This window comes from Hemiscyllium ocellatum, chromosome 13, assembly GCF_020745735.1.
Source record: "Hemiscyllium ocellatum isolate sHemOce1 chromosome 13, sHemOce1.pat.X.cur, whole genome shotgun sequence".
NCBI lineage: Eukaryota > Metazoa > Chordata > Chondrichthyes > Orectolobiformes > Hemiscylliidae > Hemiscyllium > Hemiscyllium ocellatum.
In genome coordinates, this window is record NC_083413.1 from 83,071,516 (window position 1) to 83,143,604 (window position 72,089).

The 72,089-nt window shown below is 44.5% G+C and overlaps 1 protein-coding gene across 1 annotated transcript; it reads right to left on the bottom strand.

Moving 5' to 3' along the window:
• Positions 1 to 34,489: 34,489 nt before the first annotated feature.
• On the bottom strand, positions 34,490 to 42,747 carry LOC132821386 (lactosylceramide 4-alpha-galactosyltransferase-like). The gene is made up of 2 exons (XM_060833968.1): positions 42,307 to 42,747; positions 34,490 to 35,080 (listed from the first exon to the last, which is right to left on the bottom strand). The coding sequence occupies exons 1-2, from the start codon at positions 42,745 to 42,747 to the stop codon at positions 34,490 to 34,492; spliced, it is 1,032 nt and encodes a 343-aa protein (XP_060689951.1).
• Positions 42,748 to 72,089: the final 29,342 nt, after the last annotated feature.

Consider the following 72,089-nt stretch of genomic DNA (forward strand, 5'->3'; position numbering starts at 1 on the left):
TCTCCACCCCTGACACACTTACATTCCCCACCCTTGACACACTCACATTCCCCTTCCACCCCTGACCCACCCATGTTCACTTTCCCCCAAGACCCACCCACATTCCCCTTCCCCCTGACCCACCCATATCCCCTTCCACCTCTGAACCACAACATTCCTCTTCCCCTTGACCCACCCACATTCCCCTTCCCTCCGACCCACCCATATCCCCTTCCCCCGACCCACCCACATTCCCTTACCCCCGACCCACCCTTATCCCCTTCCACCTGACCCACCCACATTCCCTTCCCACTGACACACCAACATTCCCCTTCCACCGACCCACCCATATCACCTTCTTCCCAGACCCACCCATATTCCTCTTCGCCCTGACCCACCCACATCTCCTTCCCCCAGCCCCAGCCCATCCACATTCCATTCTTCCCCCGACCTATTCACGTTCCCCTTTCCCCCCAATCCCGCCACATCATCCCTTTCCCCCTGATCCACCCACATCATCGCCTTCTCCCTGACCCACCCACATTCCCCTTCCGCACCAACCCACCCATATTCCCTTCCACTTGAGCCACCCACATTCCTATTTTCCACGACCCACCCATATCCCCTTCTCCCCGACCCATCCACATTCCCCTTCCACTCCTGACCCACTCACTTTCCCCTTCCCATTGACCCGCCCACATTCCCATTCTCCCCTGACCCAACCGCATTCCCCTTCCCATCCACATTCCTCTTCCACCCGTGACCCACCCACACTCCCCTTCCCTCCTGACCCACCCAAATCATCACCTTCCCCTCTGACACACTCACATCCCCTTCCCCCCAAACCACCCACATTCCCCTTCTACACCAGCCCACACTCATCATCCCCTTCCCCCCTGACCCACCCACATCCCCTTCCCTCAACCCACCCACATCATCACTTTCTCCCTGACTCACCCACCTCCCCTTCCCCACCAACCTACGCACATTCCCCTTCCCCCTGACCTACCCACATCATCGCCTTCCCCCTGACCCACCCACATCCCCTTCCCCACCAACCCATCCACATTCCCCTTCCCTCTGACCCACACACATCGCCTTCTCCCTGACCCACCCACATCCCCTTCTCTCCAGACCCATTCACATTCCCCTTCCCCCTGACCCACCCACATTCCCCTTCAACTCTGACCTCCCCACATCTGACCCACCCACATCCCCTTTTCTCCAGACCCACTCACATTCCCAACTCATCATCCCACCCTGGGCCATTTCGCTGGTATGACAGAACTCATCAGTTACCTAACCTTCCAGTAGAATTTAGTAATATGCAGCCAAGTTGCCAAAGGTATTTATTACACTGAATGACTCACTGAGGGAATTTAATCCTTCTTCCTTTTGTTTGTCAGGTGAGTAGCATTTCAGACACTAAAGAGCAGTGTACTCGAGGATTCTCTCTGTGCAGTCCTCAGTTTAAACCTAAGGTACACTCAGGACTCAGGAACTAGGGCTTCAACATTCGCATTGTAAATCATCACAAGGTGAAATATCGACCATTTGAGACATATAAGGGGGTTTCAGGGCAAATGGCCTAATGTGTGATCAACGGGATAGATTTTCAGTACTCTCTTAAAGTGGAGAGAGAGAGGCATAAGATTTCAGAAGGGAATTCTAGAGATGAAGTGATTTAAAGAGCTCTTGTTCTGATGAACAAGGACTCAAATCATTAATTGTGCAGAGACACTAAGAATCTAAAATGGTCTGTTTCCAAGTTGAATTTGAGAGGCTTCTTGATCCAGAATCCTCCAGTTTCGGATACTGGATTTACCTTGAGTTGAAAGACTGTTTTAAATATATCAATTTTACAATGGCTCACATTCAGAACTTTGTATTGGAGGCGCTGCAGATGAAATTTAAAGTCAATTGACAAAAGCAATCTGAAATTAGCAGCTAGACTTAGTGTGAATCATCCAACTATTCGCGATTGTCAAAAAAAACCAACTGCTTCCTTCAGGGGAGAGAAATCGGCCATCTTTACCAGGTCTGGCTCAGCCTCAGCTCCACTTTCCTGCCCACTCTCAATAACCTTTCAACTCATTACTCATCAAAAATCTGTCTATCTCTTCCTTAAATTCACTCAATGTCCCAGCAATATCCCGTCATCCACCACACTCTGGGGTAGTGAATTCCTCAGGTCCACGAATGAGGATACAGTCAGTCCTGATAAAATCCGATACTTCCATTCTCATGGGATCTTGTGTTATAAGAAAATTGCACGATAGCCATGCCATTTGAACCAATGGGCCAGAATCACGTTATAGCCAATACAGGTAAGGAAAGTTCGTGTTCTACAAATAACCGTCTAAATTCTTCAACTGCCTTAGCAGAACTGACTGTAGGCTATTCTGCCCCTCACATTTCTCCTACTAATGAGATCATGAACGATTAGCAATGTAGTCCTGAATAACTCTTGATTAACAATAATCGATCAAACTCAGATTTGAAATAAACAATGGGTTCAGCTTTAATCACTGTTTATGGAAGAGGTCATCCACCTCCTTTTATTTTTTGGAAGTGTGCCCAAATTTCATGCCTGAAGGATCTAGGTCGAATTGTTAGAATATGACCTTGAGTGTCCAATCAGCAGAAATAGTTTTCTCCCCATCCACCAAAGCCATTCTCTTGAAAATTTCAATCAGATTACACCTGAACCTCCGGGGAATGTAAAGTTTATTTGTGTAACCTCTCCTGGGGAATGAACTATTGGAACCCAAGGCCTCACATGGATTGAAATAAACCAAACAGAAAACGAAATGGCCTCCTCATGGAATCTGAATCCTATTCCCCGTCCTCATTTTTGAGTCTGGCCACTTTTGTTAGTGAGGGGAAGGAGATGGTTTAGGAGACCAGGATTCTTGGCAACTCAGATGATCTTGAGAGGCTTTGGAACCACAGCACCTCAGCGCAGTCTCTGACAGAATGGGAGGCCATTCTGAAAGGCTGGAAATCTCCAGGAGGGGATAGGCTCATTGACAGCTAGGGATATGCTCAAATGTCTTTGCCCTTCAGGACTTCAGGCCATTCTGCCAGCCTTGTGCAAAGTCTATCCCGGGAAAGGAAGGCTGACACTGGCCATTGAGGGAGTGCAGTGACAGTGTTGCGCATCAAGGGGTAGGATCCCAAATAATAAACAGCCAACCCTCAAGCATCTAAGGCTGAGGAGAAGGATTAGGGAACTTGGTTATAGAAGACTCGGATCCCAAGGCTGGACATCAGACAGCAAGATCCAGGGCAGTTCAAGGGAGATTCATGCTTCATGCTCTTGCTGAAAGGGGATAAGTGATCCAAGAAAACTGCAGCTGGGACTGGGAACAACTGATTATAGGATAGCTGCCTGATGCTACAGGTGGCCCAAGTTTTCACATGGAAATCAAGCAATCCAACAGCCTTCACAATGTAAACTCTTTCCATGTGTGGTTCCATGACATGCCCATCTGTTTGTATTCAAGACAGATCGGTCAAGGAGAAAGTCAGGTTAAGGACTATCTTCAGATACTCCTTGGTACATATTATGGCCAAAAGTTACAATGGAGGTGTACCAGACTCTTGATTTTCTGTTATATTATTGTTATTAAAAGTATTCTATCTGATCTAGCACTGAATTCTAGTTTGGCTAATCAACATGGTTCTCTGCAAGAGTTTCTAGTAGTCACCTAGCTAGACCTCAAGTTTATATCCAGGTTTTCCAAGCCAGGGAAACCGACTGGAATGTTAAGGGTTAATCCTGATGTTGTGATATGCTAATGAATCTCGATATACCTCATCACTTGATATGCCGACCCTTGACCTTGCTCTCTCTCTAGTGGCCTTGTGGAAAGATGAAGGAACAAAAAGAGTTCATGTTTTCCTCACCTTAATAGACTCTTTAGCAGCACACCATGACCAAGAATATTATGCAGTCATGGAAACATGACAAAGTCTCTATTACAATGATTGTAACAAGGTCAGCAGGTAGACCTGATAGAATATGAGTTCCCTGACTGGGGCTGTTAATCCAGTGCAATCATGGAGCCCTGTCTGACAGCTATAAATAGGAGTATCAGACATTCTGTTCACTCTGACGGCTGGCTCTGAGGGAGCTGAACCAGTGTAAAGGGCTCTCCACATGTAAATAAGGGTGACTTTATGATATGATACCATCCTCTGAGGAGTCATTTTACCAGAAAGCTTTGAGAGGTCACAGATTCCAAGCACACAGCCTTATGACAGGCTTGTCTCCAAAGATTTACCAGATATTGCACTGTATCTAGCCTCGCTGTGAACCTGAGTAGTGAGCATATTAGTGTGCCATTGGGTACAATGATGGCTGACCACATAATACCTAGGCAAAGGAGCAAATGAGGAAAGGCTCCATACAAGGAAGTTATAACACCCACTTCAAACTGGGACCTATCCCCTGAATAACTTCTCCACCCTGGACTCAAGGCCTCCACCATCCAGAATCTAATGTGGTCCCAATGGATCCAAACAGTCCAACATGGCATGAGCCAACTCAATCAACTCCTTTCCTTCAATCTCCAATACAATCCACCACCCCTTATCTGAGTACTCTTGCTTGATCCATTCCAACTGCTCCCAACTCCACCCCACTCTTCCCCGATCCCCTGATTTACCCTCACAATCACCCTGCCCCATCCTCCCATTCCCACTCACCTAGCAGCCTACCCCCTACCATACCTAACACCTCAACCCATCATCCTGGTCCCTCACCCAACAGCTACACTACCTCCTTCCTCACACACTTGGCACCTTATACCCTCATTCATCTGATACCTTACACATTCTGTCACCTGGTACCATGCCCCTCTCACTTCTCTTGCGTCTATCTTGAGGATTATTCGAGAGACTGTGAGGGTGATTGATAGAAGCTACAGGGACATAGTTACGCCAGAGAACAGAGGTAGCTGGGTAACAGTTAGAGGTGGGAAGGGGAAGAAGCAGGCAGTGCAGGGATCCCCTGTGGTCGTTCCCCTAAACAATAAGTATACAGCTTTGGAAAATGTTGGGGGGGACAGCCTTGTAGGTTTAAGCTGCAGTGACGGGGTCTGTGGCGTGAGGTCTGGCACTGAGACTAAGAAGGGAAAGGGGGAGAGCTGGAGAGCGCTAGTTATAGGAGACTCTCTAGTTAGAGGGACAGACAGGCGGTTCTGTGGACATGGGCGAGACTCTCGGATGGTTTGTTGCCTCCTGGGAGCCAGGGTCCGAGACGTCTCGGATCATGTCTTCAGAATCCTTAAGGAGGAGGGTGTGCAGCCAGAAGTCGTGGTACACATTGGCACCAACGACATAGGTAGGAAGAGGGGTAGGGAGGTCATTCAAGAGCTCAGGGAGTTAGGCTGGAAGCTAAAAGCTAGGACAGACAGAGTCGTCATCTCTGGGTTGTTGCCGGTGCCACGTGGCAGTGAGGCAAGGAATAGGGAGAGAGTGCAGTTGAACACGTGGCTGCAAGGATGGTGTAGGAGGGAGGGCTTCAGGTATTTGGACAATTGGACTGCATTCTGGGGAAGGTGGGACCTGTACAAACAGGACGGGTTGCCCCTGAACCAGAAGGGCACCAATATCCTGGGGGGTAGGTTTGCTAGCACACTTTGGGGAGGTTTAAACTAATTTGGCAGGGGGATGGGATCTGGACTTGTAGTCCAGCAAGTAAGCTAGCTGTGTGTCAGGATGTCCAAGAATGTAGGGAGGCTGTGGAGAAGGTAGCACTGACAGGGAATACTTGCGGACACAGAGATGGGCTCAAGTGCGTGTACTTCAACGCAAGGAGTATCAGAAATAAGGTGGGTGAACTTAAGGCATGGATCGGTACCTGGGACTACGATGTTGTGGCCATCACGGAAACGTGGATAGATGAGGGACAGGAATGGTTGTTGGAGGTTTCTGGTTACAGATGTTTCAGTAAGATTAGGGAGGGTGGTAAAAAAGGAGGGGGGGTGGCATTGCTAATTAGAAATGGAATAACGGCCGCAGAAAGGAAGTTTGAGGGGGATCTGCCTTTGGAGGTAGTATGGGCTGAAGTCAGAAATAGGAAAGGTGCAGTCACCTTGTTGGGTGTTTACTATAGGCCCCCCAATAGCAGCAGAGATGTGGAGAAACAGATTGGGAAACAGATTTTGGAAAGGTGCAGAAGCCATAGGGTCGTAGTCATGGGCGACTTCAACTTCCCAAATATTAATTGGAAGCTATTTAGATCAAGTAGATTGGATGGGGCAGTGTTTGTGCAGTGTGTCCAGGAAGCTTTTCTAACTCAATATGTAGATTGTCCAACCAGAGGGGAGGCCATATTGGATTTGGTACTCGGTAATGAACCAGGACAAGTGAAGGGCTTGTTAGTGGGTGAACATTTTGGTGATGGTGACCACAATTCTGTGACTTTCACCTTGGTTATGGAGAGAGATAGGTGCGCACAACAGGGTAGATTTTACAATTGGGGGAAGGGAAATTACGATGCTGTAAGGCAGGATTTGAGGAGCATAAGTTGGGAGCATAGGCTGTCAGGGAAGGATGTGGTGGAAATGTGGAACTTTTTCAAGGAGCAGATATGATGTGTCCTTGATATGTATGTACCTATCAGGCAGGAAAGAAATGGTCGTGTGAAGGAGCCTTGGTTGACGAGGGAGATTGAATGTCTAGTAAAGAGGAAGAAGGAGGCTTACAGTAGGTTGAGGAAACAGGGTTCAGACAGAGCAGTGGAGAGATACAGGATAGCCAGAAGGGACCTGAAGAAAGGGATTAGGAGAGCTAAGAGAGGGCATGAAAAATCCTTGGCGGACAGGATCAAGGATAACGCCAAGGCATTTTATGCGTATGTGAGAAACATGAGAATGACGAGAACGAGGGTAAGTCCGATCAAGGACAGTAGTGGGCGATTGTGTATTGAGTCGGAAGACATAGGAGAGGTCTTGAACAAGTACTTTTCTTCAGTATTTACGAATGAGAGGGACCGTATTGTTGAAGAGGAGAGTGTGAAACGGACTGGTAAGCTAGAAGAGATACTTGTTAGGAAGGAAGATGTGTTGGACATTTTGAACAACTTGAGGATAGACAAGTCCCCCAGGCCTGACGGGATATATCCTAGGATTATGTGGGAAGCAAGAGAGGAAATTGCAGTACCGTTGGCAATGATCTTTTCGTCTTCACTGTCAACGGGGGTGGTACCAGGGGACTGGAGAGTAGCGAATGTTGTGCACCTGTTCAAAAAAGGGAATAGGGATAACCCCGGGAATTACAGGCCAGTGAGTCTTACTTCTGTGGTAGGCAAAGTAATGGAAAGGGTACTGAGGGATAGGATTTATGAGTATCTGGAACGACACTGCTTGATTAGGGACAGCCAGCACGGATTTGTGAAGGGTAGATCTTACCTTACAAGTCTTATTGAATTCTTTGAGGAGGTGACCAAGCATGTGGATGAGGGTAGAGCAGTGGATGTAGTGTACATTGATTTTAGTAAGGCATTTGATAAGGTTCCCTATGGTAGGCTTATGCGGAAAGTCAGGAGGCATGGGATAGAGGGAAACTTGGCCAATTGGATTGAAAACTGGCTAACCGGTCGAAGTCAGAGAGTGGTGGTAGATGGCAAATATTCAGCCTGGAGCCCAGTTACAAGTGGAGTTCCGCAGGGATCAGTTCTGGGTCTTCTGCTGTTTGTAATTTTTATTAATGACTTGTATGAGGGAGTCGAAGGGTGGGTCAGTAAATTTGCAGATGATACGAAGATTGGTGGAGTTGTGGACAGTGAGGAGGGCTGTTGTCGGCTGCAAAGGGACTTATATATGATGCAGAGCTGGGCTGAGGAGTGGCAGATGGAGTTCAACCCTGCCAAGTGTGAGGTTGTCCATTTTGGAAGAACAAATAAGAATGCGGAATACAGGGTTAACGGTAGAGTTCTTAGTCAAGTGGAGGAACAGAGGGATATTGGGGTCTATGTACATAGATCTTTGAAAGTTGCCACTCAGGTGGATAGAGCTTGTAAGAAGGCCTATGGTGTATTAGCGTTCATTAGCAGAGGGATTGAATTCAAGAGTCGTGAAGTGATGTTGCAGCTGTACAGGACTTTGGTTAGGCCACATTTGGAGTACTGTGTGCAGTTCTGGTCGCCTCACTTTAGGAAAGATGTGGAAGCTTTGGAGAGGGTGCAGAGAAGATTTACCAGGATGTTGCCTGGAATGGAGAATAGGTCGTACGAGGATAGGTTGAGAGTTCTCGGCCTTTTCTTGTTGGAACTGCGAGGGGTGACTTGATAGAGGTTTATAAGATGATCAGAGGAATAGATAGAGTAGACAATCAGAAACTTTTTCCCCGGGTACAACAGAGTGTTACAAGGGGACATAAATTTAAGGTGAAGGGTGGAAGGTATAGGGGAGATGTCCGGGGTGGGTTCTTTACCCAGAGAGTGGTGGGGGCATGGAATGCACTGTCCGTGGGAGTGGTAGAGTCAGGATCATTGGCGACTTTTAAGCGGCAATTGGATAGGTACATGGATGGGTGCTTAATCTAGGATAGATGTTCGGCACAACATCGTGGGCCGAAGGGCCTGTTCTGTGCTGTATTGTTCTATGTTCTATATCTCCTCATCCACCTGATACCTTAACTCCTCCCTTGCTCAACTAGCACACTGCCCTCTCACTCGGCTGGCACACTACCCCCTCACATACGTTATGCACTTATTTCCTCTCAGTAACTCTGAACCGATATTGAAATCATGGAAACAGCAGGAAACTTCAACAGGAAGGATCATGGAAAATTGATCATTGATCAAAATGCCGATTCATTTTGCTGCTTGCTGGAAATTATTCTTAGTCTGGGCAAAGCTGCTTCAGCTCAGAGGACTGCACATGAAATTCCTCTGAAGGAATGTGTGCAACCAAAATCAGAAATAGGGACTGGAATCTTTTTGGGGTCTGAGCATGGTGGCCAATGGAGAGATGTGGGTCAGAGTCAGATGAGAAGCCCAGTGAGGTCAAGATCATCTGACTCCATCTTTTCTGCTCTCTCCAAGTGGCACGGTGAGATTCTCACTCGGCAGCAGCAAGATGTCAATTGATGGTCATTAACGTTTGTTCACGGGCTTGTTTTTTCAAAATATATTTTTATAGAAAAAATTGATATTTTAATATTCCAACAAATACCAAATAATACAATTCAAAACAGTACAAAAAAAAGTAAGAAAAAAAAAGCAAAAAATCCCAACCCACCCTCATGTACAAATGTATAAATATATATAGAATGAAAAAAGGAGAAAGTGAGGACTGCAGATGCTGGAGATCAAAGCTGAAAATGTGTTGCTGGAAAAGCACAGCAGGTCAGGCAGCATCCAAGGAACAGGAGAATTGAAGTTTCTGGCATGAGCCATTCCTGAAGAAGGGCTCATGCCTGAACCATAGGATAAAGAAACCCAACTAACTATTAAACTAAATAAATACTAACCGACAAAAAACTAATAAATAGTAATAACTCAACTCAGCCAAACAAGACACTCATACATTCTCAATTCCTCCTCCCTGGATATCGAACTCATTAAATACAATTGCTATGGCTGTATAAAAGCCCTTGTTGGTGTGGCAGATAAATCTGTGTCCAAATTTTCCAAAAAAGGGCTGCCATGTCTGATAAAAATTCTCAGTTTTGTGGTGTACCATATTTGTGAGAAAATCCAAGGGGAAATGCTCCATAACAACCTTCTGCCAACCCGATAGGCCGGGGGGGTTTTCAGAGACCCAACCTAGCAAGATATTCTTTCTTGCACAAAAGGTGAGGATGTTGAAAAGTTTTTCTCTTATGCGCACCTGCAGGGAACACACTGGGCAGGCTCAGAAGAGAAATCGGGTCCTTCGCCACCTTTACACCCAAAATCCTCTCCATTGCTCTTGCCACAGCACTCCAATATGTTTGAAGCCTACCACAGGACCAGAGACAATGGTTAAGAATGCCCAGACAGACCTTGCACTTGGGACATGTTGAAAATATCCCTGATTTAAATTTTGACAAATGATCTGGAGCCAGGTCGACCCTGTGTGGACTCTTCAACTGTAAAGCATAGGTCCCATTGCAAATTGATATCTTTCCCGTCTTCCTAAATATCTTCCCATGTCTCGGAGGAGACTTCAGCACATTACTGTCTCTCCCACACCCTGCAGAGTCAATCGAACTCACCTGAGGGGGCAAACCCCAACTGAGGATATAAAGTGCTGACAGAAAGTGTACTGTTAGCTCTGAGCACCCTCCTCCCTATGTCGTATTTGTAGGGATCAGTCAAAAGTGTAGTCTTTTTTTGAATAAAATCCCTAACTTGAAAAAAACGAAAGAGGTCCCGGTTAGATAGCTCATATTTCCGTACTAACTGATCGAAGGACATCATTGTGTCTCCCTCAAATAAATCGCCCTAGCTGCCTAATGTTTGAGACCTGAATCTATCATGCCCAGTTGAAAACCCGGCATAACCACTATAAGTGTTAAAGAAGACGTGTGGCAAACATTGGCATCCCTCTGCTGAATTGCCCTCCATGCTTTAACAGTCTTGATAACGATTGGGTTATTGCAATATTCCCTAACTGTCCTCATTTTGTCCAAAAACAGCAAGCGAGTAAGGGGCACCCTGCATGGGAGGCTTCGATATCTAGCCATATTGAAAGAGGGTCCCCACAGGCCCAATCACTCATGTTGGATAACAGTGAGCTTAGTTGGTAGCTTTTAATGTGTGGAAGGTCCACTCCCCCACAAGCTGTGGGGCAGTTGCAGTTTAGCTAATTTAATGAGGGGTCGCTTACAATGCTAAATAAAAGTGTTGAACCAGCTATTCAGTCTCCTGATTGTTTGCTTATTAAAAATCAGGGGGAGCATCTGTAGAGGGTATAGCAAACAGGGGAGAATGTTGACTTAATAAGCGCTTTCCGACACAACCATGAGACTGGAAGCACCTCCCATCTTTGAAGATCTTGTTTGATTATAATTGAACAAAATTGGCTTTGAACAGCCGCTCTAGAACTGGATTCATGAATCTGCCCAGATACACAAAACCCCGCTGTGACGACCTAAATGGGAATCTATATTCACCCTCAAGAGCTAGCTCCTGCGTAAGACCGCCCATAGGCATAGCCTCGGATTTAGTAAAATTAATATTGTACCCCGAAAATGCGCTTAACGCGCAGGTGCATTGGATCAGGTGAGGCACTAAAACTGCTGGATTTGACAAAAAAAACAGGATATTATCAGTATACAACAAAATCTTATGTAATTTTGACCCCACTTCTGGATCATGTATTTTAGGATCCTCACGAATGGCCTCTGCCAATGGTTCGGGCACCAGTGTAAAACACAATGGTGAAAGGGAACAGTCCTGCCGGCTGCCCCGAAAAATATTAAAATTGCTTGATCATACCCTATTGGTGAGGACTGCAGTGAGAGGGTCACTGTAGAGAACCTTGACCCATTTTATAAAGATTTCAACCAAACCAAACTGCTCCAGTGTACAGAAAATTTACAGTCACTCAACTCGATCAAATGCCTTCTCTACATCTAGAGAAAGCACCAATCCCTGCATTGACTATTGTTAACACGCTTAAATTACATTAAACAGCCTCCTAACATTATTGGAGGATCTGCGACCCTTTATGAAGCCCGTCTGATCCTCTTTAACTATAGAAGGTAACACAGTCTCCAGCCTTAACATGGGAGCCTTAGAGAGGATTTTAAAGTCAACTTTTAAGAGTGAAATGGGCCTGTACGAAGCACAGTTTTCCGGGACCTTCCTTTTTTTAAGAATAAGTGAAATATTGGCCTCTCTGAGGGATGGCGGGAGATAATCATGACTGTATGAGTCGTTAAACAGATTAATCATCGGGACTGACAGTATGTTTATACACTCCTTATAGAATTCACTGGGAAGTCCGTCAGGACCGGGTGCCTTTCCACTTAGAAGCTGCCTTACAGCTTCCTGCATCTCTTGCTCTGATAAGGGGACATTGAGAAAGGACTCTTTTTCGGGGGTCATGCCCAAGAGCTCCAGATCCTTAAAATAAAACTTCATTTTGGCCTGCCCCTCCACACAACCCTCAGATTGATATAATGTAGAGTAAAATCTCTGGAATGCCACATTAATCTTTTTAGAATCACATGTTAGGTTCTCAGACCCTTCCCTAATCACTGCAACGGCTTGTCGGGCATCCCTTTTCCTGGTGAGATATGCCAAGTATTTTCCTGGCCTGTCACCATGCTCATACAACCTTTGCCTCGCAAAAGTAAGCTCCTTCTTTGCTGTCTGCGTGAGCATGGAAATCAATGCTGACCGCAGCGCAGTAAACCTCTGCAGCTTGGCCAAAGAGGGCCTGTCAAAGTAGACGTTCTCGGCTGACTTCAACCAAGCTTCGAGGAGACGTTGCTGCTCACTCTTCTGCTGCTTCTTCCTGGCAGAGTAGGAAATAACTAACCCCCTGGCGTAGGCTTTGATAGTTTGCCAAAGAATGGATGAACTACTAACCGAGCCTGAGTTAGCATCTAGGAATGTCCAAAATTCCCTGGAGAATTTCATCAAACTTTGAATAGTTTTCAACTAAAACATTATGACCTCCCTTATGTGTTGAGTTGCTTTAAATCTTATTTAGATTTCTTAGATATGCACCTATTGTTGACAATTTTTGTGAGATTATATAAAAAAAATAGAACGAGGCAAAGTGGATTTGAAATTCTATCATATCATTATCACTCCTCCATACCGAATTCTTTACCAGGAGTAACTAAATAATTAATTAATTGCTGTACAGGATATTGGTTAGGCCACTTTTAAAATATTGTGTGCAGTTCTGGTCTTCCTCCTATAGGAAGGATGTTGAAAGGGTTCAGAAAAGATTTGCAAGGATGTTGCCAGGATTGGAGGGTTTGAGCTATAGGGAGAGGCTGAATAGGCTAGTGTTGTTTTCCCTGCAGTGTTGGAGGCTGAGGGGTGACCTTATGGAGCTTTATAAAATCATGAGGGGCATGGATAGGATAAATAGACAAGGTATTTTCCCTGAGGTAAAGTGAGAGGGGAAAGTTTTAAAAGGACATAAGGGGCATGCATGGAATGTGCACCCAGAGGAGGTGGTGGAGGCAGGTACAATTTCAACATTTAAAAGGGGGTCTGCATGGGGTTATTAATAGGAAGCGTTTGGAGGGATATGGGCCAAGTCCCGGCAAATGGAACTAGATTAATTTAGAGTATCTGTTCAGCATGGATGAGTTGGACCGAAGGGTCTGTTTCCACATCTCTATGGCCCTAATTACGCCACAAATTTGTTATCCTTAAGGATAAAGAGATCCATTCGCCAGTGCCTCGGACTCACTGTAACATCCTTAATCCTAACTAACAGGTACACTGGAGCATGATCAGAGAGGGTAACATTACCAATCGCACTAGATGACACCAAGTCCAGGGTTGCCAAAGGGGTCAGAAAAAAAGTCAATCCTGGTGTGACATCTATGCAGATTGGAAAAAAATGTAAAATCCCTGCCTATAGGGTGGAAACGCCTCCAGTCGTCCACCAACTCTAACTCCCCACAGAGATCCACTAGTTGTTTAGTTTGTGCAGAGGGTATTGAGGGGTCTTTGGGCAAGCTGTCTACTATGGGGACCATGAGACCATTAAAATCTCCCCCTATAATGGCATGCTGGGACTCGAGACTGATCAGTTTGGAAAAAGCATCTACCAAACATTTGAGGGGATGAGCTGGAGGGCAATAAACATTTAAACACCTTTTTCTTCCCCATTTATCAAGGCTTTAAGAATTACAAACAGCCTATGTGTGTCTTTAACACACTCTAGTAAATTAAATGGGAGATTCTTCCGAACCATTATAGCCACTCCCCTACTTCTGGTGTTAAATGATAAAAAGTAAACCCGATCAAAGCCATTCTGCTGGTAGTTTCAAATCCACCCTATTATCCAAGTGTGTTTCCTGTAACAAAGCAATATCCACCTTCTGCTTTCTAAGACTCAAAAGTACGTTCTTCCTCTTCATTGGTGAGTGACTTCCCTTGATATTCCAGGTACACCATTTACTAAAGTCATTAGCCATAACTTTCTGCAGTTACAGTTAAATTCCAGAGAGGAGGAACTCAAACCACAAATCCTGAGCTTTAGTGTCACACAATCCATCAAACATAAAAACTACATAAACTAAAACATTTAACAAATTAAAAAAACTATCAAAGATTAAAAACAACAAAAAACAAAAAACAAACCAACATATAAAGCGCCAACAGCACTGAGTAGAGGAACTCACCCCCTGCCCAAAAGGGGCAACTACCCATCCCAAACTGCCCATAAGTAGGCATCTAGCCATCCCAACCATTTTCCCTCCTCCTAGATAGAGCCGCACCGCAAACACAAGCAAAAAATAAAGTAAATGTATCATAAAATGGTAATTTGAATAAAGAAACGAAAAAAAAATAAAGTAAAAAAGGGGTCAAATACCCGCTCATCCTGGTATAACTTAACCTAGAAATTGAAAGTACACATCTCAACCACCGTCAAATGTAGTTTAAACCAAGCTATTACCAATAGAAAATGGAAAGAAAGTTCCAACCGGACCTCCACTTTCTTTAAAAATTCAACAAAGATAGACACAAATAACACAACTATTTGTACATACTATTATTCAGGTTAGGTGCATTTGTCCACAGAGTCTCTTGCCTTCTCCAACGTGTCAAAGAGATGTATAAATCCATCTAAGGTGATCTGATACCTCAGAGAATACCGAGTCTCAAGCTCTCTCAGTCTTATCTTGACACCGTCATAAGATTTTCTTTTCTGAATCACTGCCACTGAGAGGTCCTGGAAGAACGTGATCTTGGAGCTCTTGTGAACTGGAGCCTCCACATCCTTCCCATGGATTCTGGAAGCTTCCACAATTCTCTCCTTATCTCGATAGCGATGAAACTGCACCAGGAGAGGACAAGGACATTGACCAAGACCTGATCTCCATGCTGTGACCTGCTGTGCCCTCTCAATATTCAAGCCTTTCATGCCAGCCTCTAAGTTAAGGAGTTTCAGCAACTGGTCATCAATAAATTTAATAGGTCGCTCACCTTCCTCACCCTCAGGCAGACCAATGATCCGAACATTTTTTCTCCTGCTTCTGTTCTCAAGATCAACCGTGTGGTCACACAAAGTATGGACCTGCGTCTCCAGGGCTACGATCCTATCCTTGGAGGAACTGGCATCAGCTTCCCCCACTGTGACCTGTGTTCTACCTCGTCCGTCCTCTTTTCCAGGTCCCCCAGCTGCTGTTCATGCTTCCGCAGCATGAGAGAGATCGGGGGCAGCTTCTCCTCTATTTGCTTACCTGGCATCCTGCAAGATTTCGCAGGCTTGTTCACCAGGGCCCGGTAGGTAATCGAGACCGAGGATCCTGCAGGCTGAGTCACTGGCCTGGCCTCGGACTCTCATTCTCCCTTTGTTGGCATCTCTGGACGGCATGTTAATAGAGATGTTGAGTACAAGAGCATGAAGGGGATATTAAACTCACAACAGATCTCAGCTGTAGTATTGTGTACAGGTGATGGCACCACATTAGAGAAAGGACAGAGTGCAGAAAGCGATTTACAAGAATGGCTCCTGAAATGAGACAGTTTGGTTCTGAGGATAGATTGAAGAAGTTGGAACTGTCTTCCCTGGAGAGAAGATGGCTGAGAGGAGATCTGATGGAGATTTTCAAAATCAGCATTGGGACTAGAACAAAGTCGACAGAAACTGTTCCCTCACATAAAACAAACAAGGACAAGAGGGTGTGGATTGAAGTGGGGAAGTCTTCACTTGGTGTAGCTTTGAATCATAGAATACCTACAATGCAGAAAGAGGCCATTCAGCCCATCAAGTCTGCACCGACCTTCTGAACAGCAATCCCACCCACACCCCATTCCTATAACCCCTGTGGGGTTTTACCATAGCTAACCTAACTAACACCATATGTTTAAAAGCAAATTACCGTGGACGCTGGACTCTGAAACCAAAAGAGATAATGCTGGAGAATCTCAGCAAGTCTAGCAGTGTCTGTAAGGAGAGAAAAGAGCTGATGTTTTGAGTCTAACTGACCCTTTGTTAAAGCTTTGACAAAGGGTCAGTTAGACTCGAAACGTCAGCTCTTTACTCTCCTTACAGATGTTACCAGACCTGCTGAGATTCTCCAGCATTTTCTCTTTTGCTAACACTACAGGTTTGCTTTACCTCAGCCTAATTATAGGGCAACAGTTTTGGCATGGCCAATCCACCTAGTCTGCACATCCCTGGACACAGACAATTTGGCACAGCCAACGCACTGAACTGAACATCTTTGGACTGCAGGAGGAAACCAGAACACACCCACATAGATACAGGGAGGATGTGCAAACTCCTAAAAGTGGAATTGAACCTGGATCCCCAGCACTGTGGGGTAGCAGTCATAGCCACTGAGCCACCATGCCACTCAAATGATGATTGTGAAGGCTATCGCTTGATCAGCAGCATCTGACCCACAAAGCTTTCAAGTAACGCTCCTGTTTCCAAGCACTACAGTTCCTGGTCACCGTGATACTGTGTGAGACTCTGCAGAAGGTGTGACCAATTTTCCTTTTCTGCCCATTGAGATTGCCAGGTACATCAGTCAATGTTTAGTGATTTCATATCACACTTGCATCCTGCTTGAAGCAGAGGTTTGTGATTCTGTTTGAACATCTGACTTGGACTACTTCACTTTACAGAGGTTCCTTGAGGACACGATCAACTTCCACCCTGTGGAGATGCCTGCTGGATCAAAACCACCTCTGTGTTGCTGGGTTAAAGCGCAGCAGGTCAGGCAGCATCCTGTTCCTTTGATGCTGCCTGACCTGCTGCGCGTTAACCAGCAACACATTTTCAGCTCTGATCTCCAGCATCTGCAGACCTCACTTTTTCCTCAAAACCACCTCTGGTCAATTTGCACCAACCTCAGCCTGTGGGAGGAACACCTCATTCGTGTGGAGTTGACTTGCCAGGATGTATCTGTAATGAGGAACAGGTCGGGATTGTGGAGCTTCTGTTCCTGGCTGCTGCACTTTGGCTTAGATACAGCATAGATACAGCACGGCCTCCAACTCATCCATGCCGACCAGGTTTCCTAAACTGAATTAGTCCCATTTGCCTGTGTCTGGCCAATATCCCTACAAACCCTTCCTATTCATGTACCTGTCCAAATGCCTTTTAAATGTAATTGTACTCACCTTGACCAGATCCTCTGGCAGCTCGTTCCACACACATGCCACCCTCAGTGTGAAAAAAGTTACCCCTTCAGACCCTTTAACGTCATTCCCATTTAATGTAAACCTACACCCTTTAGCTTTGGACTCCCCCCAACCTGGGGAAATGACCTTGGCTATTCACCATAACCATGCCCCTCATGTTTTTATGAACCTCTATAAGGTAACCCCTCAGCCTCCAACACACCAGAGAAAAGGTCCCAGCCTATTCCACCTTAGTATATAACTCAAACCCTCTTAGTCCTAGTAACATCCTTGTAAATCGTTTTTGCAATGTTTTCAAGTTAATAATATCCCTCCTATAGCAGGGCAACCAGAATTGTATGCAGTATTCTAAATACAGCCTCACCAATGTTTTGTACAACTATAACACAATGTCCCAACTCTTATACCCGATGCTCTGACCACCAGCGCACCAAACACCTTCTTCACCGCCCTGTCTACCTGTGGCTTCGCTTTCAAAGGACTATGTACCTGCAACACTAGGTCTCTCTGTTTGACAATACTCTTCAGGGCCCTGCAATTAAGTGTATAAGTTCTGCCCAGATTTGTCTTGCCAAAATGCAAAACCTCACATTTGTGAGTTAAACTCCATCTGCCATTCTTTGGCCCACTGGCCCAGTTAATCAAGATCCCATAGTACTCTTAGACAACCTTCTTCATTGTCCACTGTACCACCTATTGTGTTGCCCATCAACACAGCAAAGTGCTAAAAACACAGCATTAAACCCATCAACTCTGCCCCGATGTTCGACTTAGTGTTAATGCTTTGCTGTTTTCAAATCAGACAAGAGTGCTTGCTGCTTTCCCAGACTAGTAATCTCTCTCTGCACCAAGGGATGGATTATCTGTCACCATGGAATAAAATAAAGATAAATGTTCCATTAAAATTCTCTCTGAGCGTCAAATGATGTCCTCTGTGATTGGGGCAACATTAAACCTCAAATCCATGTCTCTTCACCCATCTGCAAGTTTTTTTGGGAGTGCCAATGACATCCTCCTCCAATAGTTTTCTAGCATCTCCATGTGGGTGAAACTGTTGTCCCCTGGTTTCATTCCTATCTTCTTAATCATAGCCAGAGAATCATTTGAAAAGATTTCTCTTCCTGCTTTTGCATTATTACCTCTGGTGTCCCTCAAGAGTCTCTCCTTACACTGTCCCTGTTCAATTTCTCACATGTGCATGGAGAGGGGCTGATGTCGTGATGATGTCACTGGACTAGTGATCCAGAATGGTCTTTGCATTGTGGATATGGAAAGGCGGTTACCTCTTGTTGACTATTCCAGAACTGTTTGAAAATTACAGTTGCCCTTTCAGCTCAGAGATGAGAAGAAATATTTTTTTTCCTCAGACAATTTTGCAACTTTGGAAGTCTTTGCTTCAGAAGGCAGTTGAAGAGGGAGCAATGAATATTTTTAAAACACAGCTAGATAGCTTCTCACTAATAAGAAAATAAAGGGTTATTGGGGGTAGATGGGAATTCAAAACACAAAAAGGATCAGCCATGACCTCAATGAATGGTGAAGGAGGCTTGAGGAATCCAGTGGTCTCCTTCTGCTCCTATTTCATATGCTCAGATGTAACCCCAGGTTGATGAGCTAGAGACATATGGGTTCAAAGTCCACTATAGCAGTGGGCGAAATTTGAATTCAAGTAAATTTTGAAATATAACTCTGGCCCAAATGGCGACTGTGCAACTTTTGTTGATTGTCATAAAAACACATTTGGTTCATTAACATCCTTACCTGGCCGGGCCTCCATTTGACAACAGACCCTCAGCAGTGAGGCTGACCCTTAGCTTCCCTGTGGACAATTAGAATTGGGTGATAAATGCTGACCTAGTCAGCAATGCCCACAACTCAAGAATGAACACATTGCCTCTTAGTGTCCTTACCTAGCAGCAAAGCTTTAGTTTAGACATGTACATTGACCAAGATCTGCTATATGTCACCAGCAACACCAATACTCCTGACTCCTCCACTGTTATTACGTTACCAGACACTTGATCTGACATCAGCACAAGAGCAACAGAAATGTCCTCCAGCTAAAGATTGGGAAGTCTGAACCATTGTTTTCAGTCCTTGCTCCCATAGCTACTGATCCATCTCCCCAGAAACAACATGAGAATGTATTGGAGGAAAGCAGAAATTGCTGGAGAAACTCAGCAGATCTGGCATCATCTGTGAACAGAGAAAGCAGAGTTAACATTTCGAGTCCAGTGACTCTCCTTCTGACAGTTCAGTCCTTCAGTTCTGAAGAAGAGCCATGATAGATTTGAAATTAGATTAGATTAGATTAGATTAGATTACTAACAGGGTGGAAACAGGCCCTTCGGCCCAACAAGTCCACACCGATCTGCCGAAGCGCAACCCACCCATACCCCTACATTTACCCCTTACCTAACACTACGGGCAATTTAGCATGGCCAATTCACCTGACCCGCACATCTTTGGACTGTGGGAGGAAACCGGAGCACCCAGAGCAAACCCACGCAGACACGGGGAGAACGTGCAAACTCCACACAGTTAACTCTATTTCTGCTTATGTACAAGCTGGGGGATCTACAGAGCTCCGCCAACATTTTCTTACTTCAGATCTCCAGTATCTGCAGTATTTTGTTTTTATCAGAGAGTAAACTAGCCTATTCACAACTTTGGTGTTGGTTTAAGCATAAGATCACTCTCAAGTCACAAACGCATGCCATGCATTCATTCCTGGCTTGGTCTTTACTCATCTATTGCTAAAAACCCTCAATCAAACCACTGTGAAGCTCACAATCCCAATGGACCACTGCAGAGCTGTCACAGTCTACCCTCCATAAACCTGAGGTTATCCTCAACGTTCCTGCATTTGTCTCAACTCACACAAATCCTCTGGCAACTGGTCAAGGAATGTCTTGATTTTAAAACCCTATATTTTCAATGACCTACTTCTCTCCAGATCCTCCTAGACCCATGACCTTCTGGGATAACTGTGCTCATCTGATTCTCTTGAAATAATTTCAAAACATGGGAGTCTGCTTCCTTTGAAGAAGGTATTTGGTATGCTTTCCTTTATTGGCCAAAGTATCGAATACAGGAGTTGGGAGATCATGTTGCTGCTGTACAGGACATTGGTTAGGCCACTGTTGGAATATTGTGTGCAATTCTGGTCTCTTTCCTATATGTTGTGAAATTTGAAATGGTTCAGAAAAGATTCACAAGGATGTTGCCAGGGTTGGAGGATTTGAGCTATAGGGAGAGGCTGAACAGGCTGGGACTGTTTTCCCTGGAGCGTCGGAGGTGGAGGGGTGACTTAGAGGTTTACAAAATTATGAGGGGTATGGCCAGGGTAAATAGGCAAAGTATTTTCCCTGGGGTCGGGGAGTCCAGAACTAGATGTCATGTGTTTAGGGTGAGAGGGGAAAGATATAAAAGAGACCTAAGGGCAAACTTTTTCACACAGAGGGTGGTATGGGTTTGGAATGAGCTGCCATAGGAAGTGGTGGAGGCTGGTACAATTGTAACATTTAAGAGGCATCTGAATGGGTAAATGAATAGGAAGGGTTTGGAGGGATATAGGCCGGGTGCTGACAGGTAGGACTAGATTGGGTTGGGATATCTGGACGGCATGGACAGGTTGGACTGAAGGGTCTGTTTCCGTGCTGTACATCTCTATGACTCTACCTCAGTGCCCTTCCTTAAAACGCTTCTTACAAATAACATCTTCAGTCAAGGTTTTGGTAACCTGATCCAAAATTGGGGACTGGCTGTTAAAACTTAATTTTATAATGCTCCAGTGAAGCACTCTGTGAGGTCTCAGCTCATCAAAGATGACCCATAAATATCCCTTCTTGGTGTTGTTTGTGCGGAATACATGCTTCAGATTCCAGTGCTGCTTTGTTCATACTCCATGTTTAAGTGCCTACTGTAATTGGCACAATTCTGCCCACATCCCTAATCAACATGGTGACAACATGGAATCCCCCTCCTACTTTAGGGGAGGTGATGGCCTCATGGTTTTATCACTGGAATGTTAATCCAGTGACCCCTAGATAATGCTTCGGGCACCGGGTTCAAATCCCACCGTAGCAGATGGAGGAATCTAAATTCAATTAAAAATCTAGAATTAAGAATCTAATAATGATCACAAATCTATTATCTGTTGTTGCAAAAATCCATCTGGTTCACAAGTGCCCGTTAGGGGAGGAAACGGTCATCCTTATCTGGTCTGGTCGACACTTGCCTCCAGACCCACAGCAATGTGGTTAACTCTTAACTAATCTGCCCAACTCCCCAGTTCAACAATGCCTGCTGCCACAATTATCCCTCTGATAAAGACAAGGTGTCCCTCTTCAGTTGAGGGGAAAGGTCATGCCTTTGACCACTTCAGAACTATACAAACACATCAATTAGGTGCAGAAGGCGGCCATTTGGTCCTTTCTACTGTTCCCCCATTTAATAAGATAATGGTTGACCTGACTGTGGTCTCAACACCAATTCCTCACCTATCTATGACAGCCTCTGACAGTCAAGAATCTATCTACCATAGCTATCAAAATATTCAATGACCCTATCTCCACCAAATCTGGGGAAGAGAGTTCTGATATTCTCAATCATGCAAGAGTTAACAGGTCTGACCTCAAGTGATCCAGTGATGTCTCCAGCCTTGTCCATACAATAATACACTGCTTGTAGGAGGAGTCCTGGTCACCTTTTTGGAATTTCACCATCTGTTCCAGTCAATCAATGAACATTTACATTCTTTCAGAGCAACCTTCTTACTCTGTCTTAGCTCCGTAACTATGGAGCACTGTTTTAGAATTACAGTTGCCCTTTCAGCTCAGCGCTCCTTACCTGGCAGGGCCTCCATTTGACAACATACCCATAGCATGAGGCTGACCCTTAAGCTTCTCTATATCACCCATTCTGCAGGAAGTATTCTTTCATCAATGTTACTATTTCCCCTGATTTCCCTTCTCTTAATCTCTGCAGTGACATTATATCCCAGTTTGTTTCTATTTCCAGTTTTGAACAGCTTACAGTAAGCTTTCTACAAGTTTCGGTTTTGAATCTGTTCTGAGATGTTATAACACAACTCTGGAACTGGTGGGATTTGAACTGGGACTCCTGGCTCAGAGCCAGGGACATTACTATTGCACCACAAATCACTCAATCCAGCTTCCAACATTTTTTTTGTAAACCCAGAAGTGCTGTCACACAAAACTGAGTGAGTTTCCCACCACCAAAATCACTGCCATTTTTTTGTTTTCTTTCCCTTTTTAAACATTAACCACAGCTTTCTGAAGTGTTTTCTTTTTATTAACAAGGTACAATCAGCTCTATATTGTCTGGAAAACCTAGCCTTTATTCCATCTCCCACAAGATCCTAATTTTCTCTTTCACCAAGTCCGCATGACACTATCATAGAGGTTGGCGCTGCTGCATTTAATCTTTTATTTACCTTTTTAGATCCTTTCAAACCCACATACAACACACTTTTTTAAAGATTCCCAACAGTGTGGAAACAGACCTTTTGGCCCAACTAGTCCACACAGACCTTTTGAAAAGTAACCCAGCTAGACCCATTCTCGCCCCTGACGAGTGCTCCTAACACTGTGGGCAATTTAGCATGGCCAATTCACCTGACCTGCAATCTTTGGACTGTGGGAGGAAACCGGAGCACCTGGAGGAAACAGGAGAATGTGCAAACTCCACACTGGCAGCTGCCCCAAGGCTGGAATCGAACGCTGGTCCCTGGTACCGTGAGGCAGCAGTGCTAACCACTGAGCCACCATGCCACAGATGCAGAGCTGAAGTATTGGTTTTGTTATGTTCACTGCATTTGATGCCATGCCTGCTGAATATTTTCAGAACTTTATTTCTTTTTTTTAAAGCGATTGAGTTACCCTTATTAAGGCTCGAGTCCTACATGTGCAAATGAATAACCTGTGAAGACAAAGACCCTCACAGTTTCACCATCTGCTGACCCATGAAAAGAGAGGAAAGGCTCTGTGCACAATTAGACAACTTAGGATGATGTTGGTTCTTAACGAGCTGCAAAAAAAAGTCAATAGAGCAACAGCAAGACTAAGCCAGCAGAGATCATGTTCATCAGGAGGGAATTGCCTGAAGAGTCATCAACATCAGCTCTCCACTCCATGATCTCTTAAACTATCAGATCAAACATGGGAAAGGAAACCTCCTGCTGATTATCATGATGCACACTCCCTTGGCTGATGACCCTGTGTTCCATCGTGTGGAACAACACTTGAAGGAAGCATTGTGGCTGGTTAAGTGTGCCGGAATGTACTTTGGGTGGGGGATTTCAGTATCCACCACCAAAGGTGGTTTGGCAGCAGCACTTTTGATCAAGCTGGTCAGGTCTTAATGGACTGAGTCTGCAGCACGTGGTGAGCGAACCAACAATGGGAAAAACATACTTGACTTCATCCCTCACCTGTCTGCCAGCTGCAGCTGCATCTGCCCATGACAATATCAGTAAGAGTGACCACCACACAGTCCTTGTGGAAACAAAGTCCCACCTTCACATTGAGAATACCCCTCATTATGCTGTGTGGAATTATTACTGTGCTAAATGGGACTGGCTTCAAATAGATCGCGCAACTCAAGACTGGACATCCATGAGCCACTGAGCTACAGCAGCGAGATTGTACTCCAGCACAATCTTTAGCATCATCACCCAGCATACCCCCCACTTAACCATTGCCATCAAGCCAGGGGATCGACCCTGATTCAATGGAGAGTGCAGGACGGTTTACCTGGAGCAGCAGCAGGTATACCTGAAAGTGAGATGTCGACCTGGTGAAGCTACCAAACAGGACTACTTGCATGCCAAACAGCATAAGGCAGAGGTAAGTGGGTGACCTATCTCTGCCTCCTCCAGAGGTCCCTAGTATAGGAGATAACATTGATTCACTTCATGTGATGTTAAGAAGTGATGGAGGCAATGGACAATAAGAGGATGTGAGCCTTGATATCAGTCCAGCTATCGTACTAAAGAGTTGTGCTCCAGAACTTGCCATTCCCTCGCCAAGTTCCTGTGCAGGTACAACGCCCATATTTACATGAACAATGTGGAAAATTGCCAAGGTATGTCCTGTACATAGTAAACAGGACAATCCAATCCAGCCAACTACCGCCCCATTAGTCTTCTCTTGTTCATCAGTCTGGTGACGGAGACATCATCAAGCATTAACAAGCACTATTCTACTCAGCCTGCTTTGGCACCCTTCTTAAATTGGAGAGGGTTCAGAAAAGAGTTACCAATATATTGCCAGGACTGGAAGGTTTCAGTTACAAGGATAGGCTGGGCCTTTCTCCATTGAGGTGTAGGAGGTTGATGGGTGACCTTATAGAGGTTTATAAAATCATGAGGGGCATGGATAAGGTGATAGGCACAAGGTCTTTTCCTTAGGGTGGGGGAGTTCAAAACTAAAAGGTGTATTTTTAAAGTGAGAGGAGAAAGGTTTAAAAGGGACCTGAGAGACAGCTTTTTCACACAGTATGGTGCGTATATGGAATGAACTGCCACAGGATGTGGAAGATGCAGGTGCAGTTGCAACATTTCAAAGATATTGGACAGGAAAGGTTTAGAGGGAAATGGGCCAAATGTGGGCAAGTGGAACTAGATTAGTTTGGGAAATCTAGTTAGTTGATATGGAAACATTGGACCAAAGAATCTATTTCGATGTTGCATGAAATAACGACTCTCAGTCCAGGGGTAGAGACACTACCACGGCAGCACGGGGGGCTCCTAGTTGTTTCTTTGTAAACTGGTAGGATTAGTTTGTTCTGCCACTTTCAAAGATAACCATATTTACATTTTTTAATGTAACCTATTTTTCTGGTCAACCTGTTCCGAGATGTTATCACACCCGTCTGGAGCAGATGGCTCCTGAACCTGAGCAAGCTTTCTGTCAAACAAAGGCACCTTGTTTTATAATAAATGCCATTTACCTTTGATTCCAAGCTAAACAGTCCCCCTTTACTGCAGACTTTGCCCAACTTTGAACTGGTGCAGCCAATTTTATTGCTCTGCTCAATATCCGAAGCAGGCTGAAATCATTTAACGTTTGACTTGACAGCAGCACCCCCTGAGACTTCTCAAGGACTACCCTTTGATTCTTAGGGACTTGGAAGCTCCTTTACTCCTCAGCTCCGTATTGTCACGCTCACTCCCATTCCCACAACACTGAAGCTGCTCACCCTAGGATCTTGCTTTCCCCCCGCACCCCCACCCCCCTTTAGCTCTCCTCCCAATGCTCTCAGGGTCCCTGGCCTCACTCCCCATTCCCAAACTTGGCAGTAGTCTTCCTCATTCCCCAGTATCAATCCTTCTGCCCAGCGTCCTCGATTCCTGATAGACCCCATCCCATCTACGTGACTACGACCAGTCCTCAATCCCTGATAGCATGCCCTCTCTACCTCCAGTCCTTACTGCTGTTGCTCACTTCACTGCTCCAATCAGAGGCTGCTCACCTCCTGCTTTTGTTGCTAATAGGCTGACACGCCCCCTATGAGCCTGTCATTGGAGGACCAACTCCACCAGTTTCTCCCCATTCATTCAATTCTTGGCAGGAACATTTCTTGGATTGGTGCTACCGTGAGGGAATTTTACCAGGTGGTTTCGGCATTCCGATCACCCATCCTGATTTTGCTTTCCATGTTTCCTTTCAGTGGTGATGCCTTCAGCTTCTCTGAAATTCCTCCCATAATCCTGTGTTTCTCCTTCTTTAAGAAACGACTTAAATCTAACTGTTTCTAAACTGGTTTTCAGATCTAGTTATATGGCTTAGCTCTTGCTCCTGAGTTGAGGCCTCGACAGAAATGCAATTTGCTGTCTCGTCCAATATTGGACATTTTCTCCCACTTAACCGATTCAAATCATTTTCATAAAATTTCATTTCATTAGTTTAAACAAAAAACCTTTGATTCTCCACCAGGGATCAAAAATATCGTTAACACTGCAATATTCAAGAGAAGAATTAAAGGATGAACTGCAGTCTCTAGAAATCTGAAACAAAAACAAAAACAAAGTAGTTCAAAAGGCAATGGACCAGAGGCAAGTAAACATTGGTCCTGAGATCTGCACACTGGTTTATCCAGATTGTGTGATTGGGTGAGGAGGGGCGGGGGAGCAGTGAGAAAGGAATCAAGGTCCAGGAACTGGGAAATACCCAGCAATCACTGCATCAGAGAACAACTTTTAAAACCCCTGCAGGAGATGTTAACTCCCGACTCGAACCTGCTAACTCAATCCAGCACAGGGAATAAAATCAACTACAAGTTAAACCCTTTGCAAATCCATTTATTGTGTTAAAATCATCAGCATTTATATTCTACATATGTATAAGCATAGTCAAGAATACAGAAACACTGCAATCATTTTTTAAAAATCCCTTCATACCCATTTATCATCTGTTCACCGATTTAAATCATTTTCATAAAATTTCATTTCATTAGTTTAAACAAAAAACCTTTGATTCTCCACCAGGGATCAAAAATATTGTTAACACTGCAATATTCAAGAGAAGAATAAAAGGAAGAACTGCAGTTTCTGGAAATCGGAAACAAAAACAAAAATTGCTGGAGAAACTCTGGCAGCATCTGTGGAGAGAGAAAGTATGGGCAACATTTCGAGTCCAGTGACTCTTCAAAGGAAAGACTAAGCCCTGGGTTCATAGAAACAAAAGAACTGGATTCCCATTTCCCATGCCCCAGGATTCCTGCAGGGTCTGCTGCAGACACTGGAAAGTAATGAGCAGGAATTCTGACAGACAGAGAAACTAAGACAGAACTTTTGAAAAAAATAAGGAAAGGTGATTGGAACACTTGTTCTGTTTCAGTACAACAAGTTTCAGATAGCTAAAACTGCTTGTATCCCACTGGCTCAGTGTGATTTAATCTCCAAGGGTTACCCTCAGTGAGATCAACTACTTGCTCAAGAGTCCTCATAAAATATGCAAATGCTGCAGAAAGTGTTCTTGCTGGAGGAGTGGACGACCTCCTAAAATGTCATCATCCTAGTTCAGGCACTCTCAAACAGTCATTCCCTTCGTCCTATGTTTATTTCAATGCCAAAACTTGGAACAAGTAGCTAAATGATAAACACACTCAGTCTGAATCATTTTGGTAAACAAGGGACAGGAACACACTGCAGAAGAATCAAAAGGAGCTTGAATGCTAAGACAGTTTCTCTCTCCACAGATGCTGAACATCTCCAGCACTTCCTGTTCTTATTCAGATTTTCAATATCTGCTGTATTTTGCTTTTATTTGAGGGGAACTAGTTTCAACATTAAGGCAACAGTCACTGCTTGTGACCACTGTTAGTGTTTTCTACCTGTTGAGACCCCAATCTCTCATTAACCAACAAGTCAAACTGGAACGACGAGAGAGGCCATTCAGCAGCAACAGTACTGCAGATACCAGAGAGCTGAAATAAAAGGAGAAAATACTGCAGATACCGGAAAGGTGAAATTAAAGAAGGAAATACTGCAGATACAGGAAAGGTGAAATAAAAAGAAAAAATACTGCAGATACCGGAGAGCTGAAATAAAAGGAAAAAATACTGCAAATACCGGAAACGTGAAACAAAAGGAAAAAATATTGAAGATACTGGAAAGGTAAAATAAAAGGAGAAAATACTGCTGATACCAGACAGCTGAAATAAAAGGAGAAAATACGATAATACTGCAGATACTGGAAAGGTAAAGTAAAAGGAGAAAGTTCAGAGTATTGAGCACAGAAGTTGGGAGGTCATGTTGCAGCTGTACAGGACATTGGTTAGGCCACTGTTGGAATATTATATGCAATTTTGGTCTCCTTCCTATCGAAAAGATGTTGTGAAACTTGAAAGGGTTCAGAAAAGATTTACAAGGATGTTGCCAGGGTTGGAGGATCTGAGCTACAGGGAGAGGCTGAACAGGCTGGGGCTGTTTTCCCTGGAGCATCGGAGGCTGAGGGGTGACCTTATAGAGGTTTACAAAATTATGAGGGGCATGGATAGGATAAATAGGCAAAGTCTTTTCTCTGGGATTAGGGAGTCCAGAACTAGAGGGTAAAGGTTTAGGGTGAGAGGGGAAAGATATAAAAGAGACCTAAGGGGCAGAGGGTGGTACGTATATGGAATGAACTGCCAGAGGAAGTGGTGGAGGCTGATACAATTGCAACATTTAAGAGGCATTTGAATGGGTATATGAATAGGAAGGGTTTGGAGGGATATGGGCCGAATGCTGGCAGGTGGGACTAGATTGGGTTGGGATATCTGGTTGGCATGGGTGGGTTGGAGCGAAGGGGCTGTTTCCATGCTGTACATCTCTATGATTCAGTGACTCTATACCGGAGAGCTGAAATAAAAGGAGAAAATACTGCAGATACTGGAAAGGTGAAATAAAAAGAGAGAAAAATACTGCAGGTACCAAAAAGCTGAAATGAAAACAGAAAATGCTGCAGAACCAAAAAGTTGAAATAAGAAAAATACTGCAGATACCAGAAAGTGCAAATACAAAAAGAGAAATTATTGCAGATACTCAGCAGGGCAGACAGCATCTGTAGAAACTGCTTGAATGTCCCAGCGCAACGATGTTCACTCATCACTATGATCAGGCAGTCAGAGTAGGTTTGAGTTGGCATGCTGGGTAATTTGGAAATTAGTCTTCCTTCTGTAGCAGCTTTGACATTCCAACTCTGGGATTGGGAAGTGTTCCAGGACACTGGTGACCAGTGTACTAATGAGGAGCAGGGCAATAACAGGGGGGCCTGAGATCCTGAATCAAAGTGTGGGAGTTCAAATGGTGTTCTGTAGAATGTGGAGCTTTAGCAGCAGAGCAGTGTAACTAAAGGACAGACAGTTTTAAACAGAAGGAATTAAAGTGCAGATTCACTGGGACTCCTGTTACAAGTCAGTTTTTGCTGCAGATATGTTGGGACTGAATGTCAGACACGCTTAGTTTCAGTGATATTTGTTTTTTTTTAATATTTTCCAATGAGAGTGGCATATACTGACATTTCAGACATGTCCCAACAACCATCCTCTGCTAATAAACCTCCTCTGGGTTTGACAACTCGTTTTCCCTGCACATTCAATCTTGCAACTGTTGGATAGATGGAACATGATAGTTCTCCTTTTGGATTTTGTTAAATGTCACACATTGTCCTTCACACTTTAAGATTAAGGAGCGATTTTAGTTAATCAGTTACTGCACTGGGCTCCAGTACAGGTCGCAGGCATTGTTTTAGAGAGGGTTGATTTCGGAGCTTGGTCGAGCATCAGTATAAATGGGAAAACTCTGAAACTGCAGTGTTAGACTTTTGGCAACCATCTAGAGTTGTGCTGGAGCCTTCAATAACTGGACATTTATTTCCCAGATACTGACATGACCAAATCACAGCAGTTTTAAAAAAACACTTTCATTCAACACTTTTATTTTAATTAGTTCCCACTAATCTGTGCCACATGATTTCCCTCTGGGACAAAGGGAACTCAGAAATGCATTTGCATGCATGATCTCACAGGAACTACCTCATTCATCAATGTGGGGGACAGATTCTATTTGACGTATTGAAATCTGGGGCAGTAAAGCCAAAGTTAGAAGTAAGAGTTGTTTTGTTTAATATAGTTTATCAGAAAGGAACAAATGTAGAGGGATGTCACACCACTGTGGTTTGACGATAATGTCATTCAGTGTCTAGAGGACAGCTAATGAAGAGATAACCACACAGCACATGACTATGCCCACACTAATCTGGGCCACATGATAGCCCTCTGGGACAAAGGGAACTGAACTTCAGATACTTATTTGCATGCATGATCTCACAGGAACTTCCTCATTCATCAACAGCACCCAGCCCCCACACGCCAAAACCAAATCCTGCCTGCTTATTTTCCAACTTGACTTTTCATGGGGACCCCAATGCCATCCATGAATCAGCCGCATGCTGGCTGCAGCCAATGGCAAACACACGCAAACCCCAACCACTCCAGTGAAATCCCACAGAATCGTTCGGAAACAATGTCGCCGGGTGATGAAGGTGATGATATCACCATGGGATTGATATCGATCCGAGGATCTCTGGATTCCTAGCAGGAGGCCACAGCACGTGCAGCAGTAAGCAGGGTTCCTGTTTTTACAGAAATGGCTGCTCCAACAGGACAAACACAAAGAGAAAACAACACCTCACTGTGCTTACAGGATCTGTACTGGGTACACTGTTGGGGGGTGGGGTGTACTGTGTTTTGTGAGAGGGTTCTCCATAGGGGCACAGTGACACCGTTCTATTTTGGGGTTCAGCGTGGGCAGTCTGTATTAAGCTATATTGAGGTATAGTGAGTGGTCTGTAATAAAGTACAGGGAGATGGGCCTTTGTTGAAGTACCGTAAGAGTGATCTGTATTGGGGTGCAGCAAGGTGTGTCAGGATTCATCAAGATGGTCCAATTTGTGGTTCATTGTGTTCAGTACATTGGGTCCAGATCAGAGTTTACTGGAAGTGGCTGGTGTTGGAGCTCATGATGTAAAGGTGCCGGTGTTGGAATGGGGTGGACAAAGTTAAAAATTACACAACGCCAGGTTATAGTCCGACCGGTTTATTTGGAAATATCAGCTTTCGGAGCACCATTCCTTCATCAGGTAGCTACTTTCTCAGGTATTGGAGCTCAGAAAGCACGGCCATTATTGGAGGTCAGACAGTGTGGTCAGAATCAGGGTTCAGACAGCAGAGTCTGTGTTGGGGTTCACAGAGCACGGTCTGTATTGGGGTTCAGAGAGAGGGGTCTGTATCGGGGTTCAGAGAGAGGGGTCTGTGTTGTGTTATTGGGAGTGTGGAGAACATTTTGCCCCTGGTGTAATAAGCACTGCATCATCCAAACATCAGCTAAATGAAAATTACCTGTTTCGTGGTTTTGATAAAAAGAAAAAAAAAATTCAATAGAAACACCTAACAAAAAAATCAGCACAAAAGATTCTAATCTGTTCACTTCAATAATCACAGCAAGAGTCAACTGACTGAAGTTACAGTTGTAAACATCCCATCAGCTCTGGACAGGGAGGAGACGCTGGGACAAACAATGGCTCCAACTCAGCACCAAGGCACTCTAAACCAGAACTTCCTGGAATCTCGTCAGAGACTTGAGAAAGGATTCTGCCCTCAGCATGACAGACGACACAGAGACCACAAGCAAAGCAAAGCAGAAAGTCGCAATTTGATTATTCACATTCAGACATATAAAGGCAATGCATACACAAGTTCACAGTTTGAAATTTGATTACCCATACATGTGGAATCACGATGCTCTAAGATCAATGCAGCAAACAATGGTTAGTGCTCACACCCATACTCTGCCTGAAATGCCCAAGGGTTCTGGGCACCCAGTTCCTCACTGAGGGATCCTGAGGGGCAAGGATTTTGCCAGGAGGGCAGGATGTCCGTTTTCAGCTCTCTGTCAGCTCCCGACGTTTGGAAGAGTGTGAGAAGCAAACCTGCTGTTATTCTATAGTGACATTTCTCCTCCAATCACATAGAAAGGGTCAGTCCCAAAGGACAGTGATGTTTACACCAGCCAGCAGATAGGAAACATTAAATAGGAATGTGAGAATAGGAGTAAAAAGAATCAAATTATCACTGCAAGCAATCTCCACAGAGTGAATCATTAGATTTCCATTAAAACCCATGCTAACCTTATTCTTTTAATGGCTATGCAACATGAAGTCTCTGGGACCGCCTCTGCCATCCACGTATGTTCCATTGAAAGAATAGAAAGAAAGAAGGTGATGAGTCTTTAGTCTGCATCAGCCCAATTACAAATACTTCACCACACCAACTCTTTGGGAAAAGATTGTATCACAACATCAAACAGAATCCCCTTCTCCATCTTCCAGTCTCCAGATTCAAAACTTATCTACTTGATCAACAAATAGTGTTAAAAACACACATACTTACAGTCTTGGGGAAAGCACATGGTCCACTTTGATCTCAACCAGCATTGAGTGGACTTTAAGGGGAGACACAGATTCAATAATCAGTTTCACACACACCTACAGTGGGCTCTCGACTGAAATGAGGTACATTTATAAAAACAGAAAGCTATGTTTCCAGCACACGAATAGGATCAAATTATTGGTTAATCTTCAAAAGTGTATTACTGCAGCATCAAGGGAGTCAAGAATGTCAGAAGAATAAGGATGTCTACAGGATCCTGATGACTGAATGAAAACCTTCAGTGAAAATTTGGGACAATAAACAGCCCTTATAATTGTAATCGCCTGAGAAAATTTCACCTTCTGGAGGGGATAACCCATCTTCACTGGGCAGCCTAGTAATACTCAACCAAGTATCAAGAAGGGGTACCCAGTGCCCAATACCCATTCATTTGTGGCATCCTCCCATTAACATGAAATCTGGCCCTATTCAATCTAACACCATCAACAAGGTCAGTACAGCACACCAGAAACTGAGGAATGCACCACAACTGAGTGTTGGTTTCTACAGGAGTATCCACTTCTAGTTTGACGTGAGATTTAAACAGAATGAAACAAAACCACAACATGAACAAAAATACAGTCTTTCATCAGTAATGAGCTGACATCAACACATGGGACACTTTCACATGATCCGACCCTTAAACGCAATTGTCTCCATGACTTCACTCCAAAATGCTCAAATGGGATGTCCCAGTTGAAGATAAGGCAGCACCATGTCAGCTCCATCCTCTCCAGCTCAGGGTGAAGCCATTGAAATGATTTGCTGATCACTCTCAAACCTGGATTCCTTCCTTAAAATGGGTCCAAATGTCCGAGAGCCAATCACTAGAAGCAGGAACCAGAGATATTGGAATGGAGCTGCACTGTCTCCATCACATCAACACAGAGCCTGTTCCACTGGAGTGAATACAGGGGCGGTGAGGTTCCTGAGAGACAGGTGCAAAATCCTATCATTGGGTCTCACTTCAGTAACTTTACCGTGGTTAAAGTATAAATCCAGTCCATTTTAATAAGCACATCTTCTGTTGCTGGGCACTTTACAATTAACATCTCAATATTTAATAAAGGGGTTGCTCTGATCACACTAATGATGACAGACAGATAGAGCTCCCTCACAGAGGATCCCATGATGTGCAGCAAGTTGACACAATGTCTCTGACCGGTACCTGTATAGTGTTCAGATACCAGTTCGAGACTGGTAACTGGGGTCAAGCTGTCTTTAATAATTGGGCAGGTTCCCCCAGTCTTTCTATTTTAATTGTAACCACAGTTAAACTACAAGCTCAATTCAAGACTGAATCTGCAAAGTCAATTAATTCATCAATAGACACATCCAAAGAATTATCCAAATATTCACAAAACAGCGACAAAGCAAAGATTTCCCTTATTTTACCTTAATATTCTTGAAGATCATGTATATTAAGTATAATCTCAGCTCAGGCAAAAGTCAGTGATTCAGTAAATAGATCATGTCAGATCAAAATTAAATATCCCAGAGATTTAGAAATATATTGTACTCTGTACATGTACAAACTAATAACCTCAACCAGATAAGGGAACAGTCCAACAGTAAGAACTACTACAGTAGAGATATGCCTTTCACTATATTGTGCCTGAGAGCAATGGTCATGTTATCACAGACTTTGATCATATTTTATTAAGAAATACTGGATAAAGGGGTTGTTAAATATTCACATCAACTTCCAGATAAGAAAGGACATTGGAAATAGTTTGCAGTGGTCATAATTCAGAATGTGAGATAATTAATGAGTGAAGACCTAAACGTCAAATTGACTTGGATCAGGAATATTAAACTCATCGTCATTCCCTATACTGCAAATGGTCTTGTCCCAATGACTGTGTGTGCTTCTGAATTGGATAAAAATAAAAATACAATCATTTAAACGCAGGAATGTCTGTAATATTGAGATGAACTGAATCAACAGTTATTCGGAATCGACCAATTTTGAATCAAGAGGCATTGAATATGTTGGAGAAATGAACCTCAGGAAAGTGGGCACTGTTGAGTTCGAAGGAAGGGAAGAGGATAGAGGGTGAAGCCAGTAACAATGCCCCCAGTCATCCCATTACCTGACAGCCTCACAGAGAGTAGGAAGATACCAGTGAAGATACAATGAGATGAGGCCAAATGGATGGCCATACTGTCAGTCAGTGATTAGCAGTCGTTTTGTTATAATCACATATAAAACAATTCTGCAAATTAACTTCAATCTGGGAGAAAATTGTATGTTCTTGGACAATATTCACTAAAGAAATACTCCATGAGTGATCGACTTCCTTTGATGTGATTATTCTGATGATGACTTAAAAAATTCCAGACGTGTACCCCTCGTGTATTTGAGAATTTATGTTCAATTTCTTTACTGTTCCCTTCCCATGTATCTGGTTCAAAGTACCTTTTCCAATTGGTGTATGGAATAGGGTAAAACCAGTTGCTGGACAGGTACAGGATCCCTTTGCATTGTCTATTCAGAAAGTTATCCAGATTATCAGTCTCACACCATTTCTTCAACATTCGGGTCATCAGATCTGGACCCTGCCGACCCCAAGCTGCTCCATTATAATTCGCAACATAATCCTTTAAGCACCTCCTGATGAAGGAATGAGCGCGGTTAAATCCCAAAGCTGCACCATTTGCATAATTACTTGATTGTGCACAAATGAAGTTCTGGAACTCCAACGGCTTGATTGAAATGATATCAGTGTCCAGATAGATGCCTCCGTACTTCCACAGCAAGGCTATCCGGCAACCATCAGAGAGCACATGGAACCAATAACGTTCCAGATTGGGATCCACCTGTAACAGAGTAAAGGTTTATCAGTTAGGTGCTTTGATATTCTAAATGATCTTTCTCTCCAAATGCTGTCCTCTCCCTCCACACAATATTTACTGGTTGAGCAACAAATACGAAAATAGGAACAGAGTAGGCCATTCAGCCTCTCAAGTCTGTTCGATGAGGTCATGGCTGATCTATAACCCCATGTCCCTGATTTGGACCACATCCTTTAATACTTTGCTTCACAAATTGTATCTATCTCAGATTTAAAATTAACAACTGATCCAACATCCTCGGCTATTCGTTGGAGAGAGACCTAACCACCTATCCCCGTGTGCATGTCAAAGTGCTTTCCGACATCTCTCCTGGACAGTCTGGCCCTAATTCTCAGACTATGTCCCCTTGCTCTAGAATCCCCCACCATTGCAAATAATTTATCTTTATCTATCCTTTCTTTACCTATTAACATCTTGCAGACTTCAAACCAGATCACCCCTTAACGTTCTAAATTCTTGAGAAGACCAAAGTAATTTGTATAATCTCTCCCCATAAACAAACCCTTATAGTCCACATATCATTCGTCTACATCTATGTTGTAGTCTCTCCAAGGCCAAAGTATCCTTCCAAAGGTGAATGCCCTCATTTGCTCACTGCACTCCAAGTGAGGTCGGGCCAGTGTTTCGTATAATTGCAGCATAACTTCAGAACATCTTCTACTTCAGTCCTCTCGATATAAAGTCATCATTCCATTAGCTTTCCTGACTATGTTTTGCACATATTTGTAACATTCTAAATATCCTTCCCCCTGAAACCCAAGTCTCTTTGGATCTCCATTATATTAAGTTCAAACCAAAAAAAATGTGGGTTTGCTTCCTGGAGAATTAACTGTGGTGTGGGGAAGTGCAGACTTTGTGGTACGGCACGGTGATTCAGTGGTCAGCACTGCTGCCTCACAGTGCCAGGAACACGGGTTCAATTCCCTCCTTGGGTGACTATCTGTGTGGAGTTTGCACAGTCTCCCAGTGTCTGCATGGGTTTCCTCCCACAGTCCAAAGATGTGCAGTATAGGTGAACTGGCCATACTAAATTGCCCATAGTGTTAGGTGCATTAGTTAGAGGGACTGGGTAGGTTACTCTTCAGAGGGTTGGTGTGGACTTGTTGGGCCAAAGGGCCTGTTTCCACACTGTAGGGAATCTAATCTAAATATTAACTTCAAAGTGCCCTGATCTAATCCTTTCTCTGTCTAAAATGGATAACCCCATACTTGCTTACATTGAACTCCATCTGCCACAGTTGCACCCATTCACTTAATCTATCAATATCCATTTCATGCTATGATCTACACTGTCTACAACATCACCTAACTTGGTTTCATCATTGGATATAGGATTGTTCATGTCATTAAAAAATCGATAATTCCTGAGAGCACTTTGTAACTGGCTGCAAGGCAGATCATGAGTAAAGGAGAATCTAGGTTAGTTCACTCTTAAACCTGCACGGTTTTTCAACGGAGAAAAGCTGCAGCCAATTTCCCCATTGACCCCAGTACAGTCTCCAACTTCAACCACAAGGGCCAGTGTCCTGGGAACCACACCACAGCACATGTCAAATAAAACTTTAGTTCAAACAGATAGAGAAACAACTTCTTAGTCTTCAGATCAAATGAGAACCCAGAGAGACAGTTGGAGGTGTGATAGGACTGTTTGCTGCATCAATTTCCCCGGATGGAAACAGATGCTGCTCAGACCAGAAGTTCAACAAAACTGCCCCACAGCAAAAAAAAAATGGAGGTAGGGGTGTGTGGTCTCCACTCCTTAAAGGAAGGAGGTCCCACTCTAAAGAACAGCCAGTCAATCACAAGAGTGATCTGTACTGGAGCTCAGCAAGAGATTGGATTCAAATATGAGACCACTACCCCCCTCAAGAACTCAAAGTCCCACCCTTCTGTGGTGCTGGCCAAGTTGCTTGGCTGCCTGCTGTGTGCAACACCCAGAAACCAATGGTGGTCACTGCTGAGACAAGGAGGTCAATATGAACTCAAGGCACCTTTCTCAATGTTATATGGTGCCAAGTTTGTGTTGGGTGGGAATTGGTGACACTGGTGACAGGGTGTTAGGATTTAAAACACAAGAGGAAGGACAAAGGAGGTTATAATTTCAGTGAGGAAACCTCACAAAAAGGCATGTGGTTGGGTATATGAATAGGAAGGGTTGAGAGAGATATGGGCCAAATGCTGGCAAATGGGACTAGATTGCGTTAGCATATCTGGTTGGCATGGACGAGTTGGACTGAAGGGCCTGCTTCCATGCTGTACATCTCTATGACTCTATGAGCAGCCCAAAGGGGATAGCCTTATTTCTTGTCTATCTTTAGATCCTGCAAAGAAAACTATCAAGCTAATTGCACCTGTGATAGCAAGGTAGGTAGTCTGACATCCTTAATAGGCATTAATGAATGAATTAAGGGTTTCAGTCAGGCTGAGGATGGGTAGGCTACCAGATTCTCTACATATCCCCTCTAAAGGGCTTGTGTGCACAATGGTAATGGTCCTGCCTCCAAGCCAGAAGATCTGGCTTCAAATCTCACATGGCAGTTTGACGTAATATGTCAGAACAGGTGGATTAGAATAACACAGTGAGTAACTTACTTCCCGACTCCCCCAAAGCCTGTCTACAATCTACAAGGTACAAGTCAGGAGTGTGCTGGAATACTCCTCACTTGCTTGGATGAGTGTGTACCCTCAACAATACTCAAGCAGCTTGACACCATCCAGGACAAAGCAGACACAAGCATCCATTCCCTCCACCAACGACGGTCAGTAGCAGCTGTGTACTATCTACAAGAAGCACTGCAGAACTTAACCAAAGACCTTCCAAACCCACAACCACCTCCATTCAGAAGGATTCAGCAGATACAGGAGACCATCACCCTGCACGCCATCCTGACTTGGGAATATATCACTGTTCCTTCACTGTCACTGGGTCAAAATCCTGGAATTCCCTCCCTAACAGCAGTCAGCTGAATTCTATAGAAATTACAATGTTTCCTTAGTATACAGACACCAGATCAAAGGTCAACACAATAGATTAGAAAAAGCTAATCATCTAAAGTTTGACAAATAGTTTGAAATGCTCCATGTTCCATTGGAAGGAGAGGGAGTGTTAAAGAACATTGTTTAGCAGATATAGAACATAGAACAATGGAGTGTAGAACAGGCCCTTCGGCCCTCAATGTTGCGCCGAACTGTGAATTAATCTAAGCCCAATCCCTCTACACTATCCCATCATCATCCATACGTTTATCCAAGGACTGTTCAAATGCCCCTATTATGGCTGAGCTAACTACATTGGCAGCCAGGGCATTCCACACCCTTACCACTCTCTGAGTAAAGAACTTGCCTCCGACATCTGTCTTAAATCTATCACCTTCAATTTGCAGCTATGCCCCCTCGTGCAAGCCGACATCATCATTCCAGGATAAAGACTCTCATTGTCCACCTTATCTAATCCTCTGATCATCTTGTATGTCTCCATTAAATCCCCTCTTAGGCTTCTTCTTTCCAATGAGAATAGACCCAAGTCCCTCAGCATTTCCTCATAAGGCCTTCCCTCCAGACAGGCAACATCCTGGTAAATCACCTCTGCACCTTTTCCAATGCTTCCACATCCTTCCTGTAACAGGGCGACCAATACTGCACACAATACACCAAGTGTGGCTGCACTAGCATTTTGTATAGTTGCCACATGACATCACGGCTCCGGAACTCAACCCCTCTAGCAATAAAACCCATCACACTGTATGCCTTCTTAACAGCACTATCAACCTGGGTGGCAACATTCAGGGATCTATGTACATGGACATCCAGATCCCTCAGCACATCCACGCTACCAAGAATCTTTCCATTGACCTAATATTCTGCCTTCCTGTTATTCTTCCCAAAGTAAATCACCTCACATTTAGTAGCTTTAAACTCTCATTTGTCACCCCTCAGCCCAATTCTGCAGCTTATCCGTGTCCTCCTGCAACATTCTTCCACACTGTCCACTACTCCACCAAGTTTGGTATCATCTGCAAACTTACTAACCCATCCACCTATGCCTGCGTCTAAGTAATTTATAAAAATGACAAACAGCAGTGGTCCCAAAATAGATCCTTGTGGCACACCACTAGTAACCGGACTCCAGGCTGAATATCTTCCATCAACCACCACTCACTGCCATCGTCCAGAAAGCCAATTTCTAATCCAAACTGCTAAATCACCCTGAATCCCTTGCCTCTGCACTTTCTCGAACAGCTACCATGTGGAACCTTATCAAAGTCTTTCCTGAAGTCCATGTATACCACGTCAACTGCCCTACCCTCATCTACATGCTTGGTCACCTTCTCAAAAAACCCAATGAGACTTGTGAGACATGATCTGTCCTTGACGAAACCATGTTGAATCTCTCCAATCAAATTGTTGCTTGCTAGATGATTATAAATCTCTCTTATAATCCTTTCCAAAACCTTTCCTACAACAGATGTAAGGCTCATTGGTCTATATTACCTGAGTCATCTCCATTGTCCTTTTTGAACAAGGGCACAACATTTGCAATCCCCCAATCCTCTGGTACATGTTATGGGGGAGATAGTGAGGGATCAAGAAACCAGAGAGAAAAGGAAAACAATTCAACCGAGCCAACACAAAAAAAATCTAAGTTATCATAAATAATTTTGACGGACACACAGGAATGAAAATGGAGCCAATTTAGAGATAAGATCAGATGCTGATGTTCTGTCAGGAAATGGCCCAAGAATGGTCCAATAACAATCAGTAATAAGCAGGGCTGGTCTGCCAGAGATGGCATCTGACTAGAAGAGGCCATTCTGCAAGAAGGATTCAGATCAACTGTACTCAGAATGATGCAGGAGGAACACGACCACATGGGAATGGAAGAGAGTAAACTCAGAGCAGATCAGCTCCAGGAGTTGTATCTGCACGCCTTATAAGCTGAGACAGTGATAGATACTGAATTACCATCCAGATATAGGTAATCTGTGGGGACAATTTACTCACAAATAATCAACAATAGTCCCATAGTTGTTGACCATTACTCAAGGTTCTCTTTTATTGAAAAGATAAGATTTGACAGCTACAACAATCATTTTAGTTGCAGGAATACTGAGCAATGGATTCCGAGAATAAATATGTGACAATGCAACTCAGTTAATTTCCAAAGAATGGAAGGAATACACTGAACAGTATGGGTTGACCATCTCCAACACCAGGTTTAGAAAGCCATATCCAGGGAGTCAAGAGAACCCTCACAAAACATCAAGAGTCATAGTCATACAGCATGGAAACAGACCCTTAGACCCAACTCATCCATGCCAACCATGCTTCCTAAACTGAACTAGTCCCATTTGCATGTGTTTGGTCCACATCCCTCTAAAACTTTTCTATTCACAAACATGTTCAAAAGTCTTTTAAAGTCTGTAATTGTACTAATGAAGGCTAATGTGCCAAATGCCTTCTCAATTACCCTGTCAACTTTCAAGGAACAATGTACCTGAACCCCTAGTTTGACAATACGCCTCAGGACAAAGGAACACCCCAAGCCTTGCCGTATTGTCACTTCAATCTACACATCTCAAGCTCAACATGAAATCATTGCAGAATAGGAATTCCCTGAATGGAAGAAAGTACAAGATGATTCTGCCAAAACACTCCTTCCACATGACCAGGAGGAAGACAGACAACAGGAAGGAGCTCAACACTTCAACAAGAATGCTAATTCCCTCCTGAGCTGTTGAGTTCTATATGTACAGCATTCAATCATGCAAACCTAGAACCCAGTATAAGTTCCAGGTGAATCTGAGATTCCGAAGTCATATGCATCATTGAGTTTATCGTTAAGCAGGTGAACAGTAACAAAATCCATACTGAAACTACTCTCAAACCGGAAAAGCAGCAATGACCAACAATGGGTTCTAATCTCTCCTGGATAAATCAGGTCTCAGAATGAAATCTGCTTTGATAGATTTGGTTTCATTAGTTAATCATGAAAGTTAACACAGTGCTCAGTCACATATTCACATAAGGCTGTAGACTTTTGTTAACAACACGAGTTGAAAGAGGGCTGTGATCTCTCTTGATTCAGGGCTTTCTCAAGGATACCGTAAGGAAATAGTTTTAAACTATGTTTTGTTTCATGTTTTAACTTTACTCTTTTAGCTTTAGATTGTATTTTTCTACTTTTTGTTTGTAAAATTCTTGCTATAGAAATTCTATTAATTTGTGTGAACATGTTTCAGTAACTAACCATCATGTTAAGTAATTAGTTTCAATCCTGCGCTTTTACAACCCATGTTTAACTAATTAAAGAAACACTTGAGCCTGGTTCTTTCTCCAGCTCTGTGTCAGGAATTAACTTGTTCAGTTGCAGGCAGCTCAGAGAATGGTTAAGAGTTTGATTCTTGGGATAAAGCGGTTGCCTCATGAGCAAAGAGTGAGTAGTCTGAATCTCCACTTGTCCGAGATTAGAAGTAGAAGAGATGATGGCATTGAGAGGATGTTTCCCTCTGGGGGGGCACTGCAGAAGTGGGGCACACAGTTTCACAATAAGGCCTCTATTTATTACAGGTAAAAGGTGGAAATTCCCTTCTCAGTGGTTCATTAATCATTGGAATTCTTTTCCCTGGGGAGAACTGGAGGTGAGGTCAATGTATATATTCAAGGCTGAATTTGATTTTTTAATTTATCTTAAGCATGTCAAAGGATTTTGAGGCAGGTAGAGAAAGGTGTTTCAGGCTCAAGGGGTCAAATAGTTTACTGTTGCTCCAAAATGTTACGGTCTTATTGTCTCAACTTGGAAAGAGACATTTACAAAGCAATGAATATGGTCTAATATTATTGGACAAAGATTGAACTAACATGCTTTGAACTGGAGAATTTCCAAATTAATAGTTCCCCATCTCACCAATGAACAAAGTTCAGTCTTGAATAATTGAGATAAATAATGATTTTCAGAAAGAAAATGACTCTAGTCTTCTTGCAGGTTCTGCAAATGATTCATCAGGACCTGAAACTGAAATTCAATCTAAAACCCACAGGAATTCCAGTTCAGCATGATCCATCATCAGATATTTAGAAACTGGGGATTTAACTTGTCAGTGTAAAGTTTACTATTTCATTTTTCAGATTGATAACCAACAACAGCTTTTTTCATCCACAAACCAAGCAGCCAGCTCTGTACAATTCCTTACCTTCTCATACCATCCAGCCAAGGGCGTGTTGTTGAACAATTCTTGAGGATTCAAGGGCAAGATGATGACATTCTTGAATGAAGAAAGCAAAGAAATGGCTTTGTACTCCGGTTCTCGATACGCAGATATATTCGCATTGAAACCACTCACGAGGTAATAAACTGTTTTGTTTCGGTTTTGTCTAGCTGCTGATTCAATGCTGCACATGGCCAACGGGGAAAGTGCTAGATCATTGGAGGTCCGTACAAACATAATTCCAGGCTCTCTGATTGCGTCTGATTGACTCAAACGTATTGCCAGTCTTGAAGCTTTTTTCGGGGAGGGGTATTTGAGCTTTAAAGGTTTAAACTCAAGGACATAATAGTAGACAATGGAACTAATGATTAGGATAAGTACCAAGGCTTTGTGCCAGCTTTTCAAAATTAAAACTGAATCCTCCATGGCCACTGTGAAGACAAATAATGATTGAGAAGTAAGTAAAATAGTCCAGTTGTGGCGTCCCACAGTCATATCAGTGACAAGCATCAATAAATTCAAAAGCAAAACACTGTGGTAACTGGAAATGGAAATAAAACAAAAAAAAAACTCAGCAGGTCTGCAGAATGCAAAACAGAGTTACTAATTCACTTTTAATAAAAGATATTAAGATACGATTGGAGACACTGGATACTGTAGAGGATGTGGGCCCTAATAATGTTCCAGCAATAGTACTGAAGAGATAAAAGCTCAACAGATCTGGCAGCATCTGTGAGAAACATTTTATTCAACGTTTGGAATCGAGTGACCCTTCCTCAGAACTGAACTGAAGACTTGTACTCCACTACCCTGGCCAAGCTCTTCCAAGTACAGTTACAATACTGACATCTACCCAATAATGTAGAAAATTGGCCAGATATAACCAGTTAGCAAAAGAAGGACAAACCCAACCAGGCCAATTATCACCCCATCAGTCTACTCTCGATCATCAGTAAAGTGATGGAAGGTGTCACCAACAGCACCTGCTCAGCAATGACCTGCTCAGTGATGCCCAGTTTGGGTTCCACCCGGGCCACTCAGCTCCTGACCGCATTACATCCTTTGTCCAAACATGGACAAAAGAGCTATATTCTAGAGGTGAGGTGGAACTGACATCAAGGCTATATTTGATGGAGTGTGGCATAAAGAAGCCCTACCAAAACTGGAGTCTGTAAGGAATTGGGTGGGAAAAACTCTGCACTTGTTGGTGTCATACCTGACACATCGGAATTACTTAAGGTTCTGTACACCAATCATCTCCACTCCAGGACAGTCTGCAGGAGCTCTTCAGAGTGTCCTAGGCCCAACCATCTTCAGTTGCTTCATCAATGACCTTCCCTTCATTCGAAGGTCAGAAGTGGGGAGGTTCGCCGATGATCGCACCATGTTCAGCACCATTTGTGACTCCTCAAATACTGAAGCTGTGCATGTTCAAATGCAACAAGATCTGGAAAACATCCAGGTTTGGCTCAAAGGTGGCAAGTAGCATTCATGCCACACAAGTGTCAGGGAATGACTATCTTCAATAAGAGAGAATCTAACCATCACCCGTTGACGTTCAATGGCACTGCTATAATTGAATCCCCAACCATCAACATCCCGGTAGTTACCATTGACCAGAAACTGAACTGGACTACAACAGCAGGTCAGAGAGAGGCTGGGAATTCTTTGATGTGTAACTCATCTCCCCAAAAATCTATAAGGCAAAAGTCAGGAATGAGATGAAATATTCCCCACTTGCCTGTATAAATGAAGCTCCAACAACATCTAAGAAGCTCAATAACATCCACTCAGCAACCTACGTGATATGCCCTCCATCAAACACCTTTAACAGTTATGGCCTCTGCGACCAAAAACAGTAGCAGCAGAGGAGAGATACAGCAAGACATTTTAGAGCAGTTCATGAGGCACCTTGCAAACCTGTCACCTAGAAGGACAAGAGCAGCACCTATGTGGAATTACCTCCAGCTGTCTTTCTCTCTGAGCCACACATCATCCTGACTTAGAGCTTATCACCATTCCTTCACGTCATGAGGTCATTAACCTAGAACTCCCTCAATAACAGCACTGTGGGGGCATATACACCACATAGACTACAGTTCATGACGATAGCCCACCATCACCTGCACAAGGGCAATTGAGGATGAACAGAAAACGTGTTTGGTATGCTTTCCTTTATTGGTCAGAGTTTTGAGTACAGGAGTTGGAGGTCATGTTGCGGCAGTACAGGACATTGGTTAGGCTACTGTTGGAATATTGTGTGCAATTCTGGTCTCCTTCCTAACGGAAAGATGTTGTGAAACTTGAAAGGGCTCAGAAAAGATTTACAAGGATGTTGTCAGGGTTGGAGGAATTGAGCTACAGGGAGAAGCTGAACAGGCTGGGGCTGTTTTCCCTGGAGCATCAGAGGCTGAGGGGTGACCTTATAGTGGTTTATAAAATTATAAGGGGCATGGATAGGGTAAATAGGCAAAGTCTTTTCCCTGGGGTTGGGGAGTGAACCACCATTACAAAGATATAAAGATGAGGAGATAACAGCTGTGAATGATCTTTGTAGGGCACACAATGTTTTGTGAAGACAAACAGAATGGCAATGGACAAGGAGTAAAGACTGACATAAGGAACACTGGTGAGTAAAGATCAGATCCTCACAAGATCTTGAATTGGAATCAGTCTGGATCGAAATTCAATATAGTAGTAACCATCATACTTTGATTGCAATTGTTCACCAGGACATATCCCTTTGGACAGAGCAGAGAAATAATTGGCAGGTGTGTCAAGGGCAGTGTAATAATTGTGGGGGACTTTAGTTTCCATTTAGAATTGACCAATCAAGTTGGCAAGAGTGGTCTAGATGATGAGTCAAAGAGTTATAGAGCTTGTGACAAGGTCCTGGTCGTGGGCGGCACGGTGGCACAGTGGTTAGCACTGCTGCCTCACAGCGCCAGGGACCTGGGTTCAATTCCCGCCTCAGGTGACTGACTGTGTGGAGTTTGCACGTTCTTCCTGTGTCTGCGTGGGTTTCCTCCGGTGCTCCGGTTTCCTCCCAAGTTCCAAAGATGTGCGGGTCAGGTGAATTGGCCATGCTAAATTGCCCGTAGTGTTAGGTAAGGGGTATGGGTGGGTTGCGCTTCGGCGGGTCGGTGTGGACTTGTTGGGCCGAAGGGCCTGTTTCCACACTGTAAGTAATCTTAAAAAAAAATACATTGTGGAATCAATAATAAATAATGCTGTCATGGATCTAGTTATGTGAATTGAAGCAGGGTTAATTAGAAATCTCATAGCAAGAGACCCAATGGGAAATAGTAATAGTAATATTACTCCACTTGTTTACCAAGTATCTGCCTCTGCCTTAAAAATGTTCAAAGACTCAGCTTCCACTGCATTTCAAAGGACAGAATTACAAGAAAAAACAAAAGTTGCTGGAAAAGCTCAGCAGGTCTGGCAGCATCTGGGAAGAGAAATCAAGTGACCCTTCCTCAGAACTGATGATGTCAAAATCAGAGATCACACGACACCAGGTTATAGTCCGACAGGTTTATTTGAAATCACAAGCTTTCAGAGCACTGCTCCTTCATCAGGGGAAGGCAGCACTCCCAAAACTTGTGAGTTCAAATAAGCCTGTTGGATTACAGTCTTGTGTTGTGTGACTTCTGACTTTGTCCACCCCAGTCCCAACACCAGCATCTCCACATCAGAACTGATGTTAACTGAGAAAATGTTGGTTTTCATGAAGAAAATAGGGGAGGGGGACAAGCTGTAAGTGATAGGTGGAGGCAGAAGAATGGTTGGACAGACAAAAGAGGGGATAATGGTCAGCCTCGGAGAATAAATAGGTGCTAATGTGAATGATTAGTGGCTAAAAATGGATTGTATAATAGCAGCCAATGTGATAACAGGGCCTGGTGTGTGGAGGGAGGGTTAAGGACATAGGGGAAGGTGCTTCGAGCCCAAAATTTGTTGAACTTGATCTTAAATCCTGAAGGTCGTAAAGTTCCCAAGCGGAAAAGGAGGTGCTGCTCTTCCAGCTGGGTTTTGTTGGAGCACTGGAACAGGCCTAAGACATTGGCCAAGGAACATGGTGATGTGTTGAAGTGGCAGGCAACTGGAAGCTCCGGGTCTTTTTTGCGAACACAACTTAGATGTTCTGGGAAGTGGTCACACAGTCTACACTTCATTCCCCAATTCACCACATTGTGAGCAGCGAATGCAGTCAACTAGATTGAGACAAGTGCAGGTAAAGCGTTGCTTCACCTGGAAGGTGTGAGAAAAATATTTTCTTTACCCTTGTTTTAAATTGGTGGACCCTAATTTTTAAACAGTAATCCTAGTTTGAGACACTCTCACATCCTTCGACCTCCTCCCTATCAAGACTCCCAAGATCTTGACACCTCAAGAAACCTCTTCCTCTTCTAAACTCCCATGGTGACAAACTTAGCTCACCTAACCTTTCCTCATAAAGACAACCCACCCACATCTATATAAGTCTGGTGTACAAGGTAAGAACCAACTTGAGACGCATTGGATGAATCAATAAATTGTTGTGGCAGGAAATATTTAAGAAAACAATTCTAAACAGAGTCATACAGTACAGAAAAAGACCCTTCAGTTCAACACATCCATGCTAATCAGATATCCTAAAATAATCTAGTCCCATTTGCTACTAACACAAGATTAATTGGGCCTCCGGGAAAAGCACTGTTCATCATTCCTGCTTTCTATTTATATGTTTTGGTTTCTTTGGGTTGGTGATGTCACTTTCGGCAGTGATGTCATTTTCTGGTTCTTTTTCTCAGGGGGTGGTAGATGGGGTCTAACTCGATATTTTTGTTGATAGAATTCTGGTTTGAATGCCATGCTTCTAGGAATTCTCGTCCGTGTCTCTTTTTGACTTGTACTAGGATGTGTTGGCTAATTGTCTGCTAATTATCATATATAGCTTTCTTCTGGAAAGATAATAATCACACAACACCAGGTTATAGTCCAACAGGTTTAATTGGAAGCACTAGCTTTTGGAGCACTGCTCCTTCATCAGGACAACCACCTGATGAAGGAGAAACATTCTGAAAGCTAGTGCTTCCAATTAAACCTGTCGGACTATAACCTGGTGTTGTGTGCTTTTTAACTTTGTACACCCCAGTCCAATACCAGCATCTCCATATCATGACTCCTGGAAAGATTGGCATTGAGATATGGTCCTGCCTCTGAGTTAGACGTTCCAGTTTTAAACAGAGACTCATGATTGCTGCGTGACTTTTTCACTGAAGAATAATCCAATCGCCTCTGTTCATTGTTGAATTGTGTCCCATCATTCACAACTGGATGTTGTGCAGGACTGCAGAGCTTAGCCCTGATCCTTCTTAATTCATTCACACAATGTGGGCATCGCTGGCCAGGCCAGCGTTTATTACTCATCCAGAGGGCAGTTAAGAATCAACCACATCAGTGTGGGTCTGGAATCATTTGTAGGCCAGACCAGTTAAGGGTGGCACTTTCCTTTCTTAAAGGACAGTAGTGAGCCTGATGCGTTTTTTCCAACAATAGACAATGGTTACGTGGTCATTAGACGTATTCAATTTATTTTAATTCCAGATTCATTCTAATTAAAATTTTTCCAGTTGGCAGGATGGGATTTAAACCTAAGATTGTTAATCTGGACTCTGCAAGAATCCAGTGATATTGCCAATACAACTCTGCCTCCCTGTTAAAACAACAATCCCTGGTTCAGACACCAGCTAGAGTAATCAAGGTTTGGGTCACTTTTGTGCTTTCTTTCCCTGGTGTTCCCCGCTAAACAAAGCCATGGATGCTGCAAAGAATTCTCATAAATCCAGCCCAAGTTCCTTTCAGTGGAGTTCTCTGATAAACTTTCACCGGGAGCTGTTAGTGCAAACACCAAAAAGTGAGACTCCTCTTTAACAACTCCCACACTGGTAAAGGGAGATGTTTACTCTGAAGATCAAAGAGCTTCTCTCTGAACAGTCAGACTGTCAGGAACACGTGTTAATTCTCTCTTGTGTCAGGCACAAGCAGGGGATTCCTCATATTCCCTGGGAACGTTGCTTCCAGAAATCCTGAATTAACACTTCATAAACATCAAATCATTGGCTACCCAAAACCAATTACAATAAGCGACCTAACCATATCCAGCCATCCCCAGCCCAAAAACACAAGCTATCTTGAAGCTATTTGCTGAACAGTGTACTCTCTGATATTAAGGATGGCAAAACCATCCATCAACAGTGAAAAGGACTTGGTTTTAAACAATAACTTCTCATCTGTAAATCCACAGTGGCAATACTCCATGGATAGGCCATTATCCAGTGAGAGAATCCATGGATACTCTGCTCTTGATGGGAGAGATGCAGCAAGCATTCCAATGAATGAGAAGTAGCTCAGTCTGTGGCCCCCAATGGTATTTCAGCCAGAGGTCTTCAAAGCTGCTGGGTGGCTGCTCTCATCAATATTCCATGGGCCCATCCTACAGTTACAAAGGTACCTCATGGCGTCTGTGTAATTCCTTTGAAGAGTAATTCATGGCGTCTGTGTAATTCCTTCCTTCTCTGGAAACTCCTCAAGCATTTACCCCTTGTCAGTTGCAGGGAAGGTCCTGATACATATTCTTCATTCATTTCCTGTCGCTTAGAAAATCTTACAGAGACACAGTGTTGCTTCAGACCTTCCAGAGGAACCTTCAACATCACCTTTATTGTTTTTAATGGGCTTCTAGATGGTTAGAGTACTACCACCAATTCTTCTTTCAATGCTGAGTCTAAAGGGCTTTCTAAGTATTAATGGCAAGAGGAGAGTTCACCAGTGAGTCTTAACAAGAAGTGGCACTTGTCTTACATTAGAAGGTAGTTAATGGCATACAGGTGATATTAACTCATTAAGAAATAATTCCTCAAGGCCATCAGATAATTGTCACTTTTGATTCAGTCAGGATCTTGTTTAAGAAAACTGGAAAATCATGAAGGGCATGGGTAGGGTGAATAGCCAAGGTCTTTTTCCATGGGTAGGATATGCCAAAACTAGAGGGCATAGGTTTAAGGTGAATGATAAAGATATAAAAGGAACCTAAGAGGCAACATTTTCACAGAGAGGGTGGGGTGTGTGGATTGAGCTGGTAGAGGAAGGGGAGAAGACTGGTCCAATTACAACATTTAAAAAGCATCTGGATGGGTATAGGAATAGGAAGGGTTTAGAGGAATATGGCAATCCTGGCAAATGGGACTAGATTAGTTTAGGATATCTGGTCAGCATAGCTGATTTAAACCAAAGGGTCTGTTTCCATGCTGTTTATCTCTATGACTCTACGACCAATTCTCAACTCAAGACTAGTTTGACAATAGCAGATTGGGGGGGGAGGGGGGGGGAGAGGGGCTTAATGCAGCTCTTCTGAAACCATTACTTTCCATGACATTTGTAGCTAAACATGCCCAAGAGAAAGGTCAAGAGCACCACCAGGAATTCTGCATTGCATTCATCAATCTGACTTAAGCGTTTGCCTCCACAAATCACAAGACTCTGCGGACTACACTCCAAAGAATTGAGCGTTCAAGAAATGTCATAATGTTTGATGATTATATAACTGCAAATTTGAGTGGATGATTTGAATCAGACGCCACCAAAATTCAGACTAGCATAAAGCCCCCACAAAATTTGCACAAGTTACAAAAAGCTAGCATCCAAGCTCACCAGATAATCTGGGAATCTTGGCCTTGATTTCAAAAGAATTGGAATCTGCAAAGGCCACAGCTGGAATACTGTGAACAATTGGGGTCCCATACTCCATGGAAAGATATATTGACGTTAGAGGCAGTTCAGTGAAGGTTCACTAAACTGTGGTTAACTAAACAAGATATGAAAGGACAGGTTGAGTAGGCTGGGCCTGTAGTTGCTTGAATTTAGAAGAATGAGAGGTGACCTTATTGAAACATACAAGATTCTGAGGGGACTTGACAGCGTAAATGTGGACATTTTGTTTGCCCTGTGGGAGAGTCTAGGACCAGACAGCTTCATCTTAGAATAAGGAGTTGCACATTTAAGACAGAGATGAGGAGGAATGCCTTCTCTCAGGGGGTATGAATGTGAGAAAGTCTTTACCTCAGAAGGCTGTTGAGGCTGGATCATTAAGAATAGGCAAGGCTGAGATAGAATCTTAATCAGGAAGGGAATCAAGGGTTCTGGGGAAAAGGCAAGAAATTGGAGCTGAGGATTATCAAATCAGACTGAAAAACTGATAGCCTGAATGGCTTACTTCTGATCCCACATTTAATTTCCAACTTTTCTTATGGGGGTAATTCACCTCAAATCTGGCCACAACATTAAAACAAAATAGGTTTGAATATTCAAAGGTACATAATATTTACAAAGAACAGGAAGCTATGAAAAGTCAGTGGGGTAGCTCTGTTAATTAGTTAAGGTATTAGTACAATGGAGAAAGAGAGAGAAAAATGACCTCAGTTTTGGAGATCAATTTGGGTCAACATCAGAAATAATAAAAGGATAACAAACTAGTAATGATATATAAGCCCTGAGAGCAATAATTCTGTAGGACATGGTGTCCAGGATAAAATTACCAGGGTTATGAGAAAGTTACAGTAATCATAGTTGAATTTAATCTAGCCTTTCATTAAATCAATCACAATTCAAAGTAACATGGATTATGAGTTTGTAGAGTGTTCCTGGGACAATTTCTTACAGCAGCATGTTCTAGAGCCACTGAGAAAGCAAGCTATACCAAATCTGGTAATGTGCAAAGGCATTGATCACATAATGAAGGCAGTGGTTAAAAAAAAATCATTGATTTCCATATTGACTTTGAGGGAGAGAAGAATGGGTTTAGGAAAGTGTTTTAAACTCTGAATAAGAGAAATTGTGAGGGCACAAAGACAGAGCTGGGTTAAGTGAACTGGAAAATTAGGTTGAAAGATAGGTCAGTGGAGATACAGTGGCAGACATTTAAGGAGATATTCAGAGTCATAGAGATGTACAGCACGGAAACAGACACTTTAGTTCAACTCGTCCATTCCGACCAGATATCCCAATCCAATCTAGTCCCACCTGCCAACATGCAGCCTATATCCCTCCAAACCTTCCTATTCATATACCCACCCAGATGCCTTTTAAATGTTGTAACTGTATTTGCCTCCACCACTGGTGGCTCATTCCATACACGTACCACCCTCTTCATGAAAAAGTTACCCCTTGGGTCTCATTTATAGCTTTCCCCTCTCACTTTAAACCTATACCTTCTAGTCCTGGACACCTCACCTCAGGGAAGAGACTTTGTCTATTTACCCTATCCATGCCCCTCATGATGTTATAAACCTCTGTAAAGGTCACTGCTCAGCCCCCGACACTCCAGGGAAAACAGCACCAGCCAATTCAACCTCTCCCTATAGCTTAAATCCTCCCCGGCAACATCCTTGTAAACCTTTCTGAATCCTTTCATGTTTCACTGCCATACCACTCCCCATGCCCCCACCCCCATTCAAAGCAAACCACTCAGAGACACAGTACAGTTTAACTTTCTTCATCTTTATTCCAGGCCCTGGAAGGAGAGAGAATGATCGCCCATGTGCACAGGGACACAAGTTCAAGTCTTCTCTCGAACAGCAGATTCTTAATGAAGTATAGAATCACTTACAGGGAGAAGCATCCAGTTAAGGCAACATACATATTGATTGGGTGACCGGTATAATCAGCAAGTGCCAATAGTGGAGATTAAGCCATCTAGCCTTAGACAATGAATAACTGGCTTCACATAATGAAGGCTTTTCACCTTGTGAACTGAATTTACTTAATAACTGCTTCTTCATCTTGTTAAATGGCTTTACATAATGAATGCCTTTTCACCTTGTTAACCCACTACCCTTGCCTCCAGTACCTCATTGTTTACTGCAAGTTCTTATCTGATCTGAGTCATGCTCAGCTGAATTGTGTTTCACAAAACTCAAAACTTAACTCTTTCCATACCTGCTCATACCTTATATACTTTCTCATCATAACGTCCTTCCAATAGGAAGGAGACCAGAATTGCTTGCAATATTCCAAAAGTGGCCTAACCAATATCCTGTACAGCTGCAACATGACCTCCCAACTCCTGTACTCAATACACTGACCAATAAAGGAAAGCATACTAAATGCCTTCTTCACTAGCCCATCCACCTGCGACTCCACTTTCAAGGAGCTATGAACCTGCACGCCAAGGTCTCTTGGTTCAGCAACACTCCCTAGGACCTTACCATTAAGTGTATAAATCCTGCTAAGATTTGCTTTCCCAAAATGCAGCACCTCACAATTATTGAGATTAAACTCCATTTGTCACTTCTTAGCCCATTGGCCCATTTGATCAAGAGCCTGTTGTAACCTGAGGTAATCCTCTTCGCTATCCACTCCACCTCCAATTTTGGTGTCATCTGCAGACTTACAAACTATGCCTCTTATGCTCACATCTGAATCATTTATATAGATGATGAAAAGTAGTGGAACCAGCACTGATCCTTGTGGCACTTCACTGGTCACAGGCCTCCAGTCTGAAAAACAACCCTCCAACACCACCCTCTGTCTTTTACCTTTGAGCCAGCTCTGTACCCAAATGGCTAGTCCTCCCTGTATTCCGTGAGATCTAACCTTGCTACCCAGTTTCCCATGGGGAACCTTGTCGAACGCCTTACTGAAGTCATATAGATCACATTTACTGCTCTGCCCTCATCAGTCCTCTTTGTTACTTCCTCAAAAACTCAATCAGTTTCCCACGCACAAAGCCATGTTGACTAACCCTAATCAGTCCTTGCCTTTCCAAATACATGTAAATCCTGTCCGTCAAGATTCCCTCCAACAACTTACCCACCACCGTCAGGCTCACCGGTCCATATTTCGCTGGCTTGTCCTTACCACCTTTTTTAAACAATGGCACCATGTTAACCAGCCTCCAGTCTTCTGGCACCTCACTTGTGACTATTAATGATACAAATATCTCAGCAAGAGGCCTGACAATCACTTCCCTTGCTTCCCACCTGATCAGGTCCTGGGGATTTATCCACTTTTAAGCATTTCAAGACATCCAGTACTTCCTCCTCTATAATATGGACATTTTTCAAGATGTCACCATCTATTTCCCTACATTCTATATCTTCCATGTCCTTTTTAATAAGATATTTCAAAGTACTCAGAACAGTTGCATTCCAGTAAGACAGACTCTATGGGAAGGATAAGTCGTCTGTGACCAATGAGAAAATAAAGCAAAAAACAGGTAGATAATTTCCCAAAGATGAGACACGCAGCAAAGAATTGCTATTCATTACATTCTGCCCAGATAATTGTAAATAAGGAGATGGAAAGCAAACAAAAAGTTTAAAAACAGATCATAAGTGTTTCTGCGGTTGGAAAGGGGAAACAGAATAAGGATAAAAGGAGATAATCATGTAGTGATAAAAATGGCAAATATTGGCACTATTGCCTAATTTTTACATGACATAGTAATAACTTGGATGAAGAAAGTGAGCATGATATAGGTTGCAGGCAGAGATATTACTCTCGAATAAAGACAAAACACTGTGACTGCTGGAAATCTGAAACAAACACAGAAAATGCAGCAAACTCAGCAGGTCTGGCAGCTTCTGTGGAGACAAACAGAGCTAACATCTTGAAGCTCTGTCCACAGATGTTGCCAGACCTGCTGAGTCCCACATTCTCTGTGATTGTTACAAGAGATTACACTATTTGGTGCATCCTTATTTTCAGAAATTGTCCTTTTGTCCTGGAACACTGTTTGAGCTTTAGCTCTTCGCAAAATGATTTCAAACTGTGGGGAGGGATCAGTACCTTAATTTCTATCTTAAGAGAGCTGTCACTGCTTCTTGTACTGCCTCAGTTCTACAAATAAACACACTGACTACACACTATTTCACTCCCACTGAACAAATAAAAAAAAGAGTTAAAATTACACAACACCAGGTTATAGTCTAACAGGTTTAACTGGAAGCACACTAGCTTTCGGAGTGACGCTCCTTCATCTGACAATCACCTGATGAAGGGGCGTCGCTCCGAAAGCTAGTGTGCTTCCAATTAAACCTGATGGACTATAACCTGGTGTTGTGAGTTTTTTAACTTTGTTCACCCCAGTTCAACACCGGCATCTCCAAATCATAAAAAAAGAGGGGGTATCTAAGCACAGATGGAATGTGGCTTTCAGTCTATAGGACACAGCCATGTTTGCATGTATCTTGATGATCGAGTGTGGTTACATGTCTCAACAAAGCTACTTCACTGTAGCATTACAGTGGCTCAGTGGCTAGCTCTGCTGCCTCACAGCACCAGGGACCCAGGTTTGATTCGAGCCTCTGTCTGTGTGGGTTTGCTCCGGTTCCTTCCCACAGTCTAAAGATGTGCAGGTTAGGTGAATTGGCCATGCTAAATTGCCCATAGTGTTCAGGGAAGTGTAGGTTAGGTGCATTAGTCAGGGGAAGTGTACAGTAGCAGGGAATGGGTCTGGGTGGTTGCTCTTTAGAGGGCCAGTGTAGATTTGTCCAGCCAAATGGCCTGTTTCTACACTGTAGGGATTCTATGTATAGTACACACCTTTCACAACATGCAGTCCAGCAACTCAGGATTTCTTTAGATAAGTAGGGCAATTGGCAAATCAACCTCCAACTGATTGTCTAGTTGGCCCACTGACCCCACTACTCCAAACCTCAGAACATCGCACTCAGTTTATAAATCCCCAGCCCAGTTTTTCAAATCCCCGCATTCAAAAACCCCAGAGAGCATTCACCACATTAAAATTGAAAGAGGATCTTCAATTAAAGCAGTGTCCTGCCACAGACACTAAAGCAGCAGAACTTCCTGTGGCTCTGCAAAATACACTCACAGTGACAATTTTGCTCTGGGAAGAAACAATAGACGTAGATCTCAGCCAGGCTCAAAGCTGACAGATCGGCATTTGTCACACCTCACTTCCATAGCTCAGCTGATGTGCAGGTTCTGTGGTTCACTTTGAGACAAAGCTGAGGTTCCTTTGTAAAGAAAACAGGCAAAGGACAGCCCGAATTGCACCAACCACGTGCATGATGGAAAAGGGCCTTCTCCCTCTCAGCCGCAGCTTTTGCACATAAATTTCCATTGAGATCACATTTCATCCTCTCCCTTTCACATGGAAGAGGAATCTGCATTTGTATAGCATCCATCCAAAGGACTTTACAGTCATTGCAGCTACCGTTGATCTGTAGAGGGGTTCGGTAAGGGTGCATACCATGCGCTTGCAAACAGCAACCACATCAATCACTGGATAATGGCCGTTAGTAATGGTGAACACAGGGAAGGGTTAAGCACTGGTTAGTGTTCAGGGGATCCCTCTATCCTTTGCAAATGGTGCCATGCTACCCGACATTCTCCTGAAGGGACTGACTCATATACCTGCACACTGCCCCACCAATCTCTGATCATCATTTCCTTACCTCACATTTACTTACAACCATTAGGTTCATTAGCAGAGGTGTGCATTGATAGGCCATTCTTATGGCTGTTTGTAGAAAGTTAAGCTGATCAAGCTAACCCAATGCTGGATCACCTAGAAAATGCTGACAATTCTGAGAGATGTGGTGGTTCAGGTTGTAAGTTTGCTCACTGAGCTGATTGATTTGTTCTCAGACATTTCTGAGAACAAATCTAGGTAACATTATCAGTCAGCCTCCGGTGAAGCACTGGTGTTCTGTTCCACTTGCTATTTGTGTATCTTGGTCTGTTGTAGTGGTTCTTTTTCCTAGAGGTCGGTAAATGAGGTCCAAATGGATGTGTTTGTTAATGGAGTTCCAGTTTGAATGCCAGTCCTCTAGGAATTCCTGTACGTGTCTCTGTTTAGCCTGTCCTAGGATGGATGTATTGTCCCAGTCGAAGTGGGATCCTTCTTCGTCCGTGTGTTACTTGTGACAGCTGGTCATATCTTTTGGTGGTTAGTTGGTGTCCATTTGTCTTGGTGGCTAGTTTCCTGCCCGTCTGTCCAAAGTAATGTTTGTTGCAGTCCTTGCAGGGTATTTTGTAAATGACATTCATTTTGTTGGTTGTTAGTAAAGGGTCCCTTAGATTCATCAGTAGCTGTTGTAGGGTGTTGGTAGGTTTTTGGGCTATCATGATGCCAAGGGGACTACCAATCTACCAACAAACCACAACAGAACAAGACAGATAAATAGTAAGTGGGACAGAACATCAGCACTTCAATGGAGGCTCACTGATGGTGTTACCTAGCACGATGACAAAATGTCAGAGAACAAACCGACCAGCTCAGCAAGCAAACTTACAACCTGAGTTACAGACCTTCTCAAAAATCACAGATGTGGTGGTCATGACCTGGGAAGTAGCCAACATCTCCCAGAGTCTTTTCTCCAACATGTAGGAGACCTGGAATAAATGGCTGGCCAGATGTGGGTTGATATAAGCTTTAAAGTTTTCATGAAGATCTCTAGTTCGGGAGCTGTTTGGATTCATCGTTGGTCTGTTTGCCGAGTTGGTAGGATTGTTGGCGGACATTTTTGTTCCCTTTCTAGGTGACATCATCAGTGATGTATTGGCTGTGAAGCACAGCTGGACTGTTCCGCTTTAGTAAAATCATAGAATCCCCACAGTGTGGGAACAGGCCTCGGGACCCCCACAGTGTGGGAACAGGCCACGGGACACCCACAGTGTGGGAACAGGCCATGGGACCCCCCACAGTGTGGGAACAGGCCACGGGACCCCCACAGTGTGAGAACAGGCCATGCGACTCCCCACAGTGTGGAAACAGGCCACGGGACCCCCACAGTGTGGAAACAGGCCACGGGACCCCCACAGTGTGGGAACAGGCTGTAGAATCCCTTACAAGTCCACACCGACCCTCTAAAGCGTAACCCACCCAGAGCCATCCCCCTACCCTATGACTCTACATTTACATGGTTCTGTTTGAACTGTTTCCAGTTGGTGCCAGAAGCTTTTCAAACGCAGAATTGAGTAGAAAGAATGGTTTTCAAATCTGGTGCAGTGTGTTCAAGGGTAGCTTCTTTTTGTATTCTGTACATCTCTGGTGGTCAGTTTGGTTTTGGACAGAGAGATAATGGAGGTTAAAATACTTTTCAACCATTTGTTTTTTGTTGGGTATCACAACGGCTCAGTGGGGAACACTTCTGCTTCATGACAACTGGGATTCAGGTTCAATTCCACTCTTGGGCGACTGTGTCCAGTTTGTACATTCTCCCAGTATCTGTGCAGGTTTCCTCTAGGCACTCCAGTTTCCTCCCACAGTCCAAAGATGTGCAGGTTAGGTGGAGTGGCCATGTTAAATTGCCCTGTATAGTGTCCAGGGATGTGCAGACTAGGTGGATTAGCCATGAGAAATGCAGGGTTACAGGAACAGGGTATGGGTTGGATCTGGATGGGATGCTGGTCGGAGGGTCAATGTGGACTTAATGGGGCAAATGGCCTGTCTCCACACTGTAGGGATTCTATGATTCGGCATTTTACATTGACACCAGGTGGCAGTCAAGTTTTGAGGTGAATAGCCCCCATTGAGTAAATTGTAAATTAGATACAGATGTAGGAACAGATGGGTTTACCATCGGTGAGAAAGATTACACCCCTGATAGTGCATCTTGCCCTCAGTACTACACTGGATGTCACATTCTATTATGTTCTCAAGCTCTGGAATGTAACTTGAACCCACTATCTCAGAGTTGGGGAGTGACCAATGGAACCATGGTTAAGAACCAACATGTTGCTAAATAGACCAACCGCCCGTTCACATCACTCTCCTCGGTGATAGGGCAACAATGAATTGCAGGTTCTTGTCAAAAGAAAGAATGCCAAAAACAGAGCTTACAATGCAAACCCGAAGAATCACTAGAGAGTCAAACAGTCCCCAAATTTTTTATCAAGCAAATACAAAAGGCACCAAAGGTCTGGGCCACATCATAAAGGTTGACAAAGACTTTCAACAAGTTAACACTGAAGGTAGCAGCATTTCAGCCCTGGTCCCTGCTCTGCATGTTGGTTCAGACAAAGCATGGAGCTGGGATAATGACATACTAGTTTAGAACTTGTTGGAATCATTGCAATGGGTTCACAAAGCTCCTTCCTGATGAAGGGCTCTGGCCCGAAACGTCGAATTTCCTGTTCCTTGGATGTTGCCTGACCTGCTGTGCTTTAACCAGCAACACATTTTCAGTTCACAAAGCTTTCAAAAAGTATCTATTAATGTGTGGCACGAATGGTCCGTACATTCAGATTCTGCACAAATTTCCAACCAGTGTGCTGCTTCTTTACTGTCAACCAAAGGGACCTGACCCCTATCAACCATTCCCATTGGGTGGGTGAGTGGGCTAAGACAGCTGGAAGTGGTCAGAATCCTGTTTCCCCGCTCTCAGGCAGCACTCCATTAGACCCAACATCCACTGACAAAGAAGGCAGAGTGGTTATTTAGTGCCCTGGTGCCAAAGTAATAAGACACAGGAGGAGAGGCGGCACGTTTAGGAAATAGCCATCATCAGCTCAGATCACTGCCTAGGCCCATAGGGAGGAACAAGATTACAGTTTCTGCCCTAAAATAAAAGTAATAGAAGGTACAGAGTAAAGGAGAAAATAGAGTGTGGTGTGGTTAGCATTGCCAACTCAGGCTCAGTGTGGTTCTGGTGATTTATTACATGACCCATCGAGCCCATCCTGCGGAACATCAGATGTCTTTCCCACCTTCAACTGGAAAAAGGAACAGTGTTTCTATTGTTATCCAGTTGGAATCATCCTGACTAAGCATCAAGCCTCCTGTCCCCAGACCACATCATTTATTGTTTAAAACCAAAAAGGAAATCTGAAATGTTTTCATTTCGTTGGCAGTGATCTTGTGGTTTTCCTCTCACTTGGCCCACGGCAATGTCTTTGGCTGGTCAGGAAATGCAGACCAGTTCTGGAGGAAACAGCCTAGGCCTTAAACATGGTCAGAAGGGCATCCACCCCCCGAGAATTTAAGGAGATGGGGGCAAACAAATGACAGATGTGATGACCTTCCTCTGAACTTGTGGGCGGCACGGTGGCACAGTGGTTAGCACTGCTGCCTCACAGCGCCTGTAGACCCGGGTTCAATTCCCGACTCAGGCGACTGACTGTGTGGAGTTTGCACGTTCTCCCCATGTCTGCGTGGGTTTCCTCCGGGTGCTCCGGTTTCCTCCCACAGTCCAAAGATGTGCGGGTCAGGTGAATTGGCCAAGCTAAAATTGGCCGTAGTGTTAGGTAAGGGGTAAATGTAGGGGTATGGGTGGGTTGCGCTTCGGCGGGTCGGTGTGGACTTGTTGGGCCGAAGGGCTGTTTCCACACTGTAAATCTAATCTAATCTAAGCCAGCATCAAGAGAGGCCGAGCAGATTAGGATTGTTTTCATTAGAAAGCCAGAGGCTGATAGGGACCTGATTGAAGTCTACAAAATCATGAGAGGTATAAGCAAGTTTTGAGAAGATTTGTAGCTCAGATTGAGGTTCTAGATGTAGGTTTGCTTGCTGGGCTGGAAGGTTCATTTTTAGACATTTTGTTACCATACTAGGTCACATCTTCAGTGAGCCTTCAAATGAAGCACTGGTGTTATAGCCCGCTTTCTATTTATATGTTTGCGTTTCCATGGACTGGTGATGTAATTTCCTTTGGTGACATCATTTCCTATGGGGATATCATTTCCTGTTATTTTTCTCAAAGGATGGTAAATGGGATCCAAGTCAATGTGTTTGTTGATAGAGTTTCGGTTGAAATGCCTTGCTTCCAGGAATTCTCATGCGTGTCTCTGTTTGGCTTGTCCTAGGATGGAAGTGTAGTCCCACTCGAAGTGGTGTCCTTCCTCATCCATATGTAAGGATACTAGTGAGAGTGGATCATGTCATTTTGTGGCTAGTTGATGTTCATGTATCCTGGTGGCTAGTTTTATGCCTGTTTGTCCAATGTAGTGTTTGTAATGGGTTTTGCAAGGTATTTTGTAAATGACATTAGTTTTGCTTGTTGTCTGTATAGGGTCTTTCAAGTTCATTAGCTGTTGTTTTAGTGTGTTGTGGGTTTGTGGGCTACCATGATGCCAAGGGGTCTGAGTAATCTGGCAGTCATTTCCAAGATGTCTTTGATGTAGGGGAGTGTGGCTAGGGTCTGGACGTGTTTTGTCGGCTTGTTTGGGTTTGTTGCTCAGAAATTTGCGGATTGTGAAAGGTATAGACAGAATGGGTAGCAAGAAGCTTTCTCCCTCAAGTGGAAGACTAAATTACTAGGAGTAATGAGTTCAAAGTGAGAGGGGAAAGTTTAAAGAAGATATACATAGAAAGTTCTTTATGCAGAGGGTAGTGAGTGACTGGAACGTGTTGCCTGCAGAAGTGGTAGAGGCAGGCAGAATAGCACCATTTTAGATGCATCTAGACAGATACATGAATGGACAGGGAGCAGAGGGATACAGATCCTGAGAAAATAGGCGGCAGGTTTAGATAGAGGACCTGCATCAGCGCAGGCTTGGAGGGCCGAAGGGCCTGTCTCTGTGCTGTTATTTTCTTTGTCCTTTGTTCACTGTCCCAGCAGTGAGATGATGGTGGGGTGGGCGAGGATTTAACAAATCAATCAGGAGTGGTGCAGCTTCTCCACTCAGACTCCATCAGCCACAGCAAAGGCCAGCAATTGGCAAAATGACAGAGCCAGACATTAGTCTCCAACTTGGGGTGGAATAGCAGCTCAATGGTAAGCAATGCTGCCTAACAGCACCAGGGACTTGGGGAGAATGTCTAGAGTCACTGTCTGTGTGGAGTTTGCACATTCTCCCTGCGTCTGCGTTGGTTTCCTCCCAGGTGTTCCAGTTTCCTCCCACAGTCGAATGATGTGCAGGTTAGGTGGATTGGTCATGCTAAATTGCCCACACTGTCCAGGGATGTGCAGGCCATGGTGAATTGGCCATGGAAAATGCAGGGTTAAAGGGATAGGGTGGGGGAGTGGATTTGGCTGGGATGGTCTTCAGAGGGTCAGTATGACTTTGTTGGGCTGGATAGCCTAAATTTAGGGATTCTATGATTCTAATTTCCAAAAGTAACCAGGGAAACTCCAGGGGGCGTGACAGCTGGCAGAGTGGACCAGGTGAGTCTTAGAGCAGCTGAACAAAAATGTCTATCCAAGGCAACAAAGAGACAGCCATGGAGATCTGACAAAAATCTTACAGCTGGGCTGGATTTTAAAGTTACCTCACAGCATGTATGGAACCATGCTCTGTCGATGCATTACCCAATGGTGCAGGACAAAGTTACAGAGTGGTAATTAATGTAGTTAGTGTTTCATGTGTGCCTTAGATTGTAACAGTGCCATTTATAAACTGCAAGCTCACCCTCACTCCAGTGAAATGTAATGGGATTCCAATTTTGCCCATGCCTGAGCCGCACTGCATCATAATGGTTTGGCTGGTGACCTGGAAATGATCTGACTGATTGGCATGTGAACATTGTCTTCAGGATTGTTGTTGAACAATACATTCGACAATGTTTGCTGAGGGCATCTAGTTATTTCTGGGCAATTACAGGATAGATGTTACAATCGCAGGCACTCTTAATCCAACTTTTAATTAATTATTTCAAGTTTTTGTTGATCAGCAAGCTGATCCCAGCATCAAAAATTTACAGTTGAGAAATCCACTCTAATTTTTACAGCTTTCTTACTTTCTTCCATGTACCTCTCAAAACACTAGTATCTCCTTTCCAAAATATTTCTGTCGTGAGCTGACCCTAGAAGAACTGGACTCGATGCAACCCACCGATCTAGCTGCTCACTCAAATTATCGACTCTATCTTTCTTTCATTTGTTCATGGGTTGTGGGCATCACTGGCTGGACCAGCATCTAATGCCCATCACTAGTTTCTCTTGATAAGTAGGTGGTAAGCTCTGTTTATGGACTGCCGCAATGCAGTTTAGGTAAAAGCTTGGGGTATAAAGGAATTGCTAAGTTAGTATGGCGTGAGACTAACAAGAGATGGTGCTCCCCCCAAGTGTCTTTTGCCCTTGTCCTCCTAGCTTCTGGTGGTTGTGGGTTTGGAAGGTGCTGTCTGAAAATCATTGGTGAATTTATGCAGTGCATCTTGGAGATAGTGTCCACTGCTGCGACGTTTGTGGATATAGTGCTTTGTCCTGGATGGTGTTGAACTGCTCGAGTATTGTTGGGGCTGCCTCATTCAGACAAGTAGGATCTATTTCATCTCACTCCTGACTTGTACCTTGTAGATGGTGGGCAGGCTTTGGGGAGTCAGGAGGTGAGTTAGTTGCTGCAGTTTTCTTAGCCTCTGACCTGCTCTTGTAGCCTCAGCACTTATATAGGTAGTCCAGGTCAGTTTCTAGTGAATGGCAATCTCCAGGATATTGATAGTGGGGGATTCAGTGATGGTAACACCACTGAACCTAGAAGGGAGATGGTCATGTTATCTTCTGTTGGAGATGATCATTGCCTGACCATTGTATGGTACAAATATGACTTGCTGTTTATCATCCCAAGCTTCTCCTGAGAATTAGGTTCAGGAGAGGTGTTAGGAAGCACTTCTACACACAAAAAGGGAGTAGACATTTGGAACTCTCCTCCACAACTGGCGGTGGATGTTGGATCAGTTGTTCATTTTAAATCAGAGAGATACTAACACTGATGGATCAAAGGCATGTATATGGAGAGAGGCTACAGATCAGCCACGATCTAACTGAATGGTGGAACAGGCTTGAGGGGTTGAATGGCCTTCTCTGGTTCCTAATGTTGTCTAAGTCTTGACATAAATGAGTATGAGCTGCTTCGGGGGTGACCATGGGGCTGAACATTGTGTGTGTATTCAACAGGGAACATTTCCACCTCTCATCTTTATACTGTTGACTGTAGCATCCTGATCCAATACCTTTCCCGCCAGGTTCACTCTCACTCAGACGTATTCCTGTTGATCCAGAGTCATGGAAACATGTACAACTGGCTCTTTTCCTCCTCCTGATCTTTGACCTGTGTTCTGGGTGGCACGGTGGCACAATGGTTAGCACTGCTGCCTCACAGCACAAGAAACCCATGTTCAATTCCTGCCTCAGGCGACTGTCTGTGTGGAGTTTGAACATTCGCCCTGTGTTTGCGTGGGTTTCCTCTGGGTGCTGTGGTTTCCTCCCACAATCCAAAAATGTGCAGGTTAGGCAAATTAACCATACTAAATTGCCCGTAGTGTTAGGTGAAGGGGTAAATGTAGGGGAACGGGTTTGGGTGCATTGCGCTTCGGAGGGTTGGTGTGGACTTGTTGGGCCGAAGGGCCTGTTTCCACACTAAGTAATCTAATCTTAGCTATCCCTGAGCAATATTTTCTGGGAACAATGCTTCAGCATCAACACCAGCATCAGCAATGCCCTTTAAATTATCCCGAAATAATAAAAAAATTGACAGCCAGTACTCAACAACCAGGCCGTTCCTTCAACCAAGCGTTAGGAAGACCAGAGCCTGATTATCTTCTGTGGCTCATACACTGTCCATTATCCAACGAGTGACCCCAGCTTTCTCTCCTAAGGCAATTCACTGAACCGAAGTGCTGACAAGCTTGTTGTCACAGGTGTCCCGGGGGTCAACTCCAGACTTGGTATTCCTTCCATTGCTAACACTTGCTCCTCCCATCTCCTTGCCTCATTCTGCCTCCACCTCAGATTCCTCATCATTTATTACCCCTGGATGTGACTATCCTAGTACTGGGCTACCATGCTGAACTTTCCACAAAGCTTGGTTTGTTAAAATTCCCATTCTTGCACTTAGGTTGCTCCTTCATCTTAATATTCCCCAACTCTGTAAACGCTTCCAATTCTCCAGAATATCTGCGCCCTCTAATTCCAGTGTCTTGATCACTCAATTTCAAATCACTCCATGGCTGGAGGACTTTTCTGCTTGTTGAGCACCGATGTCAAACAAACATTTGAGGTTGTACAGGATGTAGGTGAGGCACCTTCTGAAGTAATGTGTCTAGTTCTGGGTACCATGGTCCAGGAAGGATATTATTAAACAGGAGAGGGTTTCGAAGAGATTTACCAGGATGTTGCCAGGAATAGAGGGTTTGAGTTATAATGGATACATTAGGATTATTTTGCACTGGAGCGTAGGTGGTTGAGGGTGACCTTATCAAGGTTTATAAAATCATGAGGGGCATATATAATGTAAATGGCAGGTGTCTTTTCCCAAGGGTGGGAAATTTCAAAACTAGGATGCATATTTTTAAGGTGAGATGAGAAAGACTTTAAAAAGACATGAGGGGTTTCTTTTTCACACAGAGTTGTTCGTATGTGAAATAAACTTCCTGAGGAAGTAGTTGATGTGGGTACAGTTAAAACATTTGAAAGGCATATTTAATAGGTACATGAATGGGAAATGTTTGGAGGGATAATGGGCCAAGCATAGGCCGGTGGGTCAAGTTTGGGATTATAGTTGGTAAGTACAGGCCCTTTAGCCCTCGATGTTTCACCAACCTCTGAAATGGCCACAACATTAAAGTCCCAGGTACCAACCCATGCTGCAAGTTCACCCATCTTATTCTGAATGCTCCTGGTATTGAAGTAGACACACTTCAAACCAACTTCTTGCTTACCAGTGAATTCTTGTGACCTTGAAACCACATTTCTGACCTCACTACTCTCAACCTCCCATATACTCAAATGACAATTTCAGTTCCCATCCCCCTGCTTCATTAGTTTAAACCCATCTAAAGAGCATTAGCAAGTTTCCCCCCCACCCACAGCACATTGGTACCCCTGTGGTTCAGGTGAAGACCATCCTGTTTGTAGAGGTCCCACCTACCCCAGAAAGAGCCCCAATTATCTAAGAATCCAAAACCCTCCCTCTTGCACCATCCCTGTAGCCACATGTTGAATTCCTCTCTCTATTCCTTGCCTCGCTAGCACGTGGCACAGGTAACAAATCAAAGACAATAACTCTGTGTTCTAGCTCTAAGCTTCCATCCTAGCTACCTGAATTTCTGCCTTAAATCTCCATCCCTTGTCCTACCTATGTCGTTGGTGCCTATGTGGACCATGAGTTGGGTCTGAAAATGTGTTGCTGGAAAAGCGCATCAGGTCAGACAGCATCCAAGGAACAGGAAATTCGACGTTTCGGGCATAAGCCTTTCTTCAGGAATGAGGAAAGTGTGTCCAGCAGGCTAAGATAAAAGGTAGGGAGGAGGGACTTGGGGGAGGGGCGATGGAGATGTGATAGGTGGTAGGAGGTCAAGGTGAGGGTGATAGGCCGGAGTGGGGTGGGGGCGGAGAGGTGGAAGAAGATTGCAGGTTAGGAAGGTGGTGCTGAGTTCGAGGGATTCGACTGAGACAAGGTGGGGGGAGGGGAAATGAGGAAACTGGAGAAATCTGAGTTCATCCCTTGTGGTTGGAGGGTTCCCAGGCGGAAAATGAGGCGCTCTTCCTCCAACTGTCGTGTTGTTATGGTCTGGTGATGGAGGAGTCCAAGGACCTGCATGTCCTTGGTGGTGTGGAGGGGGAGTTAAAGTGTTGAGCTATGGGGTGGTTGGGTTGGTTGGTCCGGGTGTCCCAGAGGTGTTCTCTGAAACGTTCCGCAAGTAGGCGGCCTGTCTCCCCAATATAGAGGAGGCCACAACGGGTGCAGCGGATGCAATAGATGATGTGTGTGGAGGTGCAGGTGAATTTGTGACTGATATGGAAGGATCCCTTGGGGCTTGGAGAGAGGTAAGGGAGGGGATGTGGGCACAAGTTTTGCATTTCTTGCGGTTGCAGGGGAAGGTGCCGGGAGTGGAGGTTGGGTTGGTGGGGGGTGTGGACCTGACGAGGGAGTCACGGAGGGTGTGGTCTTTTTGGAACGATGATAGCGGAGGGGAGGCAAATATATCCCTGGTGGTGGGATCCGTTTGGAGGTGGCAGAAATGACGGTGGATGATACGCTGTATATGGAGGTTGGTGGTGTGGTAGGTGAGAACCAGTGGGGTTCTGTCCTGGTGGCGGTTGGAGGGGTGGGGCTCAAGGGCGGAGGAGCGGAAGTGGAGGAGATGCGGTGGAGGGCATCGTCGATCACGTCTGGTGGGGGAATCTGCGGTCTTGAAGAAGGGGGCCATCTGGGCTGTACAGTATTGGAACTGGTCCTCCTGGGACCAGATGCCGTGGAGACGAAGGAATTGGGAATATGGGATGGCGTTTTTACAGGGGGCAGGTTGGGAGGAGGTGTCGTCTAGGTAGCTGTGGGAGTCAGTCGGTTTATAATAGATGTCCATGCTGATTCGGTCGCCCGAGATAGAAATGGAAAGGTCTAGGAAAGGGAGGGAGGAGTCTGAGATGGTCCAGGTGAATTTGAGGTCGGGATGGGAGGTGTTGGTAAAGTGGATGAACTGTTCAATCTCCTCGTGGGAGCACGAGGCAGCGCCGATACAGTCATCGATGTAGCGGAGGAAAAGGTGGGGGGTGGCACCAGTATAGTTGCGGAAGATGGACTGTTCCACATATCCTACGAAGAGGCAGGCATAGCTGGGGCCCATGCGGGTGCCCATGGCAACTCCTTTGGTTTAGAGGAAGTGGGAGGATTGGAAAGAGAAGTTGTTCAGGGTGAGAACCAGTTCAGTCAGTCGAAGGAGGGTGTCAGTGGAAGGGTACTGTTTGGTACGGCGGGAAAGGAAGAAGCGGAGGGCTTTGAGTTCTTTGTGATGGGGGATGGAGTGTACAGGGACTGGATGTCCATGGTGAAGATAAAGCATTGGGGACGGGGAAGCGAAAATTATGGAGGAGGTGGAGGGCATGGGTGGTGTCCCGAACGTAGGTGGGGAGGTCTTGGACTAAGGGGGACAGGACCGTGTCGAGGTATGCAGAGATGAGTTCGGTGGGGCAGAAGCAGGCTGAGACAATGGGTCGGCTGGGGCAGTCAGGTTTGTGGATTTTGGGCAGGAGGTAGAAACGGGCGGTGCGGGGTTGTGGGACTATGAGGTTGGAGGCGGTGGATGGGAGATCCCCTGAGATGATGAGGTTATGGATGGTCTGGGAGATGATGGTTTGGTGGTGGAGGTGGGGTCATGGTCAAGGGGGCAGTAGGAGGAGGTGTCCGCGAGCTGGCGTTTGGCCTCAGCGGTGTAAAGGTCGGTGCGCCAAACTACTACCGAACCTCCCTTGTCTGCCGGTTTGATGGTGAGGTTGGGGTTGGAGTGGAGGGAATGGAGGGCTGCACATTCCGAGGGTGAGAGTTTGGAGTGGGTAAGAGGGGTGGACAGGTTGAGGCGGTTAATGTCGCGGCAGCAGTTGGCTATGAAGAGATCGAGGGCAGGTGAGAGGCCAGCACGGGGCGTCCAGGTGGATGGGGTATGTTGGAGGCAGGAGAAGGGGTCATCAGAGGGTGGGCGAGAATCTTGGTTGAAGAAGTAGGCACAGAGGCGAAGGCGGCGGAAGAATTGTTCAATATCTCGGCGCGTGTTGAACTCATTAATCCAAGGGCGTAGGGGAATGAAGGTGAGGCCTCTGCTGAGGACTGATCTTTCATCCTTAGAGAGGGGGAGGTCTGGAGGGATGGTGACAACACGGCAGGGCTGGGAACTAGGACCTGGTGTGGGGCTGGAGCTGGGAGTGGGGGCGGGGACGGATATCGGCGTGGGGGCGGTGTTAGGCGTGGTGACGGATATCGGCGTAGGGGCGGGGTTAGGCGTGGTGAGGGAAATCGGCTTGGGGGCGGGGTCAGGCGTGGTGACGGAAACGGCATGGGGGCGGGGTTACGCGTGGTGACGGAGATCGGTGTGGGGGCGGAGACACGTGAGGCGTTGTGGTCATGCACATTAGTGATGTCACTGGGGGCAGAAGTGGCTGTGGCGACGAAAGAAACCATGTTATTCCCGATAGCCGCGGGGGTCGCGAATCCGTCGGCGATGGTCTTCCTGGCGCTCATGCAGGCGGTTGGCTGGGCGGCGATCGCAGAGGCTGCGAGGTCAGTGGGGGCGGAAGTGATGTTGGTGGTTGGTGCCGCTGGCGCTGTAGCGGCCGCGTGGGTAATGGCGCCGGACTGATGTCGGAGGCTGATGGAAGATTCTGGAACAGTTGAGAAACCCAGAGTGTGGATGTAAGTACATGAAAGTTTGTGGTACTTACTGTCTTTAATTTCTGATATTGCTAGGAAGAGCTGTTTGTTTAGTGTATGGATTCTTCTGTGGATGAAGAACAGTAGAGGACCTTTGCAAGTTTGTGAGAGTGTTGTCCTGAGCTGGGGTAGGGCTGATTGCAGTGAATGTAGGTAGCGATGCATGGCTGCAAGGGTGGAGCAGAGGATCTGGAGGGAGGTCTGTTGCTGGAGGCTTCGGATTTGTTGTAGGTACAGGTTGTCCTGGTTGGGTCCAAATTTAGTTGGTCTGAACGTAGTCCGGAGACCGTGTGGGATCAGTCGGTTCCGTAGACAGGTGCTGAGGAAGGAGATGTGGCTGTGGTAGCAAGTCTGTTTGAGAACGTGGCTGAAGAGCTTCTGTGCAGAGGAGATGACCTGGGGTGTGCAGTGAGACAGGGACTCACTGAAATACTTGTAGAGGGAGGAAGAGAGCTTCTTCAAGGAAGGCATCCTTGCAAGAGGATTCGCAGTAGGTTAAAATCTTCGAGGGGAAAGTGACGTCTGCAGATGCTGGAGATCAGAGCTGAAAATGTGTTGCTGGAAAAGCACAGCAGGTCAGGCAGCATCCAAGGAACAGGAAATTCAACGTTTCAGGCATAAGCCCTTCTTCAGGAATGAGGAAAGTGTGTCCAGCAGGCTAAGATAAAATGTAGGGAGGAGGGACTTGGGGTAGGGGCGCTGGAGATGTGATAGGTGGAAGGAGGTCAAGGTGAGGGTGATAGGCCAGAGTGGGGTGGGGGCGGAGAGGTCAAGAAGAAGATTGCCGGTTAGGAAGGAGGTGCTGAGTTCGAGGGATTCGACTGAGACAAGGTGGGGGGAGGGGAAATGAGGAAACTGGAGAAATCTGAGTTCAGACAAGGTAGGGGAGGGGATGAGTTGGGTCTGCCTCCCCCACTCCCCCTCAAGGACCCCGAAAACATGATCCGAGACATCATGAACCCTGGCACCTGGGAGGCAACAGACTAACTGTGAGTGTCTCCTGTTCCCACAGATACTCCTATCTGTCACCCTAACTATTGGGTCCCCAATGACTAATGCTCTGTGCCTCTTCCCCCTTCCCTTTTGAGCAACAGGGACAGACTCTGAGCCAGAAACCTGTGCTCCATGGCTTACAGTATCCAAAACGGTATACTTGTTGTTGAGGGGAATGGCCATAGGGGTTTGCTGCACTGCCTGTCGGTTCCCTTTCTGTCCCCAGACAGTAGCCCATCTACTTTTTTCTTGGCCTGGTTGCATTTAAGAGTCTGCTTCTGTCCTGGATGACTTTATGATGGTCACATCTTCAACTGCACAGGCCCTAATCCCTAAGCTTTGGAATTCCCTCTGATCAGTTCCGTAAATATCAATTCTTGGACCATGTTTTCGATTGTCTGTCCTCATGTGGCCTCAGGTGGAGCAGAATGAAATATTTTCAGATTACACTCCTGCAAAGTGTCTTATGACTTGGGCACAGTACAAATTCAGAAAACAGCACAGTACAATGGTGATAGCTCTGCATGGAGGGTGAGCTCTCTGTTAATTGGCTGTGCAGAGGCCAAGAACTGTTCAGGTTAAATGGGAACTCCTGCAGTGCGGAAACTTCATTGGCTGCAGAGATCGAGGCAAAGATCCAAACTGGTCGCAACAGCAACTGGGGAGTTTTGATGTTAATAGCAGGAAACGTAAAAGGGTCAACATGGCTGTGCAGGGAAAGGTCTGGATGCACTGACACTGGAGTAAATCTGTCATGACGCTGCATTCCTGCCATACTCAATACTTGAACAATAAAGAAACCACACCATAGTGCACTGAGGTCAGTGCCAACTCGATACAGTACACTCCATACATCACAGGGAAAACAGAGATAAGTTATTAACGTAGTCATACAGTCATGAAGTCCTAGAATCCATAGAGATCTACAGCTCAGAAAAAAATGCCCCTCAGCCCAGTCAGTCTGTTCTGATCAAAAACAACCTCCTCACTATTCTAATCCCATTTTCCACGCCAAGTGTATATCTAAATACTTAGATATACACTTGCAACGTATATCTAAGGTAGAGGGTTTCTGACTCTAACACTCTTAAAGGCAATAAGTTGCAGATTCCCACCACACTCTGGGTGAAAAAGCTTTTCCTAACATCCACTTCAACCTCTGTCCTGACCTTAAATCTATGCCCTTAGTCATTGATCTGTCCATCAAGGGGAAAGGTTTCTTCCTGTCTAGATCAGAGTGGTGCTGGAAAAGCACAGCAGGTCAGGCAGCATCTGAGGAGCAGGAAGATCGACGTTTCAGGCAGGAGCCCTTCATCAGGAATCATTACAGGAGATTTCAAGTCACACATAGGCCAGACCAGGCAATCATGCTGAGCTGCCTTCCTTAGTGACACCAGTGAACCAGTGAGCTTTACAACAATCAGTTTTCATTTCATGGTCAAGAAGACGGAGATTAACTTTCAATTCCAAACTTTAGTCATTGAATTTAAATTCCACCAGGTGTTGTGGTAAGATTTGAGCTGTATCCCTGTTCTTCTCAATTACTCATCCCCTGGCAATATTTCCACACCATGGAACTCGAACTACCCTTGAGAAATAATGCAGGACAGGGGATGGAGGTGACAGTGGCGCAGCACTTTGGGACCAGTGATCATAGTTGAGTTAATTTTAAAATAGTTATGGAGAGGGACAAAACCGGACCACAGGTTCAAGTTCTAAACTGGGGCAAGGTGAATTTTAATGGAATTACCCAGCTTGTCATCAGGACGGAAAAACTCTGTTCCTAGAAAAATCCTGATAAATCTCTCCTGTTCCCTCTCCAACTTAATAATATCCTTCCTATAACAGGGCAACTAGAACTGGATGCAGTACTCTAGAAGAGGCCTTACCAACAAAGGAATAAATCCAGCAGATGCATACAAGGTATTTCTCGAATGGAGAAACTAAACTATTGAAGAATAGTTCAGTACAAAGACTGATATCATTCATGCACAAACAATTCTCCCAATAGCAAAAGGACGAGTGAACTCAGAAGTAGTGACAAAACCACAATGAAATGGCAGAAAATCACATTTCATTTTGATGTGAGCACTGCCGGAACTGAGCATTGGTCAGTCAGTCAGGGTACAAACACTGAGCACTCTCAACAAGAGTCAGCTCAAATGGCACTTTGGGACTTTATGGATCAGTTGTCACCAAGATGATGAAATAATGGAATTCAACAATGAGATACACTGTCATATCTGCACTCCTGGAGAAGCTGGTCTCAACTGGATGTGGCCAATCAGGGAGATATGAAGCCACCATCTGCACAGTCCACAGATCAACCATCAAGCTCCAAGGCCCACAACAACTCAACAAGAAATGGAGAACCAAAAGCTGCCACATCAACAAGAAATACACATGGGAATGACAGTCCATGTGGAACTCTAACCCTAACCCTAATATTAACCCTCGCCTAACCCTAGCCTAACCTTTATTACTAGGGAAGAGATTGAGGTGCCTTTGGCAATGATCTTTGCATCCTCAATGTCCGCTGGAGTAGTGCCAGTTGATTGGAGGGTGGCAAATGTCAATCCCTTCTTCAAGAAAGAGATTAGGGATAATCCTGGGGATTACAGACCAATCAGTCTTACATTTGTAGTGGGCAAAATATTGGAGAGGATTCTGAGAGACAGGATTTA

Excerpts from the sequence above, each read along its gene's own strand:
- LOC132821386 (XM_060833968.1), bottom strand. The coding sequence starts at position 42,747 with ATGGAGGATTCAGTTTTAATTTTGAAAAGCTGGCACAAAGCCTTGGTA. Across the intron at positions 35,081-42,306 it reads TGGCTGGATGGTATGAGAAG|GTGGATCCCAATCTGGAACG; the intron begins GTAAGGAATTGT and ends ACTCTGTTACAG.